Here is a 72,089-nt window from a genome sequence, read left to right on the forward strand (position 1 = left end):
CACTCAAAAACTGGTGAATCTCCTGATGCCATTTGTTTCAAAATGTATTTTCCAGAGATTGTAACTAAATATTTTTACCACTAAAACAAACCAGGTGTCAGATGTGATGAAATCCTTTGAAAAGCTGCTTTGAAGTTTTGAAAAGGTATAGCAGTTTAAGGGTAGTACAGTTTGGTCACATTATTGAAGAGACCTTTCATTTTTTAAATTTTACCAATGTTGTGGGAAATCTGTGTGTTAACTCCAAAAAATGTTGCACCCAAAATTGGAACAAATTCCACGTGGTGAATGTTTATGCACTGAAAATTGCAATGCTGTGCCTTTGACATCACATCCCTTTTGATATCCGGCTAGCAAGAAACTACATTTGCAAAGAAGTAAATGAAAGATCACAGTTATGACCTTAGTACTGTTAGGGCTAGGTTTAGGGTTTAAGTTAGTGTTGGAAGCATATTTATGTAATTACTACTGATTTGTTTCATTCACACATGTGCATGCATTCAAATGTAGTTCCAACTTCTGAACTACAGTTTACAGTTCGTAAATTCAGAAAGTTCAGACTGATTTTAGCATACAAAAAATTTGAGCTCCTGATACCGATTTTTCATAAGATGAGTCTGTTCATACAGTACATGTTTTAATCTAAAGCATTCTATACAGCCATGAAAATTTTGCTTAGACACCTCATAAAATCAGAATTAGAGTTTGTGGCTTTTAGTCTATGTCTATTAGCTATGAAAACACCTATATGCTAGTATACTCCTAAAAGTTGACAAAAAATAACTTTTACCAGATATATGCATTTAAAACATACAGTTTTCCTTTTTTGGGTAAACGGATAAAAAATATTGATGACTCATCTTGCACTACACAGATTTTTGTCCAATCAAATGTTGGGTAGAATACAACCTGCAACAAACCAAATGCTATTGGCTATTTGAAAAAAGAAAACAGGCTTAGCCTTTCAACAAGTCCCCTTCAAATCCTTTTTCAACAGGTAATATGTCAACACAGGAAATAAACCTGCACTGTCAAGTGATTTCATAGGGTCTTTTAAAGTATAAAAACAAATAAGAGTGTAAACAGTTTCTGTCATTTTTGCAGTCCAATTGCATCATGTGATGTCCCTCTGCTGCCATAATGCTAATGCTTTGTTTCTTCTCATTATGGTTTATCTAATTTCCCTCCATCATCCTGCTTTCCTCAGTCATGCCTTCTGACAGGAACACACTTGAGTGCACATCTTCATGAATGCAGCTTATCCTCATAGATCCCACTCTGACTGGCTGCCTACTTTGAACAATGTAATTTACTGCTTAATTCCCTTAGACAAGTGTTCCACCCAGAAGTGAAGTTTTAGCTCAAAATAAGATCAGGGTTCCCACGGGTCCTTCAAAAGTCTTAAATTCAGTTTTCTAAAATGTAAGGTCATAAAAAGACTTACATATCTTAAATGGTATAAAAAAAGTCTTAATAATCATTGTGGCTGCGGGGGCGTGGTCAAGCGTCCGTCCGGAGAGAGAGAAAGCGGTAAGGGCGCTTGCACCTGAGCTAGATTATGTTTAACACCTGTTTCTAATTCCAGTGAGCATGGGGAGAGCGGCATATAAGCAGCCACACCACCAGCAGAGAGAGAGAGTGAGTCTGGCACAAGGAAGGCCACGTTGCTCCTGAAGCTGCTACGTTTAATCTGTTATGTTTGTGAAGCTGATGTGTTTAAGTTACTACTTGCCTGTGAAGCTAATGAGTTTAAGTCTATGTGCCTGTGAAGCTGACGAGTTTGTGAAGTTGTAAAGCATTGAAGTGACCGATTAAAAGTCCTACCTGAGCCTGGAAAAACCTGCTTCCCTGTGTTCTCTTTCCCTTCTGTTTGTGAGCTGTGTTACACTGGTGCAGAAAGCTGGGATCTTGAAGTACGCCCTATTGAGTCCCTCGCTGGCTTACACCAGTCCCACCAACAATCCCTGCTTGAGCTCCGGCAAGATCAAGATCGCCGATTCTTTGAGATCCTTTGGGCTCAAGCAGAGGACCGGCATGCGATCCGGAGCCTTCTCAGCCAGGAGAGAGCCCTGGCCACCTCGCCGGACAACCACAGCGCCATGCCCCCGCCCACGCTTCTGAAGATGGGGGCTGAGGATGACCCGGAAGCTTTCCTGGACTTATTTGAGCAGACCGCTGAGATATGGAGCTGGCCGCGTGATCAGTGGGTGGCCAGGCTCCTCCTGTTGCTGTCCAGGGAGGCCCAGCTCGCAGCACAACAACTGCCGGCGGTGAACCTCCTGGCTTATGAGGACCTGAAAAAGACCATCCTGCAGCAGGTTGGCCACAGTCCGGAGCAGCATCGCCAGCTCTTCCGGTCGTTGAAGTTGGAAACGACTGGTTGCCCATTTGCCTTCACCCAACAGCTCCGAGACACCTGCCGGAGATGGCTTCTGGCGGGGGATTGTGACGTCGGGAGAGTAGTCGATCAGGTGGTGCTGGAACAGCTAATCCATTGACTGCCAAGAGGTACGGCGGAGTGGGTCCAGTGCCACCGCCCGGCGTCGCTGGAGGAAGCTGTCCGACTGGCGGAGGACCATTTGGCGGCGTACCAGAGGGCGGAAGAGCCCTCCCACTCTCTCTCCCCCTCCCCTATGTTTTCCCCGATCTCTTCCCCCTCCCCTCTCTCTCTCTCTCTCTCTCTCTCTCTCTCTCTCTCTCTGCTGGTGGCGTGGCTGCTTATATGCCACTCTCCCCATGCTCACTGGAATTAGAAACAGGTGTTAAACATAATTTAGCTCAGGTGCAAGCGCCCTTACCGCTTCCTCTCTCTCCGGACAGACGCTTGACCAAGCCCCTGCTGCCACAATCATTTAAAGAGGTCTTAAATTTGTGGAGGTAAAGACCAGAATCGTGGTATGGCCCTAATCTAAGGCCTTGTTGAATGTGTGCCCAAGCCTAAGTAAAAGAATCTGTGATACCTTATTTATTTAAAAATTGTGTGGGTTTGTTCTGTATGGACATACATTATTAACTTTATTTGTTCAGGTCTTAAAAAAGGTCTTAAAAAGCCTTAAATTTAATTTTAAAAACTCTGCAGCAACCCTGAAGTGGCACTGACGAGATGTTTGTAAGTATTAAAAATGGAGGATTTCACATTGACAATGAGGACAGACTATGTACCCTCAGGAGGAAAAAGCAATCAAGTTCAGCTTCAAGCAGATAGACTCAAGCCTTAACCTTGTTTATCCTTCTAATTTATGGATTTAAAGTTTTAAGTTTATCTCCCTTGGTTACAGCAAACCTTACTGTCCTAATTGAGAGCCAGTTAAGATTTCAAAGTTGTGCAGTGGTTCAATACTCCATATCACTCACTTTATAAAACCAGAGCTTGGTTTGAGTAATAAGAATGCTCTTGCTTGAAAAAGCTTGACTGTCTTGTTCTTTTTAAAATGAGACATGCTCCAAAATCTTACAATTTTTTTGCCTAAGCATGTTGGTTCCTGGCTCACTACAGCCATTTATTTTCTCAGCAATTCTTTGGAGTGTGACGAATATCTTTTGGTATTTAAGTGGTTCTTTTTTATATATATATGTCACCATTCTTTGTAAATTGTGTGTTTGTTTGTTTGCAGCCCCAGTTGGATGTCTTTATTTCCAGCCACATGTACCCAGTTAAGCTGCTATTTTGAAGCAAGGCAGTTGATGATACTAGGTACAGTAGTTTTAACAACTGTTAGTTTTTCCTAGAAGAGTAAGACTCTAAATTTTACATGTGCACATCTGCTAAAAGTTTGTCAAATTTAAGAGACAATAGTACATACACTGTAAAAAAATAGTTGCAGCCTAAAATTTGCAATTGCAGCCTACAATTCCTACCTGATCTAACCTAAAAAATTAGATTTATGTATAACCTCATATATTCAGGTTCAACATAATCACATGGGAAGTCGTCATGTTGCTTCCGAGAGTTCCAGTACCCTAGGATCGGCCCCATTATTCGGACCCACTGACAAGCGGCATCTACTATCAGTCATTTTTGCATTGGCTCCAGAGTGTTTACCTTTTCTTGTGGCGCGACCAAAACATTACAGTTTTACTCATCTGATGGTTAGGTTTAGGTTTGGGGTTTTGGTTGGGGGGTTCTGTTTATAAAATATGGATTCCTCTTCACTGTATTACAGCCTGTACGGCTGAAAACAACTCGTTTTATAACTCCCTTTTGGTGCCCCTCCGTGGACATTACACCTGAAAAATGAAGTTCACCTGCCCGTATGCCTAACAACACTTGCTGCTTGGGCCACTGAGGGCAGTATTTCGATTTTCAGCAGACCGATTTTATCTGAAGAAAAGTAAACCACCTGTTTCCGATTTCACTGTGAAATCAGTCTGTCAGGTTGATTCATTGATGTTAATTAATATTTTGACTTGAATAAAACAAATCATGTTAGATATTACCATATGCATCAAGTTGTTTTCAGTGTGAATAAATGCGCTCCCACAGTAAATAAAAGGCTTATGAATGAGTGTACTCATACAATAAATAGGACGTGGTCTAACTAGAGGCGGGATGTGAGATGTCCGTCTTAATTGATTTCCTGATACAGTGTCATGGCCCCTTCACCTGAATATTGACCAAGGATAATGACCTCATGTGTGTCTGTCAGCTAGAGGCTTTCTTGAACCTCTTTATATGGCGACATGCCAAGTATCATCATCCTATTCATTGTAGGGCCTTGGCCCACTCAAAATGGCAGCAGAGACCGCATGGCCCTTTGTTCTATATGCTATGACACTCATTCCACAGCATTTCAAGCTCCTGTCTACCCCTATACCACTAACTGCTCCTAACTCTGCCCAGGAACAGTTATACTAACAGTAACAATCTTTCCCATTTTCCTTTTCATAATCATTGAAAACTCAGGGATAACAAAGGGTTGTTGCAATGTTTGATGTGTTTTACCAATGTGAAGTGCTGTTTTGATAGAAATTATGTTAGCTAGCCTAGTTAGAATTCATCTGCCCAGATGTTACCTACTGTGACTGCCCAGGTATCAAAAGCCTTTATGAACTGTTAATGTTTCCAGGAACTAAGCTCATGAAAATCCAGGACACATGGACTGTACAACTTTCGGGTTGCTCTCAAGGACTGAACTGTTCAACTTTTGGGTTGCTCTCAAGGACTGTGGCAGGAACCCCAACCTTAAGACCAAAGGGGGGAGGTGTAGGGCCTTGGCCCACTCAAAATAGCAGCAGAGACCACATGGCCCTTTGTTCTATAATCAAAGGAGAGACACTGAACTCAGTTTCCCAGGATCCTTCACAAAATCACAACTGGATGCGAAGTCCCGCCCATGGACCCAGTCTCAAACGCCATTGGTCGAAAGTGGCCTACGACCGATGACGTCATCTTGTCAATAAAATCAGTGGACCGATGTAGTTCGGCCTCTGTGCTAAGCTCTGCCTGGCTGTTAAGGGACATCTGTACTGTGCACGTACTGAAGGAGTTTTCCCTCTATTTTGGACTGAGAACAAAGAGACCACGTTTTTCTAACCTCACCATTTGGCCACGGTAGAGTAAGATTAACTTAGCTTTGTTCAAGTCTTATAGTATACTTATAACAACCGGTTCAGTTTCACTGTAAAGCAACAGTGAATTAATTTTGAAAAACGGAAAGGTGACCAGTTTCCCTTTTCCCTCTTTTTCATTCAGTGTTGACTACCTTCTGCATTCTTCTCCATCGTTGGATCCGAAGAATAAAGCAGTGACGCATCTTTTCGCTGACGAGCATAAGACAAGGGACCATCCAGACCGTTTCTCCTGACCGCTCAATGCAACAGGAATTCCAATGGACAACCCTACTGAAATCACACAGGATTTCCCAAGTAAGGCTTGATATCTGGGCAGATTTAGTTTAGAAACTGTGATTTTTCTTGTGAAACTAAATCGTATTTTTGATTCTAAATGCTGATGTTTTGAGTATATTTGTATGTTAAACTTTGCTTGCTGTTTGCTGTTTCGAGTTGGGAGATTTGTATTTAGTTTTCTTTTGGGGTTACGTATGTTTTGTTGAGTGATCTGAACTAGTAATTCAGTCCCGCTGTTACGAGCTGTTACCCTTAGTTAAACTGCATGCACTTTTCCTCTCGCTCTCATTCTCTCTCTCTCTCACTGATATTCATTGAGTGAGCAGCGCCATGGTTTATGTTCGACTCAGGCTGGTGAACCAAATTCTCCCGCCTGTTTCGTCAGTTCCTTTGTGTGTCTGCTCATTTCCACCCTCACGTGATATCAGCTCCATTTTGGATTTAACCCTCCATTTTGAACCTGATCCTCCATTTTGATTCCTTTGTTACCGCATCTGGACACACACACACACACACACACACATATACACACACACACACACTAGCATATAGCTCCACTGTTAGTTTAGGATTTCCTTGATTTATTTTTGGATTGTATTCGGATAGTATTGGCTGTGTTCACTACTGCTTGATTATAATAAATCTTGTTATATTATAATAAGTACTCCTGTTTGTTTTTGTTTGAATATTGTGTTGAAGCCAACCTCTGCCATGTCAAGAACTCCCAAGTTACCTCAGAGTACTGTTATTTTATTGGTGTTAAAAACTAACTGTAACTAGATTACTATTAGATTTGTATAGCAATAATTTAACTAGTTTTCCCCCTTTTCCCCCTAGGGGCAGTGGTGGCTCAGCAGTTAAGGCTCTGGGTTACTGATCAGAAGGTCGGGGGTTCAAGCCCCAGCACCGCCAAGATGCCACTGTTGGGCCCTTGAGCAAGGCCCTTGACCCTATCTGCTCCAGGGGCGCCGTATCATGGCTGACCCTGCACTCTGACCCCAGCCTAGCTGGGATATGTGAAAAAGAAGAATTTCACTGTATATGTGCAAATGTATAATGTGTGATAAATAAAGAAAATTATTATTAATTATTATTATTTTTGATTATTTTGATTAACAATTAAGATACTCAACCTTCAGGGTAGATTTTGTTTTTTGAGACTCAAAAACTTGCTATCATTTTTCTCTTTTCAAAGAGTGGTGCCCCGAGAATAGAATTTAATGAGTTAAATTCGATTTAATTATTATTTAATTGTTATTTAATTATTCCATAATTAATAAAAATTAATTATTGATTATTTCTGATAGTAAAACTGACTTAAACAACCAGTAGCACCTACATAATAATTGGTGCCCCATGTGAGGCCGTGATAATTGTTGGTTTCTTCCAATATTCTTGCAAATAACTCCTAAATATTTTAGAGTAGCCAAAGATTTACCCTCTTGGCTTCCTTTTTCTCCAGGAAGTTCAAACTGCTAAGACACAAGGCCGGTTGTGGTTGTGAATCATTGCAAGTGTTGTGTTAGTGGTTGCTAGTTTGGTACTAATTCATTATTCCTTCTGTTTGTGTTTGAGAGATTCAGTCACTAGATACTAACAAAGTAGTCTGACGTGCTGATAGTCATACTGTGATTATTAACACCTAAATTAGCAGCTCAAGGAACAGTTAATAATACAAAGCAGTTGCTCGTGAGTGACAGGTAAGTGGTTCCCCCTGTGCATTCTTTTCTCAGGATAACAACTGGTGCGTCAGTGTTTTCTACAGAGCAACAGGTGTCGTAAGTCGCCACCCTCAAAACTCAGCTAAGGTTTCAGAATTGTGAACTCATAAAGTTTTCCTATAGGGGTCCACTGGACATCACCCTCTCACCTGTCAAACCAGGGAGATATGAGTAGCCAGTCCCCATCAGCGTCCGGAGCTGAAGCTCCCAGGTCTGGTGAGGAAACCTCACTGTCCAACTGGGTCGCTGACCTCCTCCTTGTCTCAGAGAAGAAAGGGAGGAGCTTAACAGCTACACACCATCTCGGTGTGATGCTGAAATGGCCGTCGTGGTAGATAATGTGCACGATCCTCAAGGGAAGGTAACCACTATCCAGGAGGTAGTTGGTAGGCTGTTTCTACTTTACCACCACAAGGCCCAGTTGTAAATAGCAACACTCAAGGGCGAGGTAAAGACACTTACAGCCCAGTGTAGTCGGCTTGATGCAAGCAATCGCGCTTTACATTGAGACCTCCAGACTACAAATACTATGCTGGAGGAGTGTGTTGAAAGACTCCAGTCGGCTGAAAAAGAAAGCCGAGAGGTCGCTGATGACCGAGTCCGGCAAGAGAGTTGCCAGACGCATATACACCTCAGTGTCGGTAGGAAGGTATATAGACATCCATGCGTTACTGGACAGTGGGTCTGAAATCAGCCTAAAGTGCGAGGAGACTTTCGCAGAAGTCGCCAGGGCAATGCTCTCTCTTGGTAAACCACTGCAGACAGAGTCCTGTAATGTGAGCCTTGTCAGCTACACACAAAACAGAGCCCCAATCACAAAACACGCTTGGCTTGATATCACTTTCCAGGAGACGACCCTCAATCATCCCATTTACATCTGTGCTTTCGACACAGAACAACTTCTTATCAGCCATGACCTGCTGGACCGACTGGCCCCGCTGATCAACTGCCTCCGCGGGCACATGTGGGCCCAGGTCGCAACCCTGAATCCGGTCCATCTATCCCACAGCTGTCATGCTTCAGACGACCGTATCACTTATATCCAAGAGTCAGGAGAGACCACTTGTGACACTGATCTTGAGTCAGCGTTTTGTCATTACCCAGACATCCAGACTCATCTTGGCTCTGAGCCTCTTGAGTTATCTGTGACTCCACCGACACCACAGCTTGGCGGACCCATGAGCACCCACGAATCATTCCTTTGCTCACTAGAAAACTCAAACCCAGCTTTGTACAGCCCCTGCATAGCTGGAGGCGTGCATGCTAACGGTATCTTGGTACCTGATGTGCTTGTCGCACTCTGGTCTGAAAAATCTGCTGTTAGTCAAGCTTTGTACGACAAGCTGTGTCAGAACAGCTCCTCTCTGTCTTTTGTGTGCAAAAGTCACCGCCTTCTTTCTGCAGAGTCACCACAGAGGCCCATCAAGGCTATTGGGTTATGTGCTCTTTCCATTCAAATTGGAAAGAAGAGGTTTATACACTTCATGAGTGTGATTCCCCAACTTGACCCCTCACTCCTCGTGGGGGCCGATATCCTTGTTAGGTTAGGTGCGCTACTGGACACTGTCAACCAGGTCCTATGGTCTCAGGCAAGCATTGAAAACCATCCGGCAGCGTTTGATCCAGAACACATGTTGTCTGATCCGACCATCCCTCAGGCGTGTCAGGCAGCGAGCGTGTTTGACCTGACTATCCCAGCTAGAACTGTAGGTGCCCCTGTCCACCTCATGATCCTCAAGGAACAGATGATACTTGGTTCACAGGCATTCTTCCAACCCTTGCCATACTTCTGGGAACTCAGCCTGACCATCTGTGGTACACCTCTGCTTGAGAAACAACCGCTCAGCTTACTTGCTTGTCCAGAACCTAACAAACATACCAATTGTTGTGACGGCACGTAGACCATTAGGGTTGCTGATTGACAGCTTGCTTCATGACTTCGAGCTGACAGTGCCCGTGATTGGAGTGCTGCCTCCATCCTTGACAAGGGGGGAGAACCTCGAACCCCTCCTTCTCACCTTCCCGAACAAAATGATCACAGTTGCTTGTCATGAGGGGCTACACAATAAAGTAGTCTGCAGTACTGCCTTGGGCACGGAAACTGACATGATTGTGTATGCCCTCGCTGTTCACTCGGGTGACATGATTTCAACTGGTGACGAAGCCGGTTCCCCACCAGAGGAACCTTATCCGGGATTCGAGGATGAAATAGCACAACAACTCACTAAGGCAGACGCCTTAACGACAGCGGGTCAAAGACAAGAACTGTGGAAGTTGTTTCACGACTTCCAACAGATCTTTTCAAGGGATTCCAACGACTGTGGAATCACCGAACTTCATACAGTTCGTATCCCAACTGACCCAAATGCACCACCCACATTTGTACGCCAGTACAGAATTCCTTTAGCTGCCTACGAGTCAATCCAAGAGATACTTGAAATGTTGCTGAGGAAACGCATTATTTGGGATGGCCCATGATCCACCTGGATCAGGAGCTTGCGAAAGTGAAAAGAGCCTGTTTCTTTTTGACCGTCGATGTGTCCAATGGGTTTTGGACAATGACAGTTGACCCAGTAGATCAGTACAAGCTGGCTTTCTCTTTTGGCAATCGACAGTTCACTTGGAACCGATGCCCATTTGGATATTCAAACTCTCCAGCTGAGTTTAATATCTTCTTGCACAAAGCCATGAGTGATGCTGCTGCCCTCGGCAACCTGATCTATGTGGATGACATCCTCATGCAAAGTCAGACATTTGAAGAACACCTGACCGAAATACGATATGTGCTCAGCCAGCTTTCCAGCGCAGGGGCCAAGCTGGACCTCTCCAAGGGTAAGTGGTGCCGAACCAAGGTTGAGTACGTGGGCTTATTGGTGGGTTCCAATGGCATTGAACCCAAAGCAGGGAGAGTTCAAGCCATCCAAAACATCAAAGCCCCAACTGATGTGTCAGGACTCAGGAGCTTCTTGGGCATCTGCAACTACTCCCTACAGTTCATCGAGGACTATGCGGAGATAGCCAGGTCCCTTACTGAGCTCCTCCGGAAAGACAAGGTCTTTGAATGGGGAGACCCTCAAGAGCAGGCTTTCAGAGAACTGAAAGCAAAGCTCTGTTCAGCCTCTTGTCTTGCCTACCCAGACAAGGATAAGGAGTTTAATTTAGAGGCGAGCTTCTCCTCCCACAGCCTCAGCGCCACCCTGGCACAGAGGTATTTGCCTACGTAAGCTGACCTCTGAGCAGTGTAGAGCTGAAGTTCTCTGACTGTGAGAGAGCCCTCCTAGCCACAGTCTGGGCTGTGGAACACTTTTGCAGCTACATCGGGGGTCAGAAGGTAATCATTGAAACTTGCCACCAGCCTGTCTCCTTCCTCAATAGCCAGCGGCTAAGAGAAGGACGAGTGTCCAACAGTCGCATTGCGTCATGGATGATGGCACTACAAGGCTATGACATTGAAGTCAGGTACGCTCAGAACCACAAGATGGCTTTGGGTCAGGGCCTGGCCGAGTGCCATCATTGTGACTGCGAAGGACAGACAGGTTCCTCATTACCACTTCTTCTCTTCCCTCAAATCATCATTACTATGATGAAACTGTCTGTCAAGACCTCCCGAAGGTTTACGTGGATGGCTGCTCTTTTCACCATGAGAGCCAGACCCAAGCTGGAGTGGGCATAGTCTGGGTCAATTATGTCGTTCATGCGCGAGACAGTTACCAACTTGGTGCAAAGACTAGCCAGTATGCGGAAATTGCCACAGCACTCATTGTGTTGCAACAAGCCGCTAGGTCGGCTATTGTGCAGTTGGTAGTCTGCTCCAACTCTAACTATGCCCGCCACAGTTTCGTCTCACACTTCCCCACGTAGAAAGAAAATGGCATGAAGAATGCCAGAGGTAAAGAGATCAAACACTCTGAACTCTTCCTGGCTTGTGACCAACTCATGACTGGCCTAGGGATGACTGTGTATTGGAAGAAGTTCAAAGGTCATTCACAAACTCTTGGCCCCGACAAAGAGAGCAACGATGAAGCTGATCGTTTAGCTAAGCAAGGTGCAGTAGAGGGCCCACTATGGGAATTCAAGGAGGAGTGGCTCCCTAAACCACTATCTTGCTTGGTGAATGCTCTCACCCTTAGACAGGCAAGAGAGAACTGGGAAAATCCCCAAAACTCCTTCCAGACTGTGAACCTGGGTGGACAAGCGGGTGACACAGACTTGAGTGCCATGCAGGAACGGGACCTGGTGATCCAGGCAATACGGCAGCGGTTGATGGAACCTCAAACACAACGGGCCCTACCATCCTCTTTACAGGACTCAAAAGAACTAAAAGCTCTTTGTCAGGTACAACAACACCTTAAAATTGAGAAAGGCCTGTTGGTTTATGTTCCTGATGGTCCAGGTCCACCCCAGTGGGTCATTCCGACCGACCATAGGGGGGTGATGCTAATACATGCCCACGATGCTCCCATTGGAGGTCACAGGAGCTACAAAGCTATCTACTACACCCTCCAACAGGTTGCGTACTGGCCATTTATGCTCAAAGACACTAATGCCTACGTAAAGGGATGTTTGATCTGTTGTCAGTTCCGTCCTTCCCGGCCACTGAAACGAGCTCCACTGCAGGTCGAGGGAATCACATTTCCTTGGTCCAATCTGCAGATGGATTGGATCAGACCAGTACCCAAGTCGGCGCGAGGCAACAAATACCTCCTCACTGTCACCTATGCTTTTGCAAAATGGGAGTGGGAGTGTTTGCCAGCACCCAATGACATGGCTGAAACCACAGCACTCATGCTGATGAACCATGTGTTCAGCCGTTGGGGGCTACCTCTCTCAATTGACTCAGACAGAGGCACTCATTTCATGGCAGCTGTGATGAAAACAATGTGGGAAATGTTGGGTGTGGAAGCCAAATTCCACATTGCATACCACCCCCAGTCATCAGGTCAGGTTGAGCGAACCAACCGTACCATTGTCAGCATGCTCAAGAAGTATGTCAACAGCAATGGCAAAGATTGGGACATGAAACTCCCTTTGGTACTGATGGCCATCAGGTCTACTCCACACCGAACCACGGGGGTCACACCCTTTGAAATGATGACTGGGAGGGAAATGACTCTCCCACTGCATCTGCTGTACCATCCAGAAGACATCAGTGTTGCAACCGCATATACTGCACATCAGTACGTGACCGAGTTACGCAAACACCTCCAAACTATGTTTGCTTGGGCCCAAACAAACCTGGAAACCAGTGTCAAAGTACAAAAGGCCTATTATGTTAGGAAAATGTCTGACCGCAAATATAAAGTAGGTGATAAAGTCTTCTATTTCAAGTTCCCTAAACCGGTGGGAATCGCCAAAAAGTTCCTACCAAGCTGGTCAGGTCCCTTTGAGATTATAGGGAAGCTCTCCCCGGCAGATTACCGAATCAGTATCTCGAAGCCAAACCAAACACCAACGTACAAATGGGTCCATTCAAATCAGATCAAACCCTTTGAACAGTCTCCACTCCAAAGGGGAGCGGACCCACAGCAATAGTGTCTCTTGTAGTTGGGTGAAGCATGCTTTACTCATACATTAGCATGCACTAACCCTTAAGACTACTCCCGCAAACGCAGGGTAACGAGATTCTTGTATGTTTCAGGATGAAATTCCTTTGGATTCTTGGCATCTTCCTCAACCCACAGCTCACACAAGCCAGTGAGGTGGTAGAAACCGGCCTGCCAACCGGTATTGTCCTACAGGAGACCCCTGGGCTCTTAATCATCCATTGCCACCTCTACACCCAAAGAATATATGTTCGTTTAGACCCTTGGGATGTGTATCGCAAACACATCCAGTTACCTCCACAGATGACGGAGGGCAGGGTAAGCAGAACCCAAACCCAGGACACAGTTGAACATGCCAAATTGATAACTGTCCACATCCTAGAACAACTGCAGAAATTCCTAATCACAGAGGAAGAACTCAGTGGGAATAAACGAACGTTGGGTTTTGGAAGAATAATGTACATGTACATATCAAAACACCACCGGTGCCCACCTACCACGATGATGACACCTCTCTCTACCTTATTCCCAATCTGAACATGTGTACGAACACCAAGGACATACATTGGGTTTGCCCTAGCAACCCCTTTATCAGAGATATAACCGACCACCTGTGTGGTCTGAGGGCTGACACCCCAGAGCAAAAATGCCAGGCTAGTATGTCTGTTAAAGACGAAGGGACAGAATCTAAGGTAGAAAGTGCTGATAGTCAATGGCTTGTCAGTACCCCTGCCACCGAGATCCTAATGTCATACGACCATCATGACACAAACACAAAATTAACAATCCCGATCCAAATGGTGTTCTTGAAGGTCCCACAAGGGGCCACTGTACATTTAGCCGACATTGCCCTCCACCATCTCAGTCCAGAGAGACACGATTCAGAGATTGAGATGATGGACACATTCAGAGGCCACAACCTCACTATTGACGAAACCCTTCAACAACAGCTTCTAGCTGAAGGGACCAAATTAGTAAAGTTCAGTCTCAAATCGACTGGGCTCACGACTACATTTTTCGATCGTATAGGAAAATTATCAGCTTATCAAGAACACCCCATCAGTTTGACTGCCCTTGGGCTACTCCTTAGTGGTTGGATCATCACGGCAGGTATCGCATATGCCATGCACAGACACATCCAAACACTACACACTAGACTGGATGCTATGACACTCATTCCACAGCGTTTCAAGCTCCTGTCTACCCCTATACCACTAACTGCTCCTAACTCTGCCCAGGAACAGTTATACTAACAGTAACAATCTTTCCCATTTTCCTTTTCATAATCATTGAAAACTCAGGGATAACAAAGGGTTGTTGCAATGTTTGATGTGTTTTACCAATGTGAAGTGCTGTTTTGATAGAAATTATGTTAGCTAGCCTAGTTAGAATTCATCTGCCCAGATGTTACCTACTGTGACTGCCCAGGTATCAAAAGCCTTTATGAACTGTTAATGTTTCCAGGAACTAAGCTCATGAAAACCCAGGACACATGGACTGTACAACTTTCGGGTTGCTCTCAAGGACTGAACTGTTCAACTTTTGGGTTGCTCTCAAGGACTGTGGCAGGAACCCCAACCTTAAGACCAAAGGGGGGAGGTGTAGGGCCTTGGCCCACTCAAAATAGCAGCAGAGACCACATGGCCCTTTGTTCTATAATCAAAGGAGAGACACTGAACTCAGTTTCCCAGGATCCTTCACAAAATCACAACTGGATGCGAAGTCCCGCCCATGGACCCAGTCTCAAACGCCATTGGTCGAAAGTGGCCTACGACCAATGACGTTATCTTGTCAATAAAACCAGTGGACAGATGTAGTTCGGCCTCTCTGTGCTAAGCTCTGCCTGGCTGTTAAGGGACATCTGTACTGTGCACGTACTGAAGGAGTTTTTCCTCCATTTTGGACTGAGAACAAAGAGACCACATTTTTCTAACCTCACCATTTGGCCACAGTAGAGTAAGATTAACTTAGCTTTGTTCAAGTCTTATAGTATACTTATAACAACCGGTTCAGTTTCACTGTAAAGCAACAGTGAATTTATTTTGAAAAACGGAAAGGCGACCAGTTTCCCTTTTGCCTCTTTTTCATTCAACGTTGACTACCTTCTGCATTCTTCTCCATCGCTGGATCCGAAGAATAAAGCAGAGACGCGTCTTTTCGCTGACGAGCGTAAGACAAGGGACTCGCCTGACCGCTCAATGCAACAGGAATTCCAATGGACAACCCTACTGAAATCACACAGGATTTCCCAAGTAAGGCTTGATATCTGGGCAGATTTAGTTTAGAAACTGTTATTTTTCTTGTGAAACTAAATCGTATTTTTGATTCTAAATGCTGATGTTTTGAGTATATTTGTATGTTAAACTCTGCTCGCTGTTTGCTGTTTCGAGTTGGGAGATTTGTATTTAGTATTCTTTTGGGGTTACGTTTGTTTTGTTGAGTGATCTAGTAATTCAGTCCCGCTGTTACGAGCGTGTAAGGGGGTTCAGTGGAAAGGAGTAGGCGAGAACCGGCTTGACAACTTAAATAATAATTTAATGAGCAATTTAAACAAAACACACAACCAAACACACAGCACAGCTGTCTGCAATTCTCTCTCTCTCGAACTGTCGTCCCCGGCCGCCTTTATCCCTCGCGCGCCCCATCAGGCTGATTGGGGACCGGGTGTGTCTCATTCCAACCTGGCCCCGCCCTCCTCGGCTCTACAGAGCGGTTACCCTTAGTTAAATTGCATGTACTTTTCCTCTCTATCTCGCTCTCATTCTCTCTCTCTCTCACTGATATTCATTGAGTGAGCGGCGCCGCGGTTTATGTTCGACTCAGGCTGGTGAACCAAATTCTCCCGCCTGTTTCGTCAGTTCCTTTGTGTGTCCGCTCATTTCCACCCTCACGTGGTATCAGCTCCATTTTGGATCTAACCCTCCATTTTGAACCTGATCCTCCATTTTGATTCCTTTGTTACCACATCTGGACACACACACACACACTCATATACACACACACACACACACTAGCATATAGCTCCATGGTTAGTTTAGGATTTCCTTGATTTATTTTTGGATTATATTCGGATAGTATTGGCTGTGTTCACTATTGCTTGATTATAATAAATCTTGTTGTATTATAATAAGTACTCCTGTTTGTTTTTGTTTGAATATTGTGTTGAAGCCAACCTCTGCCACGTCAAGAACTCCCAAGTTACCTCAGAGTACTGTTATTTTATTGGCTGTAACTAGATTACTATTAGATTTGTATAGCAATAATTTAACTAGTTTTTCCCCTTTTTGATTATTTTGATTAACAATAAAGATACTCAACCTACAGGGTAGATTTTGTTTTGTGAGACTCAATCAGTAACTTGCTATCATTTTTCTCTTTTCAAAGAGTGGTGCCCCGAGAATAGAATTTAATGAGTTAAATTCTATGTAATTATTATTTAATTGTTATTTAATTATTCCATAATTAATAACAATTAATTATTGATTATTTCTGATAGTTAAACTGATTTAAACAACCAGTAGCACCTACATCATGATTAACAATATTTAGTCAACATGCTACTTAAGCGTAACAGGTTCTTCATCATACTAAGATGGCAAATCTGGTAGACTTTCTGCATCTTCTGAGTTAGATTGAATTGTGTCTATGTCTTAAAAAAAAAAAAAAAAAAGAAAAGAAGCTAGATCAACTCTTACTTATGGGTGAGTTGTTTTACAAGATCAATCTCCTCTACAAGGAGAGCTGACATGTTCACAGCAAGCTTGGGGAGCAGCTTTGCATTTTCATTCTACATCATTAGAGCTCAAAATTCTGATCATGCAAGCTGTTGTGTTTTGCTGTATTGGAATGCAATGTGGAACCCCTCTTAATCTACAGTGGGATTAAGCGCTTCCTTTGCATAGTAAAACAGCAGCATCCTTTGAAACTGACTCTCGTTAAAGACTGCTGGTTTGAGAAATCAATATCAACATCAAAGACGACAAATATCTATTCAGCAAATTCAGATAGAAAATTCAGCACTGCACTCCTTCCTTCTTCAGAAGGGGTTTATACTGTAAGTAGCTATTGACAAGGATTCTTATGAGCTGCCACAACCAGGGGCAGATTATGACTAGTGAGGGCCCTGTGGCCAATTTTCTTTTAGGGCCCCATGAACCACTTATATTTAAGATTGAATTATCTTTTAAAGTTGAGATCCACACAACCCATTTTCATTAAATCTTTTTTTATACTCTTTCTGTTATTTACAGTCAGATTAATTCTAATCACACATAGGGCAGATGTGATAAAAAATAAATACATACATAAATAAATAAATAAACGCTCAACTGAAACACCTTTGCTGAGCACGAAATGTTTAGGGCGACCATACGTCCTCTTTTTTCCGGATATGTCCTCTTTTTCGGACCTTAAAAAAGCGTCCGGCCAGGATTTATAAATTTGCGAAAATGTCCGGGATTTGGCTTTAGTTGCATTATGATGTGCATCTGGTCTAATACTTCATTGTGTGTGCGCACATATTTGCATTGCTTTAACCTCTCTTTGTAAGTCCCGCCTTCTCGCACACCAATTGGTAGATTCTAAGAGGCTTGCAGCAACTATTGACCACATTCCTGCCAATCAGTCTCTCCGCGAACGCGCAAAGCGCTGTTGTGTTCGGCATCAAACAGTTGCTTGACAGCAGCAGCAAATGACAGCTGAGTGGAAACAATGCCCAAACAAAAGTGCAAATTTACAGAAGATTTGCACAAAAAATTCCCATGCTTTTGTTCAGGTCGAGATCCGTGGGAAGCAGAATGTATGACATGTAAAGCTGGCACTTATGTGTCAGTTGCTAATAAAGGTGCAAGTGATTTAGAAGCACACATTAGCTCTGCAAGCATAAAGGGTAAGCAAAAGGTGAAAGTTCATCAGGTAAATTAACTACTATTAACAGACTACTTTTTGTGACCAGGTAAAATTGTTATCATATATTGCTTCATTTTCCATGGCCATTCAAAATAATAGTAATAGAAAATGAAGGTACACTCATGGCATCAAATATTTTATTTTAGTACATGGACATTCAAAATAATGTTGGAAATGTTTATTTATTTATATATATTTATGTTATGTTAATAGACTGTCTTTTTCACTGCATTAAAGTTTGCATTCATAGTAACACTGTTTTGAATCCTATTATTCCAGACACCCATGCCCCCAGCGAAAAAAAAAAAAAAAGGTGTCCTCTTTTTGGAAAACCAGAATATGGTCACCCTATCGCTGTTCCTAAAGAGACAGTATACCATTTTTGCGCTTGTTATACATATCAATGTAAACTCAATGTAAATACTAGTAGATACTGCAAATTATGGATACAAAAACAAGTATGTAACAAAATGTGTGATAAATGTGTAAACGTGCATATATTTAAAGGGACAATAATACATTATGAAATATTTAAACTTCATCAGACATTTTAAATATTGAAGAATTTAACAAATAGTTTCCTACAGCATCTATGGATGGGTTTAGTGAAACCATGCAGAGCCCTGCTCCATAGTCCTAATGTTAACCTAGTATTAGTATTACTATAAAATAGTAATAATTATTTTTTGACGCCCACTGAGGTAAATCATGCAGGTCACAATAGACAGCTAGGTTCCAATCCTGTGAATATTTTTTGTTGAAAATCTGTTGCTGACATGACATTTTACACAGTGGCATCATTATGATACCATATGCAATCTCCTGACAACATATTTTTGCTAGAATGAAGAATTTGTAAATTTTAAAAAGCTAAAATGTGATTAAAATGATCTCCAATCATGTATCTGTAGAGGGTTGCAATGCAGTGTACGCATTGATTTTTGTAATTTTTTTTTTATTAAACAAATTTATTAAACTAATTTGATTTAAACTAATTTTAAAATACAGTACCTGTCATAACCACTATAATCTGATTATACTGATGTATAAAAATTTTTTGTAACTGATTTAGAGACTAGTACTTTAACAGTCGTTTTATATAAAATTTTATATGGGAAGACTTTTAGTTTGGTAGTCCTTTACCTGAAAAGGATTATGGGTAATTTGTGGGAACCTGACGAAGAAGAATAGAGAACGAGCGGGAACCGCATGCTTCTCCTCTCTGAGTGTCTCATTTTTATTATTTTATGAGACCCATTAAAGTTTGTGATCTTAAGGAATCCCGAGTCCATCGTCTTCACTGATTATTTCTACAGCTCTGGGTCACTATAAAACTCCACACCTTACATATTTATTGGTGGCAGCAGTGGCTTTCCAAGGAAAATTCCGACCTCCTGCGAAGTTACAGATTCTTTGGACTGGTAATTCAGCCATTTTCTTCATTAATGCCATTTTGAGCAATATAAACGGCGAATGTAAACGGGACATTTATATATTGGGTTGTGCTCAGGGAACGTGATTTTCTCTGCTCCTGAAGCTTCAGTTAAGTGGACTGTATTCACTCAGATTATCTGTTTAACTTTATGGTCGTTTTTTTATTTTCACTCTCGTGTGAGTTTTGTTTTTAAACGTTATCAGTTAGTTATTTCATGTTATTTTCACACACACAAAATAATAATAATAATACAAAAAAGAAAAATCGACCATTGAAAGATGTGCTGCAGCTTATTAAGAGTTGGCTCATTGCCAGGATTTCTCAGCACTTGCTCTCTTGCGCGTCACTCCTTGTGGTGGACATCGACAACTGCACAGAGATGAATTAGGCCTTGTCCACACTAATATGTTTTCGTTTGAAAAACGCATCTTTTTCTCTCCGTTTTGGCCTTCCGTCCACATTGAGGGGCTGTTTACACGACAACGTTTTCAACTAAAAATGGAAAACATTTTATGCGTTTTGGCTGTTCGTTTACAAGACAACGCCGTTTTGGGGCCTGAAAACGCGAACTTTTGAAAACGGGTTTCAAAGTGCAAGTTTTTGAAAACGATGCAGTTATCGTCTCCGTGTAAACATACAAAAACGCGAATTTGTGAAAACAATGACGTCATGCGCACGTGTATTATGTGTTCAGTCTATAGGCATGCGCGAGTACTTCAAAACAATGCGCGAGACATTCAGAACTACAATGGCGGACTACAGGACTGTGTTTGTGCTGCTCAAGATTGAGTTTATTGATGCTTCTCCAGCAAAGTGTAGATTTACTGCATCACTACTACGACCAGTGATCGCCATCTTCTTTGTTTGTATACACCGCTCTGTGGAAGAATGCTTATATGCGCAGGCGCGTAGTGTTTCTTTACAAAGTGACATCGGCAACTACTGGCCTGGCATGCATAATACAGCCTTTATAGTCGTTTTTCGCGGATCCGTGTGAACGGGGATCGTTTTGACAACGTTGTTGTCTGTACGCGAAACTTTTCCCAAAAAAAAAAAAAAAAAAACCGTTTCAAAAACTTTTCCGTTTTTAGTACATCGTTGTCGTGTAAACGTACCCTGAGACGGTGTTTTTGCCATGAAAACTGAGCTTTTTGAAAACGCACTCCAAAGTGGATAAATTTGAAAACGCCGTTTTCGCGTTGTAGTGTGGACTGTGAAAACGGAGGCTTTGGAAAATGATGATGCATTTTTAGTCATGTGACGTAGTCATGTGACCCATTCAGACCAAAACAAGATCATGGATGAAGTTGTATCGCAGTTTTTTTGGCTACTCTCCAGATTTATTGCGTTGTAAAAGATTAATGTCAGTTTGTACATACTTAAGCATACATTTCTTCAAAGGAGACGAGATGTTTACTCGCAGTTGTTGTTCAGCGGCGGAACGCGAGGACATTTGCGTTTCAGACTGTACATGCAGCGGAGATTTTGGGTGAGACCTGGACACACCCATGCGTGGTGGGATAATTTTGTTCATGAAATTATCGTGCCCGAGGAGTGGCGTGAGAACTTTAGGATGTCTAGGGACTCTCTATATCATCTGAGTGAACTTCTACGACCTCATATTCAAGGCCAGACAACACGACTGAGATCACCAGTGGATGTTGTTACAAAGGTTGCATGTACTCAATACTACTTAAGCGACGAATGTAGACTCCGAAAAACGGCAAATGTGTTTGGATTAGCCCGACAAATTGTCTCTAAAATAATCAGAGAATTGTGCAGAGCTATTACATTACACCTGGGTCCCAAGTATGTTTCACTACCATTCTCAGAACCAGAAGTACAGAGCCTTGTCCCAAACTTTTACGAAACACACAGAATGCCACAATGTCTTAGGGCTATAGACTGCACGCATATCGAAATTAAACAGCCTCCAGTAAACTCCACTGATTACATTAACAGAAAAGGCAAATTCTCATTGAACGTGCAGGATACCTGTGATTACAAGTATACATTCATGGACGTTGTTATTAAATGGCCTAGCAGCGTTCACGATGCACGTATATTTGCAAATTCAAAAATCAATGGCTACCTGAGAGATGGAAAGATTCCTTCTTGTCGCAGAGTAATCGTGGAGGGAGAAGATCCTGTTCCTGTATGTTGGAAGTCAGCCTGCCTATGTTCTCTGAAAACTCTTTGTTTGTAGCCTCCATCCTCTCAAATGTTTGCTGCCTTAGCTTGAGATCCTCCTGAGCAAGTACAGTTTTCGTTTCAGCTTCTCTTGTCTGTAGGATGACAGCGTTGCATTCAGTCTGTCACATCTGTTTTGGATCACGGTAGACATCACCTCTGTGTCTAAGTCTGGACTTGTTGTAGCAGGAGAAGTAGCAGAACTATAGATAGAAGGAGAAGGACTATCTCGACTGATTGACTGTGGATTATTTTCATCGTTGTTGCTGTTGTTGATATCGCTGGTTTCGATGCCAGAATTAATGGTGGTGAAGGCTGGAGATCCACCCCAAATCGGCTCGCAAAGTTCAAAGTAAATCAACACTACTCTGCCATGTCCGCTTCTCTTTTCGGAGTCCACAGCGTGTACTGTACTTAAGCCTAATAGCCTTCAATTTTGTTGTAATAATAGGTTTTGTGAGATCGTCCTTACTGTGGGGGTAAGCCGCATCATCAGAAGGCTAGTGCTCTTTGAAGCGGTCCAATATTTCGCCGTGTTTGTTTTGGCATGATTCCCAGTTTACATTTTCACTCGCTTTTGCGACTTTATAGTCTAGCGTTACGCACAGCAACAACTCCACCTCATTGTCCGTCCATTTAAAAAACTCGGTGCCTTTCCTTGACATTGCCGCAACATTTTAAAGAGGCGGAAAGTAAATAAATGCCTGACAGAAATGATGCATGTCAAAGTGTCTTACGTTTTACTGATGCGCAGTACAGGGTCGTAAGCGTTTTCAGACGTTTCAGTGTGGATGAGCAACTTTTGGAAAATGCTAGTGTGGATGGAGAGCGTTTTGAAACGAAAGCGCCATTTTCAAATGTATCCAGATTAATGTAGACGTAGCCTTAATCTTTCTGTGAATCTATTGCACATGAGAGTGTAGCGTAGGGCTGCATGATTGTAGAAAAAATCATAATTGTCGATTATTGCCCTTGATATTGTAATCACGATTATTAATGTCGATTAAATTACCGTGACGTCACAAAGCAACCATGCGGTTCTTCAGAGTAGCAGATTTAAATGGTGGATATGAGCTGCTCTCCAGTTTCTTTTAAGCATTAAATATTGTAATAATGTTTGTTAATGTTAGGCAAATAAAAATTATTTTAAATGGATATCTATGGTATAGAATATATTAAATTATTGCTAAATTACTGCTTAAATTATTAGTCCACGTACAGTAAATATGACACATTCAATATTCAAACATATTAACAGCCGATTTAAATTGACCAAGTTACTTACTGCATTCAGTAAGCCCTTTGGTGGTGAGACGGGACCATTCGTCCCGTTAGATCTTCAGTGGTGATCGTGTTCATGTAAGATCATCGTTAGATCATTTTTGGCCTCAGTGGTGCACTTTGGAAATTAAAAACTTGTCATTTGCGACCGGAGTTTGTGCGATTCGTGAAAATTTTAAATGTACTAATACCAGCTGCGTGGCAAATGGGTCTTATTAGAGCAGACGCGATAACAAAGACGGTGAGTTCTGAAATATGCTATTCATGCCATATTCTTTATGTTGGCTACACCTCCAAAACAATCTTAGAACAGTTAAGCTGAATTACTTTATTGCTATTTTGTACAAATCAAATTCACATTGGCCTACTTACTAACATGACAAAACAAAACAGTTATTACATTTTTAATAAATTGTACACAGAAATCGAGAAACATGACACAAACTCTCATTACAATGACTGCTGTCACTCACTGCAGGTTTACACTGTTTATGACCTGCATTTCGACACGAGCTCAGTGACGCTTCGCACAATGTTCTGCACTCTCACGAATGCTCTCATTAAAAACAAAGCTGTCTAATCAGCATAATAAATCAATTAATTACACCGCGTCTATGCCTTGATTAGAACGGGAGTGCTTTCATTTTGTCGTGTTGCTCTTTTCTGCAGTGTATTATTTTTATTTTTTTTAATTTTTTTTATAATAATAACTTTATTTATAAAGCTCCTTTCAGCAATCCAGCACAAAGTGCTTCACAAAACATAAAATCAAAATACACTCAGTAAAACACAAGGTTAAAACTAAAATTTACAAAGTAGTAAAATCAAGTTGATTTTTGTGATTTAACATTTTTGATTTTCCAAAGCAAAGAAAAACAAAACATATATAACTTGAATCAACATTAACTCCCACTACTTCCCCTCCCCAATCAAGAATCTCACCCGACCCCAAACGAACATCTCAGTGGTCTTACATACGTAAGTACACACACATGCAGAGAATAAAAAAAAATTATATATATATATATATATATATATATATATATATACACACACACATATACATACATATACACATACAATAAACATACAACTCTAAACTATACCTCTCTCCACAGACCCACTCCGAGAGCCCCCAAAAACATCAAATATCTACCCCATTTCCCAATAAAAGAATCCCATATCCCCAGCCTTCTACACATTACCTCTTCGAAGGCTGCCACCCTTCCCATCTCCTTGCACCACTCCCGAATTGGGGGTGCTCCCACCAACTTCCAGCCCCTTAAAACAATCTGCCTGCCTATCATCGCACTGGTGAGGACCCAATTGTTTATGTATTTGTCACCTACGTCGATGACCGCCCCATCACCCAAAACACAGATTCTGGGGCAAAACGAAATCCGAATGCCCAACACGTCACACACAACACTCTGTACCTTCAACCAAAATTCCTGAATCTCAGCGCACCACCAAAAAACATAGGCCATGTCTCCATCCTCTGATTGGCATCGCCAGCAGGTGGGTGTGTCTTTAAGACCAAGCCTATACAATTTAGAGGGGGTCCAATAGAACCAATGTAAAATCTTGAATTGTATAAGGTGCACCCTTGCATCTCTCAATGCAGTTTTTATGTTTTTTAAAATCCTAGCCCATTCTCCCTCCTCCAATTCCAGGTTTAAATCTTTCTCCCATAATCTCTTGAGAGTGGTTGAGACTCCGTCCCCCAGACTCTGAAGTAATAATGAGTAATACACTGATGCCTCATGGCCTTTTCCAAAAGCAGAAATCACCTCTCCTAGAGTATCTGCTGCTTTAGGGGGGTGTATGCTATTCCCAAAAATAGTACAAAGCAAGTGGCGTAACTGAAGATACCTAAAAAACTGAGATCTGTGGATCCCAAAATATTGAACCAAATTTTCAAAAGATTTTATCACACCGCTCTCATAAAGATCACCGAGTGAATTAACCCCCCTCGCAATCCACTCTGTCCAACAAAAAGGGGACTTATTAATGCATAGTTTGGGGTTTAGCCATAGGCTCGAGGCAACATTTAGATAAATATCTGAATTAAACACTCTGGACACTTTTGTCCATACTGAGTGCAAATGTGAAATAACGGGGTGTGATTTAACTTCTCTGTTTAGTTTGATGGAAAGGCTTTGCAATGGCAAAATGGGGCAAGAAGTTCTTGTTCGATGCAGAACCTGGGAGGGGCTCTTTCAAGTGGAAGAGACCAATGAGCCAAATGTCTGAGACCAAATGCATAATAAAACAAAATCTTGGTTAGGCTTAGCCCACCTTTGTCAATCAGCCTATGTAATTTATTGAAATGTAATCTGGGGCGCTTACCACTCCAAATGAAAGACTTCGCTATGCTCTCAAATTGCTTGAAATAAGAGAGGGAGACATCTACCAGGAGAGACTGTAGCAAGTAGTTAAATTTTGGAATACAGTTCATTTTAATAACATTAACCTTCCCATTCATCAATAAATGTAATGAAGCCCACCTGTCTACATCGCTCAACTTTTTATTAAAGGGTCAAAATTAACTCTGATTAAATCAGACAAATTTGTTGGGAATAAAATGCCCAAATACTTAATGCCCTGTTTGGGCCACTGGAAGGCCGTTACTGGAGAGTACGCTGTCAAAGCCAAAGCTTCGGATTTAGACCAGTTGACTTTGTATCCTGAGAATTTGCAAAAGGAATGAATAATTCTGTGGAGGCAAGGTATAGATTTAGTAGGGTCAGAGACGAATAATAAAATATCATCTGCATAAAGCAGAAGCTTATGCGCCACGCCTCCCGCCGTCACCCCTGGAAAATCATCCTCCTTTCTTATCGCGGCTGCTAATGGTTCCAGAGCAAGACAGAACAATAATGGGGAAAGAGGGCAACCCTGATGGGTGCCCCTATCCAAAGTAAAATAATCTGAAATTAATCCATTTGTTTGTACCGCTGCTACAGGGTGTCTATAAAGTAACTTGATCCAACCAATAAACGTACTCCCAAACCCATACATTTCCAAAATCTTAAAAAGATAATCCCATTCTACCATATCAAACGCCTTTTCGGCATCAAGTGAGATGGCAGTGACCGGAGTCTGATCATTCGCCACTGACCACATGATATTGATGAAACGCCTTATATTATAAGAAGAGCTACGACCCCGAATAAACCCGACCTGATCTATATGTATAAGAGATGTCATAACTTAATCGGTTAGCCAAAATTTTAGCCAAATTTTTTACATCTAGCTGGATCAGGGAAATTGGACGGTAACTTTTATACTTGTTTGGATCTTTTGTCTTTTTTAAGAATCAGACTGATCCGGGCTTGTGTCATGGTTGGCAGAAGCTTCCCATTCTTTAATGATTCAGAATAGATTTCTAACAAAAGTGGAGCCAGTTCTGTAGCATAAGATCTAAAAAATTCAGCAGCAAAACCATCTGGCCCCAGAGCCTTGCCTGTAGGTAAGGACTTAATTACCTCGTCAAGTTCCTCCAAGGTTATCTTTGAATCAAGAGAGTTTTTTTTTTGCTCATTCATCAGTTTAGGGAGTTCTAATGGTTCCACAAAGTTTCTAATATCTTCATCAGTAGACAAAGATGTGGAACTATAGAGATCAAGATAGAATTCTTGAAAGGCATCATTAATATCAATGGCTGAGGTAAATATTTCACCACCAGCAGATTTCACTGAGGAAATGGTAGAAAAAGACTCTCTCTGCTTTATATATCTAGCCAAAAGCTTCCCTGCTTTGTCCCCTGACTCAAAGTATGCCTGCCTTGCCCTGAACAACCAAAACTCCACTTTCTGTGACAAAATAGTATTTTATCTGTATTTCAATGGGGTCAATTCTCTGAGACCATCATATGACATTCAGCGCTTCAGCTCTGCCTCAGCACTTTTAATATTTCCTTCCAACTCCACGAGTTCTCATGCTTTGGATTTTTTGATGATTGAGGCATACTGTATGATCCGACCCCTAAGAACAGCCTTAAGTGCCTCCCAAGCCACGCCCACAGAAGATACTGAGGACCAGTTGGTCTCCATATAGACACTGATTTCAGTCTTTAACATTTGTTGGAAATCAGGATTTTGCAAAAGGGATACATTAAAGCACCAACTATATGATTTATTTTTCTCTGTATGTGGCAACATCTCTAAGTTCACCAGGGCGTGATCTGAGACTAAAATGTTTCCAATTGAGCAATCCACAACAGATGAAATGAGGGACTTAGATATAAAAAATCAACAACAAAAAAAAAATCGATTCTAGAGTAAATCTTAGGAACTGATGAAAAAAATGTATAGTCCCTACCAGATGGGTTCAAAAGTCAACCAAATATCTGTAAGACCAAGATTTTTACACATCCTGTGAAGCGTCAATGTTGCTCTAGGGGGTTTACACAATTTTGCTTCACTATGATCAAGGACTGAGTCCATCAAAAGATTAAAGTCTCCTCCCAATATTATGTCATGAGGGGTGCCAGCAGCTTGCAACATCCCATCAAGATCTTTAAAAAAGCCCTGATCATCAGCGTTAGATGCGTAAATATTAGCCAAAATCAACCTTTGCCCCTGAATTTCTCCTAAAACAACAATGAATCTTCCTAATTTATCTTTAATATGTTTGAGACATTTGAACTGTAGATGCTTATTTATCATTGTAATGACTCCCTTGCTCTTACTTGAACCAGCACTAAAGAAAACATGTCCACCCCATATCTTACCAAATTTCTCAGCTTCCTGCAGGGTTTTCTTGAAGAAACACAATATCATATTTCTTACGTTTAAGAAAAGAAATAACCTTCCTTCTTTTTATAGGGTGCCCCAACCCAATCACATTCCACGTGGAGAGAGACAACTTATTCATATTAACATTTGACATATTGATATAATAAAAAATTAAAAATTGTGTCAAAAACAAGATTACACAGACCACATTCCCCATTAATGCAACAATCAAACCCCAAACTTCCCCCTGAACAAAACAAACAGAAAAAAGAAAAACATGCGCATTAACCCCACGCACGACAGCGCCAAACGGCGTCAATCCCTCAAAACTCAAAGAGTCCATGTATGCCTACGAGAACCCCCGCGATAACTTTGCCATCGGATTATTCAAGTCCGGTGTTTCTGCACAAATTTTGTGAGGCAAAATTACATAACAGAAAATACTTTGTAAAACAGACCCCAGCCAACAGGCAGAATAACAGAAAAAACATGTAGATTCATTCACAGAACTGTCTCGAAGGTGTGTTCCTCCACAAAACAAACTCCAGCTGATATAAAGCTGTTCAGTTTCCTCGGACAGACAAACAATTGTTCAGTGAGCCGGCTGTTATGAGTGCAGCAGATGATGTAATCATTCTACTGTCCCTTAAAAATACTCCACAAAAACAAACTCCAGCCAACAGGAGGCATAAGCACAAAGAACGAACAGATTTATCCACAACTGTCCTGAAGTAGTGTAATTCCACAAAACAACCTCCAGCCGCTAGGCGGAGCCAGCATGAAAAACAAAACCGGCATCCCGGTTCCTCGGATGATCAAGAGCCAAACTAACTCGGAGGCCACGCAAAAAAAAAACAACAACAAAAAAACCATAACTTACTCTGCCCATCAACTTTATAAAAGACGTCCTTTATGTAAGCATGTAGATATTTTGCGGTCATCCATAGTGTCCATTCTCGATCTGGCCGGGAACTTCAGTGTAAAAAAGATCTTCCGTCAATGCAAAAGTTTCTTGGAGTCATGCCATAAAACAAACTCCAGCCGCTAGGCGGAGCCAATGCAAAAAGAAACAAAAATGGCACCCAGCTTTCTCAGATAATACAGTTCCTCAACAACGAGGCAGTCCACTAATATAAGAAACATCAAATGGCTTACTCCAATGTATTTATGAAGGAGAGTGCCTGTTTTGGACATGTAAATACATTGCGACCATTCTTCGTTTCTATTCTCAGTTTGGCCGGAAACATCAGTGCAAAAGCTATCTTCTGTTGGTGTAAGAGTTTCTTGCATTCCCTGAACGATCGCGTTTCTCTCTTGTTGAATTCGCAAAGTCCGGGAACAAGAAAATATTATGGTTCTTCTAAGAAAGCTTCCCTTTGCTCCTCGTCTGGCGCAACACGAGATCTTTATCGGATGATTTCAGAAATTTGGCCAGAATCGATTGGGGCCTGTCTCCCTCAGCAGATCTGCAAGCTGGGACTCTGTGAGCTCGCTCTATTTCCAGTTTATGGCCTGTTATGTCGAGCAGACTCGGGAAGAGCTCGTCCAGGAATTTCACCATATCTCTGCCCTCTTCATGCTCAGGAATTCCAACAATTCGTATGTTATTCCTTCGGCTCATATTTTCGAAATATTCCAGTTTTTCCAAAATTAATTCCAAATCTGTTTTGGACGCAGGCAGATTAGCGGATAATTCCCTTTCCGATGACTCAAGATAATCGATCCGTCTTTCAACTTCTGTCACTCTTGTAAACAACTCCGAGAATTTTGTTTCCATCCCCGTAATCGATCGACATATTACAGCGAGATCCTCCAAGTCAGCAACAACCTTCGTCAGCATTACCAAGATGTTGGACAGTTGACGCTGAAATTCTTCTCTCGACGTGCCGTCCAAATCGAGTCCCCGGCTCGCAGGGCCACCTGAGGCCTGAGCTTGAACACGTAAGTGTCTTTTAATGTCTCCAGAGTCTGAGGATTTTGACTTCTTTGCCATGTTACCTCAAAGAGCAAGTATGTAACTGGGTGTATCGAATCTCACCTGATTATAACATGAAAATAATTAAAAAACAAGCAAAGTTCACAGAGCTCTTGTCTCACACGTCTGCTTCTCGCACGGTGTCACGTGAACTCCCATTTTCAGTGTATTTAACATCTACGTTCAAAGCGAGCGGTGCAATACGCAATGAATCCAAAATAATTCCAAAGTGCTTTTCACTCTGTTTCTACAGCTTCTTTTCAAGTGTCAGGTGATGTTTCTTCAGTATTAATTTTCGTGTGCCACTGCGAACAGAGGTGGAAGCAAGCAAGCATCTGGGCATTCAGATGGTTTAAAACTTGCGCATTAGGATTAGTTGTCATTACTGATAGGACAGAGGGCTCATTTAAGCGGCTCTGGCCATTGCCATTTCATTACTCAACAGACATGTTAGTTATTGGTTAGAATACTCAACCGTTGCAAAAACATGTTGTAAATAGAAACCATTGATGCAACAGGAGCAAACTTATATTGAATGCTGTAATCATCGGTTTTCACTATTACATAATCATGGCAGCCGTAATTGTAATCGCAATTAGTTTTTCGATTAATTGTGCTGCCTTAGTGTAGCGTATTCATCAGCACTGTCTGGGTGCCAACCAGGGTTGCAGCAGTATACCGGTTTCATGGTATGAAAATTGACGGTTTTCATACCATGTACATTTGCTTATTTACGGTATTGAGAAAAATATTGCTCGGAAGCATGCAAAATTTACATAGACTGAACAGTGTGAAAAAGCATTGCAGTATTTTCGCCATGTTCTATCATCGTCTCCAATTCTGACTTGCCCTGACTACAATAAACCTTTTGTACTCTACACAGATGCCTATCACCGTGCCATTGGTTCTGTCCTTACACAAGAGCAACAAGGAATTGAGAAGGTAGTTGCCTACGCCAGCCATGTACTGAACACTACAGAACAAAACTGGTCTACATTTGACAGAATGGTGGGCAATTGAATGGTCAGTCAGACATTTTTCACACTATTTACAAGGGCACCCCTTTGTAATTGTCACAGATCATCGTCCATTACTTGGTCTAAAGAAAATGCCAGTTGACCGAGACCCCACAGGACGCAGAGCACGTTGGGCCCTGGAGCTTGATGTATATGAATGGGTCATCGAGCACAGAAGGGGTGTAATTACATTTGCATTATAAAATCTATCGTCTGTCCTGCAACAAACCTAATGAGGCACCTACACTTCATGTTGTCATCCCAAGTAAAGATGTTCCTCAAGTGTTACAGTTCTTACATGGACATTCTACAGTTGGCCACCTTGGTCACAAAAGAACATTTCAATTGGCCATTCATGGCTAGAGACATTGAGAACTACTGTCGAGAATGCATTGCATGTCAATCCAGGTCAACACCAGTTCCACAAAGACTAGCTCCCCTGCAGATTATTCATGCCAGTCATCCTTTCGAAAAAGTTGCAGCAGACATCACAGAGCTACCTGTAACACCATCAGGGCATAGATATGTCTTAGGTCTGCAAGACTACTTTACCAAATATGTATCTCCACACAGATAAAGGGCGACAGTTGGAAGCAGACTTGATCAAAGAACTGTGTTTGAAATTGGGTGTGAACAAAACAAGGACTTCTCCTTACCATCCTGAAGGAGATGGTTTAATTGAAAGATTCAGTCTGACTTTAAAGGATCAGTTGTGCAAATGCTTGTACCAAAAAAACGAATTCATGGGAAACAATGTTGAGGTCAATTCAACTTTTATATAACACCAGTGTACATAGTAGCACAGGGAACTAGGGTTGCAGTGGTATACCGGTTCCACGGTATACCACGGTATGAAAAATTGATGGTTTGCTTATCTATGGTATTGAGAAAAAAACAAATGCAACCAGATGGAGAATCTCACCTGCGCATCTCCTTTTCTCCTCGACTGCCTGTCAGACTCGTCAGCTTGCACCACACACACACACACACATGCAGCGGAGAAAACGTCAAGAGAGAGGCGAGGGTGTCTGACATAAGTGAGAGTGTGTGTGTGAGTTTAAGAAACAGACAGAAGCAGTCTGGCTGTGCTGTCACGCACCTACAGTATATGTTAATTGTTAATAATCATAGGACATTACTTTAAAAGCTCACACAGCTGATGTTGTTTTTCATTTAGTAGTTAATTTAACATGCTATGCTAACATGTAAACTAACATGCTTTAGTTATATAACATGTTATAGTTACATGCTTTTTTTTTATCATGTTTATAATTCTGTTTGCTTTCTTATTCTGTTTATTTTATTTATTTTCAAAAGGGAAACTTTTTTTTATACATCCATTAAAAAAAAAAAAAAAAAAACAATGGTTTCAAATTTCAATTATAATAGTGCATGTTCAACCAAAAAAAAAAAAAAATATCTGTCTTCACTCCTTTAAAGGTCATTGTAATTGATAATAATAATTGTGTAATACCATATACTGTGATACCGTGAAACCGTGATATTTTCTGAGACAGTTTACGTACCGTGAAAATCTCATACCGTTGCAACCCTACAGGGTACACTCCCTTCTTCCTTGTACATGGTCAAGAGGCCCGCTTGCCTGTATACCTGCTCTTTTCCACTCCAAGTGAACTTTCATGTGCATCGCCTGGTACCCCAGCAGAGTACGCCAGGTCTGTATGCAGAAAGTTACAGTTTGTATACCAATCAAGTCAACAACAGCATCAACATGCACAGACCCAGCAAAAAGCTTAGTACGGACAGAAGGTCAAGTACAATCCTTACAATGTGGGTGATTTAGTTTGGTTGAATGATCCTGCACATACCTGATGTAAACTTGCTCCTCGCTGAAAAGGACCTTATGTTGTCAAGCAACCCATTCATCCTGCTGATGGTCCTGTTGTATTGTATGCTGTACAAAGAAAAGACTGTCCTGAACAAACAACAAAAATTGTTCATTACAACTGACTAAAGCCTTACCTGACACCGACATTCCTGACAACTCGGATTGTTTCTGACCCCTTTTCTGTCCATCCACGCCAAGCTCTAAGGGAAGTACCAAAAAGTGTTCAAAAAAATTCATTAGCATCAAATGTTCCCTTCAGTTGTTTTTACTGGCCGTGGACATTGTCAGAGACTAGCCAGAGACATTATTGGAACAGAGTCATTCAAATCCCATTCAAGCAATGGAATTGCAAAATGTCACACAGCCTAGTGACATGAACACTGTTTCACGAGGTGAACCCTTCACTCAGTTCATCTCCGAACATTGTTCAGGACTCTTGACCTTTAGGTTGCAGGCCTGTTAAATTGCCTGCAAGGTTCAAAGACTTTGTGAAGTAAAAAAAACAAAAAAACAATCATACTAGAAGTTAAAGGTTATTGTCAATGAGCAATGATTGTTTCATTATTATTGTCATCATCTGGTGGTTATTATACTTGTTATGGAACGTCGGTCACTTGATGTTTGAAAAATGTTTTTGCATTTGCTAAGGATTCATGTTTCATTCAATAACTGAAATGTGGATGTTTCTTTTCCCATAGGGTAACTAATGTGAAACTGATTTAGAGACTAGTACTTTAAAAGTCGTTTTATATTACATTTTTATATGGGAAGACTTATTTTGGTAGTCCTTTACCTGAAAAGGATTATGGGTAATTTGCGGGAACCTGACCTAGAAGAAGAGAGGGAGACTGGGAACCTTGTGCATCTCCTCTGAGTGTCTCATTTTTATTATTTTATGAGACCCATTAAAGTTGGTGATCTTAAGGAATCCTGAGTCCATCGTCTTCACTGATTATTTCTACAGCTCTGGGTCACTACAAAACCCCATGCCTTACACTACTAATCAAATTCTTCCAAATATTCACACTGCTTTATTGCTTATGTTTAAAGGCTATTTGATGGAACTGTATATTACTAACTTTAACCTTTTTTTAAGCTACATCCAACACAAACTCTGCAAAGAGTTCAGGCAGTTCTGGCTCGCGCTGCTATATCTATTCATACTCATCTGAATTATGGGGTGCATTCTATTCAGAAGTGATCATCCCTATACCCTATTCCCTTCAAAGACTTCACCCTCCACTGTGAGAGCTTTGGAGGGCTGAAAGGTGTGGGGCTAAAAAATAGTGGTCATTTAATTTTATTCTTAGAACAACCATAAAGCTTGGCTACCATTATTATTACTCCCAACCAAGTGCCCTGCAAAGTCATACTTTTTGCTTTGAAAGTGGCCACAAATACCCAAGACTACATTACATTGACAATATTCAAATGAGATGAGTTTGTTTTGGAATGCTCATGCTTTTTTCTGACTGTAATATCTGTAAAAATGTCTAACTTCAATCATTTAAAACTATTTTAAACTTTCAGACAAGGTTTTGTCAAACCAAGGTTATAGTTTGTCTCGACAAACTTTACGTATCTAGTTTAATCAATACTTTTCTACACACTTTTGTGTGTGAAAATAAAATATCAATATGTTATTTTCCCCAACCACCTAATGCAAGTTATTTGTTAATAATGTAGGGCAAACATGCAGATATAGCATGTTTATATGGGATTTTCAGTGATACCAAATATTAGTGAGTTTGGCCATGAAACTTCCTCTCCTTGCTTTATAGAAATGTATGACATTACAATTCAGCACATCAAATGCAACATGTTTAATAAAATGAATTGTTTTTTTTTATACACCAAGCACTATATTGATGTTTGCTGTCTCAGGAGGTTATTGTAAAATGGCATCATAATTGCTTATAATATAAAACCATGAGATCTTCATATTGATAAAATAACTAGCTGTTCACACTTTAAATATAGGCCTATCTTATAAAATTATGTCAGTATTTTCACAGCTCGTTTTTTTTTTATTGTGGTGGGCATGGGTGTAAAGTAATGATGATTAAGAGATATACCTCAAAACCATGTTGTTTCACATTTTCAACACATTTTTAACACGGTTTTTCTATTAAATAATGTACAAAAAAGTTAGCACACGTAGCTTGGATTCAGTAAATACTCAATTCGAAATATCAGTAGCAATATAAACGTTATTGTTACATTTACTCTTATCAATAAGATAAGTGCAAAGAAATTTTGGAAATTAAATTACAAGGTCTTCTACTTCCAGATCATGAAAACTTTCACCAGGAGGCAGTAGACATCTAGTGCATTGCATACAACCAGGTTTTCAGACAAGTTTTGATAATGCTGATGGTGTGTAGAGGCTTTAGAAAGTCATGTATCAAATATGATGAGTGCTGTTAAGGAGTGGCTCAAAAGAATTTAATTAGAAACGGAGGCAAAACGGCCCTATAAGACGGCTGGGGGCCCTAACAGTCACAGGGCCATATTGAAGGGGCCTTGTCTATGCTTTGGGGCCCACATACTTAAGTGCATATAAACATTTGTTTTTTAAAGTGGATGGACCGCAAGACCTTGCAGCCCAGGGCCCTCTGGTAGTCAAGTGCCCCTGGGCACTGGCCCTGTTGGCCTGGTCCGTAATTCACCTATGGCCGCAACATAGTCTACTAAATCCCTGCAGCTGCTACAGGATTAAACAGCACTGGGTCTTCTTGGACTGTATTCTAATACAGTATTACAGATAATTTAAGAAACTTGCCCCTCCTGGCTAGATTTTTGTAAAATCCTAGAAAACTTTATGTAGCAGGACAGAATGGTAGTGTTTGCTGGCAGATTTTTAAACCTCTGGCCCGAGACTTGCTATAAAGGTATCATTCTTAAACAAATAGTATATACTCCGATTCGGATTGGATGAATTGCATTCAAAGCTATTTGTTAAATTACTATAAATACACACCTGTGACTGCAAATTCTATATTGTGTGGATTCACATTGTGTCGGAATTGGTGTAATTAAGAGATGACAGCTTGGAGCTGTTCACATACTCAGACTGAGGAATTATTTGTTTCTATGGCAACGCTAATAACAGCAAAATAGATCCATTTGTAGCTTTGTTGTTGATGACAGCAAAACATTTAATCACAATTAATAAATTCATCTCTAGCATTCAAAAATGCTCCATGAAACAATGGCTACAATAACATGTAATATAAAACAGAAATACATGTAAACTAGGTATGTATTTTTTACATGACGTCATGGCCATCGGAACTTTCTTATAAATGTGAGTTTTACAAAGACGTGAATCTCGTAATTACACTAATTCCAACATGATGTGATAGCACCACAATGATGGAACAGCACCAACATGATGTGGTCTTGGCAACCACAAATAGCCTAAAGTTAGTTATCTATTGGCCCGATTACTTGGCAGAAGACTTGTTTATTTTGATAAGTATAATAAATGTAACAATAAACGTTTCTGTATTTGATCATATTGCTGTTGCCATCATTTTATAAAAATAAGCCAGGGGGTTTAAAAAAACCTTCATACCCTTGATAAAATTACTGTAACACAGCTTGTAATTACTTATTGCTTTATTTTTACATATATTCATAATTTTCAATAATTAATGTTTGTAAAAAAAAAAAAGACAAATTAGTTCCAATTAGAAAAGGAGCCCTGCATTATGATCCTCATGCAAGCAGTTGTCAAGTTGTAGTACAACTTATGATGAGAAAACGACAAATTAAAGAGATGGATAACAATGCACATTAAATTCTCTCCCGTTACTTTTTCTGTGATGGATAATAATGAAGATTACGTTTTTTCCTGTTCTGGTCTCGTGACCCAGAAAAAAAGTTTTCTGACATTTTGCCTTAACTCTTATTGCAAACACAAGATGTTTCTCCTCTTGCATTCCAACTCAGTCAAATTATTGTCTGGTGAAAGGGGGATGTTGTGCTATACTTATACAGGCTGCTGAACCATCCATGTGATTTAATGATTCTCGAGGGTTTCACACTAAAAGTGCAAGAGGCACTTCATCTCCATGCACAGGTGCTGTGCCTTTCATGTTTATGAGAGAACAGAGATACAAGACCCCTTCCCAGTAACAATCTTTGTATTTCTCTGTTATATCTGCACCTGTAACAAGATCTTTTATGTGGAAGAACATAAACTGCTTAGTTTGATCTTAAGCCCTTTTCTTAAACTAATGAGAGCAAATGGGAGAATAAATGCAAAAGCTGGAACATGGTTACTTTCTTGTGTAGGAAGACTATTAAGGTGAAATGCAATTGAAAGTTACAAGTAACGTTCCTTGTGGAAAAATTAATACCCTAGCAGTCTGATACTAAGTGGATAGGATAATCGCAGGTCTGGCTCCATCTTAATATGCATATTTTGGAATGATTAGGGGTTTTAAGAGCTGGGGCCTTGGAAAAACATAAGACTGTTGAATAGCTAGTTATAAAGTTTCTCACTCAGGAGCAGAGCAGTAAAATTATTATGTTTGTCTTTGCAGAAGAATGAATATGTGGTAGATGAGATCACATTTGCAACATCAAACTCAACACACACTCAACAAAAGAAAATCCATTAAACTCTGTGTAAACAGCAGACAATAGAGTGAATGAAACCAATACCACTGTAGGTTTTTCTACCTTGATATTTAATCAGTATTTGCAAATTATGTGGAAAGCTGCGTTAACAGGTCTTTAACATTCAAAGTGTGATAAAATGTCATTATCTTTCCCGGTATGGATATTGCTATGGCATGGATAGTGATAATTTAGATGTCTAGATTTAATGCATATATCTCCTATGTGACACAGAATGAGTTGCTGCCAAAATTACATGTTCTGACATGACATGCCATGGATCGCCATTACATGATGACAGGGGTGGACTGGGCAGAATGTTTCACGGCCAGCCTACCAGGAAAAGTTCCGGTTCTCCCTATGGCCAGTCCGCCGCTGCATGATGAAATATTACAATACTACCAAGAAAACAGACCAGTCAGCTATTACACATGATAACAATCATAAATCATACTAGTCGTGCAACAATTGTTTGACGTCTTGTGTAATACCAGGAGGCATTGCAGTGTAGTTAAACATGAATGTGCTTCAAGTGTCAATTTAACATTACCCCAGCTTCAGGCTGCAATTCCAGGATGAATGCCATATTTTTTCATTTTTAATGTTTCTGTCTCAGCCAGCCAGCCAAACATCCCTCCATCCATCCATCCATCCATCCAGGGGCGGACTGGCTATAGGGAGAACTGGGACTTTTCATGTATTGATAATCTGAAGATTTTCTAGATGATTATCGATATGTACATTATATCTGGAATTTTTTCAGACATAAATAGAGCTACCTGTTGCAAAATAGTTGTTGTCTTTTCAAACATATTTCTCAACACGACTTTGGTAAAGCGTGAGCTGCAGGGTAAATTAAAGGGGGTCACACACCGGACATGTCTGGTGGACGACGTGGTACATACACAGCACAGGCTTGCTGTCTCTCAAGGCTGCTCAATATCTGCAGTGCCACGGAACATAACAAGCATAGTTTTCCATTTAATTTGACTCAAATCATTATCAATGGACAAAGACTATTTACTCGAGCCATCAGTGGATGAAATATTGTTTAAGCATCTTTCATATAGCCTACACAATATATTTTCAGTTACAAGTATGTCTTTTCATGGCTTGACAGCTTGAATGAAACCTCTTCAAAGATACATACAGAGAAATTTCATAATTTCTAATAATTCAGTTTGCGCAGTTAAAACAGTTTCATACACTAACCTGAAAACACATCAATGTCACATTTATTCTTGAAGAAGTACAAAAACTTTCATAACTTTTGTGTGTATGTGTCCTGTAAAAGGAGCTGTAAAATGCCTGTCCTATGATGTGATACCTCTGCCTTGAGACCTGCTTCAGTAATGTTATGTCACCCCCTTGTGGTTTCCAAATGCTATTATGCCAGACATTCATCAGAAGCCCAACTGAGTGAATTGGAAAACACACAAATTAGGCTTCTAATTTAAATGTCGGCTAATATTAATACAGTATATTGATGCCTCAAAAATATATCGATAAAATAACGTGCTGATCAATAATCGATATATCGATATTTTATGACATGCCTAATTTTTTATATATTTGCTGTTACTTGTGTAGATGGTATAACAAGTAGGCCTACTTTATATCCTTTGTTTTGAACAATGGTCTGCACTCATCTTCTGTGCATTCTGTGCAGAGGTGAAAAGTAATAAATTACAACTACTCTCGTTACAGAACTTGATTACATTTTTCACATTTTTCTACTTTTTTAACTATAAATAAATAATAGTACTTTTACTTGAGTTGATTAAAAATGAAATATTCAACTTCACTACAGTTATTTTTCACCACAATTACAAATTACAAAAAAATACATAATATTTCTGAATTTTTGGGAAGAAGAAAGTTATTAGCACTAAATCTGTTTATAAACTAAAACATGCTGTGCACAGCAAGACGGAAGCTCGCAGGGCACAGCATCATGAGCACAGCAGCTTGCATAAACTGCCGCCGGTGTCCTCTCTTCTCTAGCTTCTCCAAGACTTTCTGCCCTGTCACTATACAAGAACTGTAATACTGTGATTTTCTTTATATTTCATTTTATTCTGGAAAGGAGCCATTCATTCAGGTACGAGGGAACCGTCTGAACACGTTTAACCACTGATCAAACTTCACTTGATTTTAAGGTAGGCAATGTTTTAACTGTATCAAACATTAACACTGTAGTTTGACATATATGTGGGGATATCTTGTTTACTTGCTACTATATGTCTAAAACTAACTTTTAAATACCTTAGAAAGATACAATGCCAATAGTGTCGGAAATTAACAGGGACTCGGGGTAAAAGTGGCACCGAAATTAATAAAGATATCCACGAAATTCAAAATATGGAGGCAAAAAATTATTTTTTTTTAAAAATGCCCATGCAATGAGTTCCCGTGTTTTATTAATAATATCTGATATAGTTACAATTACATACATTCCAATCTTCTTTTGACTTTTCACTGAACATAATTTTTCCCCCGCCGTCCGGTTCCTCGCACCATCACGTGCACAGACAGGCTGTCTTTTTCTGTCAATCCACATCAGTTCAGTATTGTACTGCTGTGTTAAATTCTGTAACTTTTCGCCCCTCTTGTTCAAAATAAACTGTCCTAGCGGGTAACAATCTCGCTCCCGGTGCTGTACTGTACTTCCCTGCCTTGTGCTGCTGTTTATCTGTCTGAAAAGCCTCACCAAGCTAGAGGCCAAAAGTGTGCAAGGGATGGGTGTTATATAAAGAAGGTATGAGAAATCACAAAACATAATGTAACCAAATTCTACAATTTACTTAATAATAAATCATCAGTATGTTAAATAACCATAATGTTAATTAAGACTTTATTATTACAACTGTAATACAATAATTCATATACAAAACAACTACTTTTAGTGTTTGAATAAATCATATCTCTCACTAAACACTGTGTAAAATGTTTATTTTTGTCTTATTTTATTCAGCTGACATGTAGGAGTTGATAACAGTTTGCTTAATAATCTCATTCCATATCTGGATAATTGCTGTAATATCACAGAGGATAAATTTCCTCCTCTATGATATTGCATTATATTAGTTTTGTACAGTATGTTAACTTAATAGCCAAAATACTTGGACATACATACATGAATGAGAATAAACCTGAAATAGGAATGTGTTTCAGTCACAATGCACATTATGTAGTTTAGAGACAATTTAGAGACATTTAGAATGTTTAAATTTCTATTTAAATAAAATAACATTTAGGTCTTTGGCATTTACTGTAGAAGTTGCTAGTTTAGGACCAGTGAGGAGTCTGTTTCTCAAACTAGAGACTGTGATTTACTTGTCTTTTTGTTGTGCATCTGGCCATCCACTTCACTCTCTATCCTGGTTAGAGATTATTTTTTTCAAAACAGTAATGCATGAAATAGCCTGCATCTCTCTAAAACAATACACTTTAGGAGAAAATAGAATTTCGGGAGAAATGTGTTTCTTTTTGCCTATTTTTAAAACCAAAGTTTGACTTGCAAGTGTAAAGCAACTTGTAAGAACTCAATACCTCAGCAAATGGGAAAAGAACCCCACTGTATTGTGATTTCCGCATGGTAGTGCAACCATTTTCAATTGTTCTAATAATAACATTTTCGTGAGTACAAAATTAGCACTTTAGAATGCTTTTGTAAGGAACAGGTGACACAGTATATGTTTTCCATCACAGGTAAGGAAAAAAATAGAACAAATACCACTTAAAACAGTTATTTCAAACTGTAATAATAATGATTTTGGCAGTATTTTTTATTAATTGAATGCATCCTTGGTTAAAGGAATCATCAGTTTCTTTCAAGAACAAAAATGTCTTTGTGTTCTAAAAATGGAAGCGTACTGTATATACTATATATAATATATATTTTTAATAATTTTTATTAAGTAACTTTTTTTTTATTAAGTTTTTTGGCAAACTACTTATTTACTCTTACTTGAGTCATAATATTTCTCAGTACTTCTGCTTGTACTCAAGTTAATTATTTCTTCAGTAGCAATACTTTTACTTAAGTAAAAAAAAGCAGTGCTCTTACCACCACTAATTCTGTGGATTTCAGTTTAATGCTTAAAGGAATAGTTCACCCCCAAATAAAGATTCTGTCATAATTCACACTCTGTTGTTCCAAACCTGTAAGTCTTCCTTTCTTATGCAGAACACAAAAGGAAAGGTTCTATTACGATATGTTTTAGTGTGAAACAACACAGAATTTAAGTCATTTTCAGTGAAAATCTTGACAGTCGTTGCACGTTCATGAGTTCTATGAGAGCAGCTCATTCACAGTGAGCCGCGTGGACTACTTTCATTGTAATATTGGTTCCTTTTTGAAGCTTGAAAGTGAGGCGCAATCAACTGCCATTGTGTTAAAAAGAAGGACTGGGATACTTATTAAAACATCTCCTTTTGTATTCTGCAAAAGAAAGCAAGTCCTTTATAAACTATGAATATAGACACAAACACTGAGGACTCCTCTCAATCCCTAGACAACTGCCTGAAAACCAGGCACATAGATAGCCCTGGGCTTTCAGGGCTATAGCCCTGAATAATTTTTCTCTAGCCTTGAACTCTTCTTCCATCGTCGCCGTACCGTGCATCTAATATTCATTATGATTGCTAGGAGCTCTGGCATCAGCCCTCCACTGCTTTAATATAAGCAGAAAGTTGCTGGCATGGAATCAGTGGTTTTGTTCATAATAGCATACAAACATACTACTCTTACAGTTTCTGCAATATATAGAGACGGCCGAACTAGTAAGAGTAGTATGCTAGTATACTTTTCCAAACAGCGAAAGGGACACTCATGCTGCACGCATCACTCTAGCGTATTTGAGAGATCATACGTTTCCACTAGCGTGTTGTGAGCAAGTGTTTTCAATTAATTCCTATGGAAGTCCAGTGCAACACTCTCGAGGTGCATTATGGGATTGACAGTGACATGGAGCAAGCGATGAGAGTGGTTGAGAGCATCAAAAAGATGAAATTTCTCTGCCTTATGCAAATAAGAAATGTAAGTGCAGCATAGTTCTAACGCGAAGACTCACAGCTGTACATCGTCGCACCATTAGCTAGCTTACTCCTAGCCAATCATGCGTCAGCCATCGCTTTATAAGCCTGCTCACAATCTATCGCATTGCGTTTCAGTGTGTCAACATGGCAACCCCACCACCCCACCGCCACCAGTTGAGTCTCGTCCTGCATGGGGGTAGGCTCCTCGCCCCCTGCCTCCTATCTCCGGCAGGATATGACAGGTCTGAGTACAACTTTTTTCGGACCGCCAGATGGGGCTTATGCCAAAGAGAGACATTACATTTCTGTTTTTTATATTCATCAAATAAATGTCATCTTAAATTTGACTCAAGTCTGCGAGTCTTCCTGATAGAAGTGGAAAACCCCGGGCGGCAGCCAATCACTATGAGCTAAAGTAGTGACATCTGTCATAAGTGCTTTAAAATATGACTTTAACACTGGAGATTCTGCTGGATTCAGTGCTTTAATCACATTATTATGTTTATTCCTGACTTCAAACAGACTTTAAAGGATGATTACACGCATTCATTGAGGCTTGGTAAGCAAAAGTGAAATAAATCAACACTGTACAATGTGGGCATTCGGAAATTAAGCTGACATCTTTCCAATTGTAATCATGGACATATAAAATTGGATTACTGCTAATGTACTGATAACAATGAGAGACAATACACACCTGCTTTGCACATTACAAGCACGCCCCAAAGCGGTAGCTGTCTAGCGTGTTGAGCGGGGCTGAGCAGAGTTTTTCTGCGCCATTGGAAACGGTGACAATGCGTTTCCACTGGTGTGATAGGAATCCCTTCATTGCCACTCACAACGCTAGGAAACAGCTTGCTCTGCGCCGTTGTAAATCCCACAATCCACATCGTGAGTGTGGCATTCCATAGGAATGCATTGAAAACGCTAGCTCACCTACGCTCACAACGCACCAGTGGAAACGTACAGTGAGCGACTGAAAGCAGATTGGAGAAATAAGGCGATCTGAAATGGATATCTGACAGTTTTGTGTTAAAAAAACACACACCACACAATTCGTCAGATGAGAAAAAGGATAAAGAAACAGTTAAAACCATCTCAGGGTTCAGGCAGCTGCAGCCCCAGCCCGAAGGTTAATCAGACCCAGGTAGACTGTTTGTGCTCGGGCAGGTAAATGTTGTTCCATTACAGATTTAGGCTGGAGGCATTAAACCAGAGGCATATAATACAGAGTATATACAGTAAACTACAGCTAGCTTCCTTGAAGCTTGTGAATGAATGAAGCTGTATTTATTTCATTGTATATGTCTTCTGACAAAGAAGCTGTTTTAACACAATATAAGCTGTTATTATCAATATTACTCTGGTCACAAATATTTTTTTGCAGAAATCTAGCAACAATTTTTTTCCTTATAAGCACATATTTTTGAATTTTTACAGCCTGTTATCTTCTAAACTTAGTTTAAAAACACCAGACAAATAATTAATAAGCCATACATGTGTGTGTTTTTTAAACCATGTTTTAAAATAGTACATAACATAGTAATAAAAGTACACACTTTCTGATTTTGAGCAGCATATCTGAGGCTGAGACAAAAGTGAGTAGGACATTTTATTTTTAGTTTCAGTAATATTTAAATATTCATTATATAAAGGACACCTCGCAAATGTAAAATTTTTAACTTTTATTATAAATTGTTTTATATTTCATCAAAGGTGGCCTTGCATATACACTGGGCTAAACCCCGAATGTGGTCTGGGCTAAACCCCGAATATCCACCGACCCTAGAAACGTCCCTGCTGACCACTGATGGTGCACAAACAGCCCTGCATATGTAGTGTTCAAAGACAAGGTAACATTTTACAAATGGAAGGTATTATTCCATTTAGAATACTGTTTAGCAGTCACTGAGACAATTAATCTGTTGAGCTTTAAAAAGGAGTTTGTCACTTGTGTAGGATGTACAGTGCACCATCTGCACACTTGATAAGCAGAGAAAATAATGCAAACAGCTGACTATTGCTTTTTATTTATTTATTTTTCACCTGTTGTTTAAGCATTTTTTTTTAATGCTTATTTCAACAACAATGACATCAATTTAAAGATCCACAATGATTTTCTTGCCTGAAAATGGAATCACAAAGTCACCATATCTCCTGAGAATAAATGTTGACTTCCATTGTATTCCATCCATCAGCACTCCCCATGTTGAAGAGCAACGTTTCAATCTTGTAAGAGTGTGATGAGAATGACCTTTGATGAAAAACATTCAGTTCTTGGTAGAACTGAGTGTAAGCAACTGTATGACTGGGGCATAAAGCCAGCAAGTGCTTCTCTTTTGTACTGTTGCACAGTTGTTTTCATTATGATATGATTGACTTGAAAGTAAAAGAGAGTATCACAAACCGTTGGAGGATAAGCTTCATTGGTGGGCACCACAAATTTCAGGGACAGCTAAAAGTAGGCTATTTAATTTCTTGCCTCATGAAGCTATGTAATATTGTAAATGAATATTGAGGGAGAGACACCTTAAATAAGAAATCGTTTATGTGAATGGCATCATGACAAAAATGTGACCCACAAGATTTCACAGCTAAAGTCCCACTTTGAAAATACATTTTCCTTCTTTTACTGCAAAGACCCATGACAGGAAAATAGCTTAATTATTTGCAAACAATAGCGCCACCGCTTAGATCTAATGGGTTACTGAGATTTTATTATGGTGATTTATTTTTTTTATTTTTTTTTGTCTGACACCAGGTGGTAAAAGTGGGCTATATAGGCTGTTAAAGGGTAATAGAGAAAAAGATAATACTCCGTTTGTAGAGGTGAATTTTGGGAGCTGACCTTTCTTGCCTTTTGTGCAGCAAAATTCTTCAAATCATCCAGTTGTCAGTAATAAATGTTCTTTATTTCCTGTTGGTGTCTCTACAGCATACAGTAGATGTCTTAAATAATGCTGCTGCCCCAAGTCCGTCAAAGACTGCCACAAGTCATTTAATAAATGAATTGATCAAGTGTCTCAGTTAAGTAAAATCATTGTAAAGCCTTAGAAGGTTAATGCCATGCCACTCAGGAAATAACTTGAAATGGAAAATATGAAAGCAGCCAGAGCAAAAAAAATAAATAAATAAATGGTAGAATCAAGGAGGAAATAAAGTGTGTTTTCATAGAATAAATTGACTGATCTTTGTTTGGAAGATTTTTGCTATCCATCTTGCAGCATTGCTTTGAAACTGGTGGTGCTAAATAAAGAACTCTTGTTATAATCAAGAGCTATTTTGTGACCATGAAATTAAATGGAAAAACTAGGAGATGACAGTCACAATTTGTCTGGGTTTGCTGGTGTTTTCCGTGATCCACCTTGTCTCCTACATGCTCTGAGAACACAATTAAGACTATTTAGGGGTGTTATATTCAACTTATAACTGATCTAAATTAGCATGAACATCTAAGTATTCCTAGAATTCTTTAAGACACAGATTTAAACATTTGTTTAAGAGATACACTCACCGACCACTTTATTAGGTACACCAATACACCTACTTATTCATGCGATTATCTAATCAGCCAGTAAAGTGGAAGCAGTGCAATGCATACAACCATGAAGATATGGGTAAGGAGCTACAGTTAATGTTCATATCAAATATCAGAATGGGGAAAAACATGATCTACGTGATTTCGACCGTGGCATGAATTTTGGTGCTAGGTGGGCTGGTTTGAGTATTTCTGTAACTGCTGATCCCCTGGGATTTTCATGCACAACAGTCTCTAGAGTTTACCCAGAATAATTCCAAAAACAAAACAAAAAACATCCAGTGAGTGGCACTTCTGTGGATGGAAGCGCTTGTTGATGAGAGAGGTCAACTTAGAATGGCCAGAATGGTTTGAGCTGACAGAAAGGCTATGGTAACTCAAATCAGCTACAGTAAGACCACTCTGTACAAATGTAGTGAGCAGAAAGCTGAGGCTGCAGTGGGCCTACCATCTGTGTACCTCAGCAGAAATCGTGATTCATCAGAACAGGCTATGTTTTTCCAGTCTTTAACTGTCTAGTTTTGGTTAGCCTGTGCCCACTGCAGCCTCAACTTTCTGTTCTTGGCTGACAGAAATGGAACCCAACGTGTTCTTCTGTTGTTGTAGCCTATTTGCCTCAAGGTTCGATGAGTTGTGCATTCTGAAATGCTATTCTGCTCATTACAATTATACAGAGTGGTTATCTGAGTTACCGTAGCCTTTCTGTCAGCTCTAACCAGTCTGGCCATTCGCCGTTGACCTTTCTCATCAATAGTGCATTTCTGTCTGCAGAACTGCCACTCACCGGAGGCCCTTTTTTTAAGAGTGCAAGTTTTATGAGCAATGCAGTGCCTTAAGTCAATGGGCATGGCCATGAAGTTTTGGTGAAATTATGCACGCGAGCCGCTAATCGGGTCAAGGGATGTTCTTCTCCGGCAATGTCTCCGTCCTATTATACAGTCCATTCCCTATCAAGCACCAGTGATATAAACAAAGACAGTACATTCATAAGAAGCTGGTAGTGTAAATGGACTGTATGCAATGCATTGGGAGAAAACAAATATGGATTTACATTATTTTGTGCGTCCTTGTTAAATGGGACACGTTTCTTTTATATGTATGGAAAGTACTTGCAATGCAGCCGTATGATGTTAGGTCATTCTAATTAATAAGTGTTGACAGTATGGTGTCTGGAAAGTGCAAGTTTATACCCTTTAAAGGTGTTGTAATCAATTTAATCTGTTTTGCCAATATCTGGCAAATTTGGCAAGTTGTTTAGGACATCTACTTTGTACATGACATGAGTAATTTTGAGACTATATCACAATTCCAATGGGTCAGAAGTTTGCAAACACTAAGTTAACTGTGCCTGTAAGCAGCTTGGGAAATTCCAGAAAATTATGTCAAGCCTAATTTAGCTTCTGATAGGCTAACTGGAGACAATTGGAGGTGTACCTGTGGATGTATTTTAAGGCCTACCTTCAAACTCAGTGCATCTTTTCTTGACATCATGGGAAAATCAAAAGAAACCAGCCAAGACCTCAGAAAAAAAAAAAAAACTGTGGACCTCTATAAGCAAAGGACCTTGTGAAGATGCTGGAGGAAACAGGTAGACAAGTATGTATATCCACAGTAAAATGAGTCCTATATCGATATAGCCTGAAAGGCTGCTCAGCAAGGAAGAAGCCACTGCTCCAAAACCGCCATAAAAAAGCCAGACTACAGTTTGCAAGTGCACATGGGGACAAAGATCTTACTTTCTGGAGAAATGTCCTCTGGTCTGATGAAACAAAAATTGAACTGTTTGGCCATAATGACCATCCTTATGTTTGAAGAGAAAAGGGTGAGGCTTGCAAGCCGAAAAACACCATCCCAACCGTGAAGCATGGGGGTGGCAGCATCATGTTTTGGGGGTGCTTTGCTGCAGGAGGGACTGGTGCACTTCACAAAATAGATGGCATCATAAGGAAGGAAAATTATGTGGATATATTGAAGCAACATCTCAAGAAATCAGTCAGGAAGTTAAAGCTCGGTTGCAAATAGGTCTTCGAAATGGACAATGACCCCAAGCATACCTCCAAAGTTGTGGCAAAATGGCTTAAGGACAACAAAGTCAAGGTAATGGAGTGGCCATCACAAAGCCCTGACCTCAATCCTATAGAAAATGTATGGGCAGAGCTGAAAAAGCATGAGCGAGCAAGGAGGCCTACAAACCTGACTCAGTTAACCCAGTGACTCTGTCTGGAGGAATGGGCCAAAATTCTAGCAACGTTTGTGTGGCAGCGGGGGCGTGGTCAAGCGTCCATCTGGAGAGAGAGAAAGCTGTAAGGGCGCTTGCACCTGAGCTAGATTATGTCTAACACCTGTCTCTAATTCCAGTGAGCATGTGGACAGCAGCATATAAACAGCCACGCCACCAGCAGAGAGTGAGAGAGAGAGAGCCTGGCACAAGGAAGTCCATGGTGTCTGCGAAGCTGATGAGTTTATGAGTGTTCGTATCTGTGAAGCTAATGAGTTTGTGAAACTACGTACCTGTGAAGCTAATGAGTTTTGTGAAGCTGTAAGCATTGAAGTTGCCAATTAAAAATCTTACCTGTGCCAGGAGAAGCCCATTTCCCTGTGTCCTCCTTTCATTCTGCTGTGGACCCTTTCACAGTTTGACCCAAGTTAATCAATTTAAAGGCAATGCTACCAAATACTAACAAAGTGTATGTAAACTTCTGACTCACTGGGAATGTGATGAAAGAAATAAAAGCTGAAATAAATCCTCCTCTCTACTATTATTCTGACATTTCACATTCTTAAAATAAAGTAGTGATCCTAACTGACCTAAGACAGGGAATGTTTTCAACGATTAAATGTCAGGAATTGTGAAAAACTGAGTTTATATGTATTTGGCTAAGGTGTATGTAAACTTTTGACTTCAACTGTATATACTGTATATATATATATATATCTCGAACACTCAACTCTCAAGTTCAAAACTCCTCGCTCACGAGCGCTAATGAGCGAGAGTGATGTTGGAGCGGAGCGGCATGAAATGAGAAAGAAATTAGGCATACACCAGATATTTGTCAGTGTAGAAGCACATACATATTAATGTGGCAAATGTAGCACATTCTGTTTGGAGTGGAGAGTGAGCGCCTTGTGAGCGGCCGGAGCGTGGCTGAGCGTGAAAACGTGCCCCTCGCTCCAGTGAAATTCTGATCGCTCCACTCACATGCTCTGAGATATATACAGGTGCATCTCAATAAATTAGAATGTCATGGAAAAGTTCATTTATTTCAGTAATTCAACTCAAATTGTGAAACTCGTGTATTAAATAAATTCAGTGCACACAGACTGAAGTAGTTTAAGTCTTTGGTTCTTTTAATTGTGATGATTTTGGCTCACATTTAACAAAAACCCACCAATTCACTATCTCAAAAAATTAGAATATGGTGACATGCCAATCAGCTAATCAGCTCAAAACACCTGCAAAGGTTTCCTGAGCCTTCAAAATGGTCTCTCAGTTTGGTTCACTAGGCTACACAATCATGGGGAAGACTGCTGATCTGACAGTTGTCCAGAAGACAATCATTGACACCCTTCACAAGGAGGGTAAGCCACAAACATTCATTGCCAAAAGGCTGGCTGTTCACAGAGTGCTGTATCCAAGCATGTGAACAGAAAGTTGAGTGGAAGGAAAAAGTGTGGAAGAAAAAGATGCACAACCAACCGAGAGAACCGCAGCCTTATGAGGATTGTCAAGCAAAATCGATTCAAGAATTTGGGTGAACTTCACAAGGAATGGACTGAGGCTGGGGTCAAGGCATCAAGAGCCACCACACACAGACGTGTCAAGGAATTTGGCTACAGTTGTCGTATTCCTCTTGTTAAGCCACTCCTGAACCACAGACAACATCAGAGGCATCTTACCTGGGCTAAGGAGAAGAAGAACTGGACTGTTGCCCAGTGGTCCAAAGTCCTCTTTTCAGATGAGAGCAAGTTTTGTATTTCATTTGGAAACCAAGGTCCTAGAGTCTGGAGAAAGGGTGGAGAAGCTCATAGCCCAAGCTGCTTGAAGTCTAGTGTTAAGTTTCCACAGTCTGTGATAATTTGGGGTGCAATGTCATCTGCTGGTGTTGGTCCATTGTGTTTTTTGAAAACCAAAATCACTGCACCCGTTTACCAAGAAATTTTGGAGCACTTCATGCTTCCTTCTGCTGACCAGCTTTTTAAAGATGCTGATTTCATTTTCCAGCAGGATTTGGCACATGCCCACACTGCCAAAAGCACCAAAAGTTGGTTAAATGACCATGGTGTTGGTGTGCTTGACTGGCCAGCAAACTCACCAGACCTGAACCCCATAGAGAATCTATGGGGTATTGTCAAGAGGAAAATGAGAAACAAGAGACCAAAAAATGCAGATGAGCTGTAGGCCACTGTCAAAGAAACCTGGGCTTCCTACCACCTCAGCAGTGCCATCAACTGATCAATTGAGGCTGTAATTAAAGCAAAAAGAGCCCCTACCAAGTATTGAGTACATATACAGTAAATGAACATACTTTCTAGAAGGCCAACAATTCACTAAAAATGTTTTTTTTTATTGGTCTTATGATGTATTCTAATTTTTTGAGATAGTGAATTGGTGGGTTTTTGTTAAATGTGAGCCAAAATCATCACAATTAAAAGAACCAAAGACTTAAACTACTTCAGTCTGTGTGCATTGAATTCATTTAATACACGAGTTTCACAATTTGAGTTGAATTACTTAATAAATGAACTTTTCCACGACATTCTAATTTATTGAGATGCACCTGCATATATATATATATATATATATGTGAGTGTGTGTGTGTGTGTATATAAATTAAAGTATTTGTTATGAAAAATAGAAGCCTATTTGAACAGACCTGCATTTTTGGGTCGCGACCCACCAGTTGAGAAACACTTTCAATAGGTTTTTGTGAGAAACAATATGAAATTCAAATATTTTTTGGTGAAAATCATGACGTCCATTGTGCATTTATGTGTCCATGAGAGAAGCTTGTTCACAGAGGCTAATGTGTTCACACAAAAACTTTAGCGCTTAAAGCAATGCACAATTCTCAACAACACGAGTTGCTATCAACTGAAAGCTTATTATTTTTGTATTTTATATAAGAAAAGAAGTCAAACGAGTTTGAAACAACATGAGGATGAGTAAATTATGACAGAATTGTCTTTTTTGGGTGAACTAGTGACCACCCCTATCTTTTTACCCACATGACCTCTCTCCAAAGCCATGTCAGCAAACCTGCACATGCAAAATTACTTGTAGGCATTTCTTGTAGCGTTTCTAATGGTCTACGTTTTTTGGTGGACTTTTTTATTATTTTTATTTTGCTGTCACAGAGACAGGTGTAATTTCTTAATACACCTATTTCAGTGATATCTGTCAGCTAAAGGGACATGTATTGCTTACAGCACCTTAAAATCCTTTTTTTCAGTGACTTACATTGTTGGATTAAATCATTCATCAGATCACGGAGCAGTAGTTTAAAATGAAGTCAGGACTGGTGGGGATGTGAATCCCTTAGAATCCTATGAACCCGATAAAATCTTTTCTCCTGGTGACATTCATGGCTGAATTGGTTGAGTTGGTTTTGTAAAATTACATTCTGTTCTCTAGAACCACACAGACAGATGACTGATGAACCAAATCTTAGCTACACGAGGGAATTAACCTGTATGACATTTTATTACTCATTCACACTAATGGTCTACCAGTGATCTGCCCATGAAAAAAAAAATAAATAAAACGATACTTACCTGCAAGAGTTACGCAAAGCTCAGCGTTTTATACTGCAAAATTAGCTTTACGTAAGCAGGTCTTACAGTGACGAAAAATATTTCTATATTTGATGAAAAATATAGAAAATATGCTACAAAAATGTCACTAGTGTTACTTAATCTTGAAGTTGTCAGTAGCTAAATTCGCATTGTGCCTGGATGCATGAAGTATTTAGACGCTAATAAGGTGGTATAATGAATGATATTTACTGCTTTTGGCAGCTGTCCCATTAGGGTTTCCACTGGTGCTGTGAGGACTGAAAATAGCATGTGCCACACAGCTTAAGGCTATGGCAACTAATGTGACATACAGACACTTATACAACACACTTATTTGCTGTTCTGTAAATCACAGTCTAGGTAGGCTTGTGGCTGCAACTGTGCACCACAGGGAAATGATCCACTTTCAATTATTCATAAGCAAGCTATGTATCACAGGTCACTTGGGAATTCTGTGCACACCTGACACTACACACACTAATCTCTCACCTACACTAGAAATGGAGCTCTTGTTAATTCAGAGACACTTCAGAAGCAATACTCTAACAAGTTCTCATGTGTATTTCACTTGAGATGTGAAAGCTAAAAAGAAAAATAAATAAGATAAAGGGGGTCATGCAGCTTGACCTATGTATTGCAGACTGATGTTTTTTATATTACATGTAATTAAAGTCAGATTTGATTATAAATTATTTGATTATTAAATTATACATTTGATTATTGTCTGCTCTTAAATTGTGGAAAATACCGTTTACAAATGGGACTTCTATGTGCTTTTATGTTCTTAAAGTGATATCAGTGTTGCAAGATATAACAGCTTGGCTTCACTACAACAACAGAGGCAGACACCTGCAGTGACAGAAAAACACCTGTGCTAAATAATTACAGTATCGCTCTCCTGTAATAGCAGAAAGATCTTTCTGTCTTTCTGAGTTTCAGTACACTCATATCAAGCTATCACAAAATAGGTTTCTGGAAATTGTCAAAAAAAAATTGAAAATAAACTAAAAAGAGAGTTTCAGATTTAGTATTAAACAAAATACAAATAATTTCAAGTTCGTCTTTGAGGACCAGAGGTCCAGACCCTTTGAGTGCTTCTAAAATAATGTTGGCTGACCTAATTATGCATTTTGAGATTGCTCATCTGTATCCAGGCAAAAGAAGATTGTGCGTTAATTAACACAGATGCACAGATAGCAAAACCAAACGCAGGGAGAGATGGAAATGCTTCATAATAAGTTCTGGCTTTGGGCAATTGAGATTTAGTGATATTTAAAAACCTTTATGTTCAGTAATAATTACAGTGCAGATGTGTAGGTAGTGATGTATAAGACTACAACTGCATTTTGATAGTGTTAATATTCAATTACTGACCACTGTTTGTGTTAGAGCACATTCAACTGCACTCTACATTACAGGTTTTTATAATTTGCAGTTCTTCCTGCAGCTCTCCTTACCAACATGCAGCAGTTATTCTCACATCTGAAATGAACCAAATCCACCAAAACACTTCATATGTACCTACATCACACTATACTGTATGTTTTCTCTGGCAATACCCCTGCAGAAGAATGTCTTTGCATGCTTCATCCATCTTTCGCAGTCTTCTGCAGATATGTCCAGACATCCAGTGTCCATTGTATTCAGGAGGGACACATCATCGTATGTGCAGTGGTCATGCAATTACAGTCAGTGTATTTGTAAATTAAAAATTGCCGGATCAAATAATGATTAAGAGTCGTGGAGACAAATGCTGACCATACAACCTCAGCTTTCCTGGATCACACAATGATGTCACTAAACAAAGACCCATGAACTGCGTAGGGATGCCGTGGTGTGAGTTTTTGATGGTTAGATTACCATCTGAGAAAAACAATTGCGGTTAACTGGTTTTACACTATTTGCACATTTCTTATTATGCACCAGAACTAAGGCAAACAATTAATTTCATATCACAACTGAACATGTTAGTGGACACGTTTCTAAGGGATAAATAGACCCTAACGCAGCCATACAATAGGAAAACAGATAAATACACAAAATATAATAGGAGGTATATAATAATAGATTCTCCAATATTGGGCACAACATCGCTTATCTGCATTCAGGTCACGCTTGAATATTACAAAATGTTTTCATCCCTTTTATAGCACCACAGCAAAAAATATTAAACTAGTTTGTTGTTGGATGACTTGTGAAACATCCTGTCCCATTGTTGTGTATATATGATTTCTGTTGTCTGACTTCTTTACATCTGCTGTCTTCAAATTCAAATGCTCCCAAACAGATGATTAAAATCGCTTTTTTGGTGGATATGTCTGGTAGATCAAATTCATCTGTTATATTTTGGAGTTTGTGTGTTTAAACCCTAGTTTCATGTGAACTGAAAGTTCCTCTTGATTAGCATTATTAGCAGCATTGTCCAGGGGTGCGGTTTCATTTTCTCATGAACTCTTTTGATCAGGAACAATATCAGCTTTATTTGCGGGTTTAAATAATGAATATAAGCTTGACTGTCTTTTTGACATTTTCGCTGAAATTAGCCTACTTTTATAAGAAAATATCGCTAGTTAGACACGCTTGTTCTCCGCTTTCCTGTGCTCAGTGCGCATGCACTAATATAGAAAGCCGGCACACCTGCATTCTCTCTCTCTCTCTCTCTCTCTCTCTCTCTCTCTCTCTCTCTCACTCTCTCTCTCTCTCTTTCTCTTTCAAACACACACACACACAGACTGTTGCAATTTGACAATGCTCTGGTTAATGCCGGATTGTCTAAAACAACTACTGCAACGTAAATATCACAGTTCTTACATTTTCCGGAACAGGATCTGGCAGGATCCAGCTCAAATTAAGCACTGATTACAGTAGATTATAGATGCACTGCTGTGGATAATGGCTTGTTGAAAATCTCTTGGAGTAACCACTAAAATCTGGTTGCTCAACATAATTTTCAAGCATGATTAGTATCAAAAATAAACTTTCTTGAGATATGCCACATCCTTTATCTATCTAAAGTCATTCCAGACCAATTAATCAGAGGCTGTGTGAGTTGTGTGTTGAATAAGTGTGGAAAGTTCCTTTGGGTTCTTTATTAAAGGGAAGCATAGGCTTTCTATGGCTGTTTCTCTATTTATGATCATTTCACAATGCACTAGGGTACCATAGGCACACTGCAGGGAGTTTTAATAAGCACAGCAACTTTCAGCTGTAGGCATGAACACTAATCCACCATCAATAGGATCATATGGAGAGTCTCTGCTTTCAGAGGATTCAATGTTCTGGGATAACAGCATAATAACATTTTTTTAACAAATGTCTCACAGAACAATGTCTGGATTTTTGTTTTGTTGTCACTTGTGTCATAAATTAACTTTTAATTTATTAGGGGCTTATCATTTTGATGTGGGCACATTTTTTTAATTCATGAAAACACAGTGAGTCACTAATTTATTCTAATTTATTGAAAAAAGACATAATTTGAAGAATTATGGATGTTAATTATAAAATCAAACCAGCATCAAATACAAAAGTAGCTGTAGATAATGTACAAAATATCTTAACACATAAACACTGCTAGAAAACATTTTAAATAAATTGCTAGTCGGTTTGTAAATTAGACTGCTCTCTTCTGTCTGTCATTATAGATTTTGATGTATTAAGATTTATGTTTCAAGTTTTGGAGTGGTTGGGAGTGCTTTCTTCATTCAGAGCTTATTTTAGGCTACTGTAAATTGTTTAATCAAGTTCATATTTGCTACACATTCAACAACGCTTGCTTCCGAGACTATGAATACAGATATCTGACAGCTACAGGTCAATACAGTGTCAGCATTAGCACAATTCTCATAACTAATTCACTAAAGGGGCATTTTTGCCCTACATTTGAAAGTTCTTTGGCATTTTTGTCACTTTCTGTGTCATTTTTGCCCTGAGCCCTGGATCATTTCTGACTCTGGTTGTCACTAGCTTTTATTTGCTCCTACTTTCACAGTCTTGCTGAAATTATACAACAAGAGCTCTGTTTCAAGCTAAACATCACCATCATAACAGGGGTCGGCAACCTTTTTGACATGGAGTGACATTTTTTATTTTCCTGGTCAATGGCTGTGCCGACATGCAAATGTTTCTATTTTGCATTTTTCTAATTTAATCGTTTATTTTTTCTTACAAATAATATTATCAGCATAACAATTTGAGTGAAAAATTTGTGCAAAACCCAATTATAATGATATAATCATGATCCTGCGAATCTGTGAATTTTTCACAAAGCATCTTAAGTGCTTTAATGAAAGAAAACCTGTAATTTTGTACAAAATGAGTTAACACAGTTAATGTCACAAATTTGCTTATTTGATTACTGATCACAAAATTGTGTGGAATCTTAAATATTTCTTATATTATGTAATCATGTAATCACTTGCAAACAAGCAACAGCAAGAGAGGAGCAGACTATTTTATATGATGTTTTTCACACCTGCATTCCAATCTACATCTTGATGTAATCCTTCCTCATGATCATGCAGCAAGTTTTCATCAGCTGAATGAGAGACTAAACACTAATAAAGTGTGACGAGACTTGCGCTGCGCGTGCAAGCCATTCGCACATCACAAGCCGATCAACTATTTATCCTTTTTCTGTGATTCACACCTGCAAAATCCTAGAAACTTTAGGAAAAGATTTCTGAACCCCACAATGTGGGTTTATGTTTTCTCTTTTAATCATTTAATGTAATTTTGAATGTGACCATGGCTTAAGGAGGGTGTACGTGTATGCTGGGTTGGAAATCGTAAGGATTAATAGTGGTGTTAATCTTATTACATCACGTGTTGTTCTGAATGCAAAAAGAAACAAATGAAACACAGAATGTAGGCTATCATCTGCGCAGTCTGACTGAAGCAAAGCGGGCACATTTACTCACGCGATTAACCAAAAGTGAAGCGCTGCTGGCTTGTGATTAGCGAATGGGTTGCACACGCTGCACAAGTCTTTTGGGTATACTGCAGTCTCGTCACATTTGAACTTTTTGTTTAGCCTCCCATTCAGCTCATGAAAACATGCTGTGTGATCATGAGGAAGGATTACATCAAGATGTAGATTGGAATGCAGGTGCAGAATTTATATAAGTAAAATAGTCTACTTCTCTCTCGTCATTGCTGGCATGCCAGTGATTAACCCTCCACGTGCCAATGCTGGCATTTATAAAAATTTTTTGCTTTTAAACCCTCTGGACGCTGGAACAGTTTACTTCTATTGTAAATGCCTTCCTCTAAAGATTATTTGGTAATGCTTTAGATTACAGCCTGCAATTTACAGCGTAAATACATAGGTTGCCGACCCCTGATCTAAAAACTTTAACATCTGGGCACACTGTAAAAAGTGGTAACATGAAATTGTTACCTTTGATCTAACCCATGAAAAATTTAGTTTAGTTTTGTTGGTGTAACCTAATGTAGTCAGGTTGATTTAGTCATGTTACCTAAATAACATTATTGACTTGACTAAAAAATGTTACGTAATTTAGATGTTTCTGCATGAAGCACAATTTTAGGTTACCTGACAAAACATTTTTACAGTGTATGGTGTCTGAAGCAGTTCTGAGGCCTGGTGTTTTAGATATTGTTGTTTCTATTATAAGTAAACACTCATGAATTATGTGCCTTGTCAAGTGCTCATTATGATGCATCTGTAGGGAAGGGAAAGAGAAGCATGTGTTTTTGGGATGTGAGCGACCAGGAACACACTGTATGCTTGTGGTTCATCTTGGTAAGATCTCCAGGGAAATCACCACCACTGTACTCCGTTTCCACATCTGTGTTTAGGATCACCTAGAGAAATAACAGTCATTTGCATGATAATGTCCAACTAATTGGTTTAGGGAGAACTGTTTGTAATCCGTCTTAAACAGACAAGGTCAGAGTTGGCCAAATCACTCCCTTGGGTTTAGAACAGGATACCATAATTATATTGCATGTATGCAGACTGAGTTCCATTTATTCAAAGCTAAAAAGCACAAACTATTATATTTGTTGTGTTCGGTTTTACTTTGCAGGATGGTGAAGAGGGCAGTAGGTTTATAGGTGCCATGCCTTGAGCTCAAGGGCAACTTATAGCCTACATGCACAGGCGAGTAGGAGAGACATACTGTAGAGCTGGAGTTATGTCACAATAACCATCAGGTGTGCATCTTCCTGCACTATCAGCTGTGCTCCTTTATCATCCTCCTTCTCACCAACTGCTTCCCTTGTGAGCTTGAACATGAGACTGTGGTGGCAATGATTTGAAGGTAGATTATATACCTATAATCAATACACTTTCAATTTCATAATATTAATTGTGCCAAATGCAAACATATGCAAAACTAGATGATAAATATTTCAAATGAACATATACTACAGTACATAGCCAAAAATATGTGGACACCTCTGCAGCACACACAAATGTGCTTGTTGAACATTTAACTTTAAAACCATGAGCATTAAAGAGTCATGAAATACTATGTATGTGTTGCACATAGAAAACAATGTCAGCAATGTTAATTTTAATTTTAGGAGGAAAGAGGTTAATTTAGGGAAATTTTGCACTCTTCCAGGTTTAAAATCAACACTGAATCAATGTCACAGGACGTGACGATTCTATACACGTCCTTAAGCTGACAGATATCAACAGTCATCTCATAATTAGGCTCAATTGAGATGCCAAACGCCTCGCCTTGAAAGTAGATGAGAGTAGGCGGCTGCAGTCAGGCGAGGAGTGAAATAAGTGCTGTCAATTCGGACAGTTCTCACGTCTTGCATTAGATCAGCCCCCTATGAGATCAAAGGCAGATACTGTGTGGTTAATGTGCTTTGTTGCTGATAAAGTGGATGTAATTTAAATTCTGTTGCTTTTAAATGAAAATTAATATGATGAACAAGTCAACCAATTTACCTGTTCTTTATCTAATTTTGCACCCATTTTTAATTGAATAAAGACACGTATTTCGGATAGTTTAGAAATATGATAACAATCACATAGATATTTCATACAGAGATTGCACTCTCAGGGTGTTGGGAATATTCACACATAATTTATACACATAAAAACATGACATCAGAGTTAAAAAATCCAACATTTTAAAAGAGAACAAAACATCATGTTGTTTAAGCCAATGAGCATTGAGCTGTGTTATCAACTTGTAGTTTCCCGTCATTCTTACAGTTTGCGGTGCTGGGAGAAAGCAACTGCACCACCTGGCTCAAAAACTGCAACCAACTCGCTCTCGCAAGAGTACTTTTCAGCAAAAGTGACATCACAACAAATTGGACAGATTTCTAACCAGCATGCACCTACCAGTGATCACTGATAATCGGTACAGCACAGAACTTGCTTATCTCAAACGAGCCTAATTATTCTCCAGACTGCATGGCCTTATTGTATGAGAAGGTGCTACACATGACATTGTCATAACACAAGCGCTTCAAATTCTCAGGAGCTTTGGGCTGCGGGTGTGCAAGACTGCATGGCTTCCCTGCTTTGTTGATAGGGGAACAGACTTTCAGTCTAAATGTTCAGTCTAAATGTTTCTAAACGTTCACGCAACACACATTTATTACATGAGAGTTTCAAAATATGCGGTGAAGTGGACTGGGGCTCATTTTAGGCGCTGTTTGACACTGAGAGTCTCACACACAAACGCTGTCAATCTATTCATCCTTAATGTGATTGTGTTAACTGATCTTAGTACTTACAGTATATTTGTGAAACATCGTCTTGATTCACAAATATAAGTTATTAAAATTTAAAAAGCATTCAAATATATTTTCAATAGTATATGGCTTGGCATTTATTTGCGCATTAAATTAAAGATATAAAATGACCAGTGTGTTTCTGTGAAATGTATTGTAATCTTACAAAACCTTGTATAATTTAATTGTGCATTTTGTTGAACAATTGTGAGAATCTGAAATAAAGCTGAGATACTGGATCAGACAGTTGTTGTGTTCTCTCTCCATTCAGCCCTATCCCCCACTTCTCCCCTCCACTTCGTTCTGCTGCTGACCATACCCACTTCCCCTGGCATTTTTTGAAACTGTGGTGAGAACTCAACTGTGCTTTAGCAGGGGGTTTCATGACCCTTTAAAAGAAAGTTGGTCCTTCTTTTCTTACAATAGCAGTTTCTACTCATCTGAGAAGGCTGTCCACTACATGTTGAAACGTGGCTGCAGGGATTTGCTCCCATTCAGACAAAAGAGCATCAGTGAGGTCAGGCATATTTTGGTTGACTGGGCCTGGTTTGCAGTCTCCATTCCAATTCTTCTCAAAGGTGTTCAATATGGCTCAGGTCTGAGCTTTGTGTAGGCCAGTTGTTTTCTTCCACACTAGACTCTTCTTTTTCGACCTTGCTTTGTATTCATGGGCATTGTCGTGCTAGAACCAAAAATGTTCAAAGGCAGACATGGCCTATGCTTAATTTTCTGCACTTGATAGTATTGGGTGCAGCTGAAATAGCCAAACCCATTAATTAGAAGGGGGTCTCCACATACTTTTGGCCATGTAGTGTAACTTAAAAAAGCATCTAAACATTTTCTATATTGGGGTAAACCATTCAACCAACCTAGCAAAACTACATCATCTGGATTAGGATAATGCAGCAGAAGAAATGTGTTATTACAACTATTACCACTAAAATGAGCATGTGGTGCTCATTTAATCATGAGTCAGTCCAGGGAGGTCAACAGCAGTCTCAGTGCTGTCATGGTAGTTTATTCAAATGACCCATCACAGAGAGACAGAATTCACTCTACTGTCCCAAAGCAGCAACTGAATATCCCTGCCATCATTCAGCTGCATGCTCTCCTACTAAATGAGTTGCCCCTGGAAGATATAGCAAACCAGCCAGAGCTAATATTTCACCTCTTTGTCAAATAGTTGCTATTAAACCAGGGAGGGTGGAATAATTTCATGTGATGAAATGGTCTGTGGGGATACTAAAACTTTTTATCTTTAACGCTTCAAACTTTTTATGATGGCACATTTTCCTCCTAGACTGCAGTCACTGCAGTAAAATGAACCAAATAACAAACTTTTGCCATTGTTTGTCACAGTTCAGTTTACACACCTCCTTATATTTACAGCGTACCTTTTTTGTATTAATAGTGTAACTACACAGTAAGTACTTTTAGGTATAAGGGAACAATATGCAAAGTTTGGGGAATAAAGGGGTAACAAGCACCACTTCAATTTACAGCCCGCAAATGTTGCACTTACCCTATAACTACATGGAAAAAGGGGGTAACAAGTTGGACTTACACTGTAACAACACGGAACAATGGTATATTTACACAGTAACTACAGAATTGTTTTTTTGCAATAGTTCTAATTTTGCTTGCCTTGTTTTCCCTAGTTGCCTTGCCTAGTTTTAATTTTGCTTGATGACCCAACTAAATCCTCTACTCTTTTTCTATATATATATATAGACACTTTATCCACTTATATATATAAAGTTGCTGGCGTGACTTGCAGCTGAGATGGACTGTATGCAATACACTTTCATAAGGTAAGTAGCCTACATTGAAAATTCTAAATAAAATCATAGCAGAAACTCATTAACTAATTTCCCTAGATTTCAAGTTTTGTTGTTCAGTAATCTCCATCATGTATCCTGTAATAAAAGAATATGTACCCTATGTATTATTATAAAAAGGTACGCAGTGTATGTTCTTGCTAAATTGCTCGCAAATGTAAGATTGTTGTTTAGCATAGTAGGTCATACATACCATGTAATATTAGAATAGTTACACCTTAGTTATAAAATACTTACAGTATAAATTATTTGTAATTTTCCAGGTTGTTACCCCTTTATTCCCCAAACTTTGCATATTGTTCCCTTATACCTACATGTAAGTAATTTATAGATACACTATTATTACAAAAAGATACGCTGTAAATTTGGTGTACTTACGCTGTAAATTGCAGGCTGTAATCTAAAGCATTACCAAATAATCTTTAGAGGAAGGCATTTACAATAGAAGTAAACTGTTCCAGCGTCCAGAGGGTTTAAAAGCAAAAACATTTATAAAGCATTTACATGAATTCTTTAATAAAAACATTAATTATTTAAGCAGTAAATTTGCCTAAATCATAATTTTTGCAATGGGACTACTTTTCCAGAAGGATGGACTTCTAGTTATTTGCCATCAATATAATATCTGTGGATGTTGCCAATACATCAACAGAGCTGCATTGTCAAGCAAATACATGAAGTAAGCAATTATAGCAGACGGTGTTTTATTTTAAATGTTTGTTTCTAGTTGGTTTTCTTTGTAGGTCATTATGACAACATTGGGTACATTTGGGTACATTTAACATTTGGCAGACACTTTTATCCAAAGTGACTTACAGTGTAGTTATTACAGGGACAATACCCCTGGAGCAACCTGGAGTTAAGTGCCTTGCTCAAGGACACAATGGTGTGGGGCTGTGGGTATCGAACCAGCAACCAGCAACCAAATCTGATACCAGTTATATGCTTTAGCCCACTACGCCACCACCACTCCAAGACCACCGCCACTCCATAACAAGAAGGATACAATTTTGTTCTTCTTCAAATTCAAGGTAACAGCCAACAAATTACCTGCTAGGTCCATGTAAACAAGGAAGTTATGTCACCTCACATCTTGGCATCCTAATGTTGACATTGTGCAAAGTTTATGGGTTTACAGGCTTTATTGGCGTTATGTCGTCATAACAACAAAGTTGAAAGGTTAGCTATAACTTTACAGACAAACACAGGCAAGGTTATCTACAGATTCTATTAAACTAATTTCATGTTACCGTAACACATATAATATGTACTGTTAATTTTGTGGCTTTAAATGGTGTATTGTAATCTCTAATGCCTAGCCCTATTTACTTCCACTGCAAGTGCTGTTACCACAATTTTTACTAAGGCACTAGGCTGAAATTATTTTCTGTGGTAAATGACATTATGGCAAAAATGCGTTTAATTTAGCATAACTTGTATTAAACCCTGAACAATCCCGGAAAGCCAGAACCTGCAAAAACATAGCAGCTTGTCATGTTTATGTGTACATTTTAGCCACCATAGGCAAAGACATTGTCTTTCTTCTCTTATGGTGTTTGCAAATGTATTATCTGTGACATCATTTATGTTATATATCTTTGTGCCAGCTGTTTCAAGAGACTGAACCATTGCAGCTCAAGTCTGACAGACAGTTATTGAATTTCATTTTCTGGCTCCCTAAGCATCTTTCTGTGATCTTATGCATGAGGAGGAATCTCTTTATACAAATTTTCTGGTAAAAGAGCAGCTGGTTATGCTGGATTTAAGCAGAAAACAAAACATATATGTTTATTCTGAGCAGAGTGAGAAAACATAACTGGCAGGCAATCAGTTTGCTTCTCTGAGAACAACCACAAGCAGAGTTATAATAAAATCAAATAATGTGAAGCATTAACATGGTAACACTTTATAATAATGGTCCATCATTAATAGGTAACTATGCAGGAATTGGTGCAGGACAAATTAGTAGTTCAACATTAACACTTTAGTTACTACTATTAACTAATATGGAAACATGATTAACAAATCTGTAAGTAATAGTGAACTGATGACTGAAGTGGTTCACTGTTAGGTAATCAATAATTACTGAATTTGATTTGCCTCATTGAGAACTATTAACTAACTGTGGCTAATTTAAAATAACTGCTAATTAATTACTAATCAAAACATGAACATGTGTCTAAAATGTGAATGATTATGTTTTTATTGTAAACACGATCATGAAATGCGCCTTCAGAGAAAAATGCACCTCACATGCGTTCTTTGCAGGAATTAATTTATGAATGTAACAGCTTGCTAAATGAAGGCTACAGTGTCTGCTAGAGTATCATAGTTAGCTTACCTTACAGAAATATAGGTATGTATGTGCCCAACCTGTGTATTCCTTGGGATATCTCTTCTGTTCATTACAAATTATTAACTTCGGCAGGTTTGATATTTTTGGAGGTCTTTTTTAAATAAGTTTGGTAACCCATAAGTAACGAGTCAATTGTTAATAATAAACATAAACATGAAGGAATTACTAATTATTTTGAAGTGAGGGTCATGGTAGCACATGATTAATTCATGAATATACACTTGAATATACACAATTTTTTTTAGTCATAGATACTGCAGGTCAGTCTGACAAGAAGTGTTTAATTTTATGTGAAGTGCATTTTTTTTTCTGAGTAACTTAATGGATCCAATGGGGAAAAAAAGAAAAAAAGAATGAGTGTCACGTCCATCAAGCCACTAATCCAATCAGTGTTCGCCATATTCGATATAGAAGAGCGAGTGCGATTTTGCTCCGCCCTCCAGTCACTCAGCCTGCACACGGTAAACTTTAACATGCATTCTGTTCTGTTCAGACTGAACATAGGCAAAGGAGGAAACATTAAATTAATTTTATAAAAACTACGTATTTACCGGGTGGACTGTCTAGGGCGGAAGTACACAGGTGGAATCAGCCTCATAGCTGCACTCTTCGGGCACTCTCTTTTCTTGTGGAGATCAACACACTTGAGAGTAAAATTTTATTATTTTAATTTATGTTAAGGTATAAGACTTTTAAAAACATGTAGTAACTGTGAGCACCAGCCATTAAAAGCATTATCTTGCAAAAGGTTTGTAGCCTATGCAGTTATGTTCAATTATTTAAATGATTCCTAATTTAATGCCAGAATTTGAATGTGAATGAAGGTTAACTATCTGTTTGATTAAATGAATAAAATGTAGAAACAAACACTTGAATATTCATTACTAACTGACAAGTAACACCTCAGTTACTATTAATGGTTAATAATGTGTTTTCACTTTAGAATAATGTTCCAGATAACATTTAACTCCCAAGGAAGGAAACAGTAAGATCTCATTAATTAATAATGCGTTACCATGACCCTCACTTTAAAATAAAAGTCCAGATCATTAGCAATTCCATGTTTATGTGGTAACACTTGAGTCATTGCTTATGGATTACCAAAATTATAAAAAAGAGACCTTCAGCAATATCTAACATGCCGAAGTTAATAATTTGTAATGAACAGAAGAGCTATCCTAAGGAATACACAGGTTGGGCACATACATCCCTATATTTCTGTAAGGTAAGCTGACTATGATCATGGCTGTAACCACCATAGACACTGAGGGAGACATGTGCCCCCAATATTCATAATATTGGTCTACTGATATGTTTTTTTGTTTTGTTTTGTTTTTTCATGGTTTATTATTACATTATTATATTTGGTCCACATCAATCCTGAATATGTGGTTACAACACCTTGACTATGATACTCTAGCACAGTGTTCCTCAAACTTTTTTCTGCACGGCACACTTTTTACGACTAAAAAATTCTACGGCTGTAATGATGTTGGCTGCTGACAATGATGGCAATGACGAAGATGACGTGAAGATGAAGAACCCAAGTGCAGTTTATTTACAAAAGTGAATGCCCTAACTATACACGTGAACTAAACATAAACATAAACATAAACATGAACTTCACATAAACCTGACTTGATATAAACTTGGCTTGACATAAACGTGGCCTGACATAAACATCTATACTCACATTCATTCAATACTTGACAAAGACACAATGGAAAACATGAGGCTCAAATACATGGACATGGGGAAACATAAACCAATGAACAAACAGAACTGATAACAAGATAATTAAACAATAAACCAATGAAAATATGACACATGAACATGGAGGGAAAACAGAAATCACATGACAAGGGAAACAGGAACTAAACATTTCAAAATAAAAGACATGAATCAACAAAATACACATGACATACCCCCCCCCCCCCACTAAGGGGTGGCTCCTGACACCCCAACACATAAACAAAACACGTAAAACATGACATAAATTCAAAGTTTTGTAGGGAGCGGGGGGAGTGTGTGTCTTGAGGCGTGGGGCGTGGCAGAGTCCGTGGAGGGTGGAGCCATGAGAGGCTCGAGGGGTGGAGCCAAGGAAGGTGGAGCTGTGAGAGGCTCGAGGGGCGGAGCCATGGAACTTGGTGCCCGGAGAGTAGCCGAAGACATGAAAGGCCATGGTGGAGCCGATGGCAGGGAGGACCAAGGCGGCGCTGGAGGCTCGGAGGAGCAAGGCGGAGCTGGGGGATCGGAAGACTGAGGCGGAGCCGGTGGGACTGAGGACCAAGGTGGAGCCGTAGGGAAGGAGGTCCCTGGTGGAGCTGACAGATTGGAGGGACGAGGCACAGCCAAAGGATCGGAGAGCCAAAGCGGAGCCAGGTGACCAACAGACCAAGGAGGAGCCGGAGGGATGAGGGACCCCGGCAAAGCCGACAGGCTGAAGGACCGCAGTGGAGCCGAGGGAACGCAGAGCTGTGGCAATGTCGAAGGACTGACAGGCCAAGGCGAAGTCCAGGGCTCGGAGGGTCCAGGCGGGGTTGGAGGGCCGAAAGTTCCCCTTGCCTGCTCAGGAGAACGAAGGGTGGGTATAAGGGTGGGAACCATCTCCAGGTCCAACTGCTCAGGTGTGGCTGTAACGTGGCATGGAACAGGCTGAGGCATTGCTGTGACAAAGCATGGAGCAGGCTGAGGCGTGGCTGTGACGTGGCATGGAGCAGGCTGAGGCATTGCTGTGACGTGGCATGGAGCAGGCTGAGGCGTTGCTGTGACATGGCATGGAGCAGGCTGAGGCATTGCTGTGACGTGGCATCGAGCAGGCTGAGGCGTTGCTGTGACGTGGACCTCTGGCTCGGCGGCGGCCATGTCGTGGCCCTCTGGCTCGGCGGCGGCCATGTCGTGGACCTCTGGCTCGGCATCCGCCTCCCCCACAGTGAACGTGGAACCAATGATCTGCAGGGCGAGGTCGATATACTGAGCGAGGGTAAGGGTACTCTTACCGCCTGGCATCAGAATGGAGATTGGCTCACTCAGTCCAAACCGGAAACAGTCTTTGAGTGCAACCTCATTAAAGTCCACCTGGAAGGCCAGATCGCAAAAGTCCTCCACATAGTCCTCCAGGGGACGATTCCCCTGACGTAGGCGCAGAAACCGAACTGCTGGGTTCATGGTTCGGTCAAGTATTCTATAACAATGTTGGCTGCTGACAATGATGTCAATGACGTAGATGACGTGAAGATGAAGAACCCAAGTGCAGTTTATTTACAAAAGTGAATGCCCTAACTATACACGTGAACTAAACATAAACATAAACATAAACATGAACTTGACATAAACCTGACTTGATATAAACTTGGCTTGACATAAACGTGGCCTGACATAAACATCTATACTCACATTCATTCAATACTTGACAAAGACACAATGGAAAACATGAGGCTTAAATACATGGACATGGGGAAACATAAACCAATGAACAAACAGAACTGATAACAAGATAATTAAACAATAAACCAATGAAAACATGACACATGAACATGGAGGGAAAACAGAAATCACATGACAAGGGAAACAGGAACTAAACATTTCAAAATAAAAGATATGAATCAACAAAATACACATGACAACGGCATACCACTATCCCACATAGGCTAACCATCGTCATTATTTTTCCTTTTCAAGAACTTGTCCATGTTTTCTGTCCATCTTAGTAGCATGTTTACTTGTAATGTTTGAAATTCGGCTATGCAAAAAAAAAAAAAAAAAAAAAAAAAAAAAATCACATAGGTAGGCTACGCTGTGTGAGGTCACAGGTGGCAAGAGCGCTAAATGGGTAATGAAAAACAACAAATTTGCTTCTTTTCTAATTTGTAGATTTGTTCTAGCAATGCCACAACAAATTACAGGGATGCAAACTCATGAGGGGCGATAAAGGTAAGACAATCACTGGTCCACGATCATTTTTTTCTGGGGATATTTTTTTTTAAAGAATAAGCTAAAAGCACCAATTCCAGCTATTTTAGTGATTCAAGTTTATTCAAGTTTACAATTGTGCAGAATTAGCTGCAAAATAAAGAGTATTTTGGTGAGGCTTTCTTCTGTTTCACAAATTTGTTCAATTTTATTAACCGATTAGTTCAGTGACCCCTTCTGGAGATGTCACTAGGCAACAAATGAGCGTCTTATGTGCTATGAGTGAGTCAGTGAATCATTTTGAGTCGTTCATGACCGAAATCTACCAAGAGACTTTATAATGTTTAAGCATTAAAAGAACAAAGCAGATCTATAGTTTTCCTTCAGTCTGAGCATTATTTTTCATACAAAAAGACAACAATAATAGTCTAATAATAGTGAGTTTCAATAACGTCCTTACCTTCTCCTTTATTAAAACCTGCATGGCTACAAATCTACTGACTTCAGTATAAGAATTATAAACACAAAGCAGATCTATGGTATCATTTTCCTACAGTAGCCTATTTAAACTGCTGAGCATGGCTTTTATCAGAAAAGACCACAATAATAGACAAATAATAATAATTCTGAGTTTCAATAATGTTCTTTCATCATTGTAAAGTGCATTTTACATGAGTTGAGTTGAGGTGTCAACGCTCCGTTCATCGCCAGCGTCAAGCGCCACATTGCCCTCCACATGACAAGAGTTGCTGAAAGAGTCATTGTGGGGCGATTTTACGAGTTTGCCATGTTAGAAAGCGGGAGATGTGCACAATAAACATTGAAAACATGTATTTGGAAGAGAGAGAAAAAGCTTGCAGTTGCTTTGATAGAAGAAAGTAATAAAAGGACTCGTTTATGTTTAGGTCTAAGCGTTTTTTTTTTGTTTTTTTTTGGTGAATTTAAATTAGTTCAATAACTGGGGTCTCTGATATTTGTAAACGATAAGGTAATATTTAATTAAAAGAAATTATGAGACATTCAATGTCTTTTCAAAAATTTGGACAGTTTTTAAATATTTCTTGTTGCTTAGTACTCTCAAATACAGCAAAAACATGTGTCTGAAAAACACTTTGCTGTAAAGTGGCGTCACTTCATAGACTTCATTGTATTCTGCAGCGCTGACGCAAGTCATGTGAAAGACCCTTCACACATATAAATATCAGTCACTTTTGCACATTAATCATTGCTCTTCACAATCACAAAAGTGACCGATTATGGTTTAAAAACAGTGAATTTCTCCAAAAGGTGAGGAGTTTGGATTCCTGAAATTATTATTTTTATTATTATTATTATTATTTATTTATTTATTTATTTATTTATGTATTTTTTATTTTTTCATGCATTTATTTATTTTGTGGAATTTGATAATTTTCCATGGCACACCTGACAATCTTTCACGGCACACTAGTGTGCCGCGGCCCAGTGGTTGGGAAACACTGCTCTAGCAGACACTGTAGCCTTGATTTAGCGAGCTGTTACGTTCATAAACTAATTCCCGCAATGAACGCGCGTGAGGTGCATGTTTCTCTGAAAGCGCATTTCATGATCATGTTCACAATAAAAACATAATAATTCACATTTTAGACACGTTCATGTTTTGATTAGTAATTAATTAGTAGTTATTTGAAATTAGCCTTAGTTAATAGTTCTCAATGAGGAAAATAAAATTAAGTAATTATTGATTATCTAACAATTAAAATTCACTATTACTTACTGATTGGTTAATCATGTTTCCATATTAGTTAATAGTAGTAACTAAAGTGTTAATGTAGTACTAATTATTTGTCCTGCATTAATTCCTGCATAGTTACCTATTAATGAAGGTTACCATTAACATAATTTATTTCATTGGATTGCACTCAAGAGCTTTATGCATGTTTGTTAAGCATATTTGTTCTGTCCATGTTGAGCTATCCTGTGTGTTTGTAATCTTGAATATATTTTTCTTTTGCCAAGCTTTTGAATCTGTGTTAAACCATGCACTGTACTTTAGATATTAGGATCAGAATTTCCTAAGAAAACGCTTAAAATGTTCACCTTGAAGGAGAAATGGGTGCTCTAATATCTACTGATTAGATTATCTATTCTAATATCTACTGATCAGAAGTGTAAAATAATAAATTGCTGAATGACCTTTGGCAAGAACTTTGAAAAAAGGAAGGTGTGCATAAGCGTCAAGGAACAGAAGTTCAACAATTTCCTGCTACCCACTGACAGATTCTTGTACCTGATGTAATCAGCATTGACTGGATGATGGAAAGTGCAGCACATTTATTACAACAGATTAAGGTGCAACCTACTTTTGCTTAAACCAAAAGCTTCAAAAGCTGTTCAAGGATAACATATACAAGTTTATTGTTAACCTGACTCAATAAAAAATCATTTGACTTTATGATGTTGATGCTACTGTAATATTTTCTAGTGTAATGTGGAGTGTACATGTGGATGTACAGTACATTACAGTTTGAGTACAATTATCCCTAGTACAGCACAATAACTTCTTGTGCTCTGAGCAAAGCTTTTCAAACCATGAGTAAAGCATTGTTTGTTGATTAAGTATGGAAACCAAATGACTGGGTAAATTGTAAGAAAACAGAAATGTTTTAAAACTCAGAGGCATCCTGGTGATACATACATGGTGGAAGAAGCATATTTGCATATCTCAAAAACCATGTTAAAATACTAAAACTACATTTAGGACATCAGAACGCCTACATTGATTTTAATTAACCATGTTATAAGCTTCAACATAAGACGAGCATGACAGGAAACTCTATGAAAACACAAATGTTACAATAAATTGCATGTAGGTAAATCTAAATCGTGTTTTCATGTGCACCTGGAGTGCAAGTGCATCTATATGTTAATGTGATCAGCAATATAGTTCCCAGAATCTCTAATATACACATTAAAGTGACCTTCATGCCACATACAGTAGGCACCAAAATACTATGATGTAGTGATGATAAAGAATATTACCCTCATCCACGTGTATGTTTCCATTTTTCAAACTCTTATCTCACAGAACTCTCTTATTTTAAGGATAACACGCATGTTTACATCACAGAATGTGTTCTTTGGGAATGAAGAAAAACAAGCGATCATTTTCACTTTTAAGTTCTCAAAGTAGTTTCAAATAGTTTAAGAGTGGAAGAGATTCCTTCTTTTGGCCTCTAGGAATCCTTGAGATCAAAGAACTAGCTTTTCTAGGTGCATCCCAATGACTACAGTACTTTTGCTTATTTTGCTGAACACTGTAATAGAGGCTAAGTTGAGGGTGCAGACTAGTGGAAATTTGCTGTCCAAACAGTATCTTCAGTGGTAATATGTAATCTGATGGTGACATTTACTTCTGACAGGATTTAGCTTAGCAATGCATTTCTTCATATGTGATTTTTTTTTTTATCAAGTATTTAGCTTTATATCTTTGTTACAGATACTTGCTGTACAGTACAAATATTTTCTTTCATCATCATTTTCATCCAAGCAGACACTAATTTCAGAGCTCTTTTGAATTTCTGAGACATCTCATTGCGATTATTTGCGTCACAAAACAGCTAGTGATAAGGAAAAGCAGGTAACACATGAAGGCTATGGTAAGTGACTTCTGAACGAAGACAAGATGACTTATACATTCTTGTGGCAGAAGAGTTCAGCATTGATAAGACAATACAAAAAGTGGCTTTAGAATACAATGTATTGTTTATTACCATATTATTGAACATAAGCCAATCATTGGCATACAGTTCACAGCAATCCATTTTGCAGTTCGAGATTTATTATGAGGTGTTGTTTAAGGGCCTGTAAATGTACACCTGCGTCAGACAGATGCTTGTGTAGCATCTAGGGTGCGTTTCGTCATAAACATACCATTTTTAGATCACTGTGTCAAGTTAAATATAGTTAATACTTAGAAGAACACATCTTGATATCCTTTAGTTCGGATTTGCGCTCCATCAAATGTTTTAAACGCAAGAACGCAACGCATGTTCGTGTTGTGCTGTCTGCTGAAGGGTTTATTTTGTTCACTGTATAAAATGCGCATTGCCCATACAGTTTCGCTTATTGGCCGCTGGAGTAAACAGGTGGTACTACAAGCTTGCATTTCACAGGAATCTTTCTTATTACGGTCCGGGGACATTGCCATTAATTGCGTAAATTTTTTTAAGATATTATTTTTAATAAAACTAATTGCACTGAATTAACACATTAAATCGACAGCCCTAATATATTATATATATATATATATATATATATATATACTGTATATATACACAGGGTTGGGGAGTAACGAAATACAAGTAACGGGAATACGTATTTAAAATACAAAATATAAGTAACTGCATTCCACTACAGTTACAATTTAAATAATTGCTATTTAGAATACAGTTACATTCAAAAAGTATTTTGATTACTGAAGAGATTACTTTGCATTTTATTGTCATTTGTTTCATTTAATATTTAGTCCTTTCAGATGGAAAAATGTATACATATAAATGATGCGATCCAAAGTGCATTTGAACAGTGGTGAAACATTTTCTTATGATGTGTCAAATTCATACGAGAAGACAGAGAGGTAAGTTTGAAGCAGAAGAAATAGAAATAAACCTTGGGTAAATTGTCAGCTTTACGCTAAGCTAAAATGCTATTTCTAGCCATTTTACATGCACGTAACCAGGCACGATCATAATTTATTATCAAGAGGGGTATTATCA

The sequence above is a fragment of the Myxocyprinus asiaticus genome, chromosome 18, assembly GCF_019703515.2.
Source record: "Myxocyprinus asiaticus isolate MX2 ecotype Aquarium Trade chromosome 18, UBuf_Myxa_2, whole genome shotgun sequence".
NCBI lineage: Eukaryota > Metazoa > Chordata > Actinopteri > Cypriniformes > Catostomidae > Myxocyprinus > Myxocyprinus asiaticus.